We start from the raw sequence: 63384 nt of genomic DNA, 5'->3' as shown, positions 1-63384 counted from the left end.
AGCCATCTCAGTGAGGTGCCTGCTCAGTGGCAGTGTCACCAGCCCAGCCAGACTGGGCTTCCTTCTTCTCCATCCTTTGAAGAGCAGACTGCTGTCAATGGCATCGTGCATGTGCTGTTGGTGAGGCTGCCTGTGTGCCTGTGTTCCCCATGGCAGTGACCTGGGAGCTGCTCCCCTTCCCTTGGAAACCAGAAACAGCCTTCAAAGGGTAGCATAAATTTTTCATACAAAAGAAGTAAGGGTGACCAAAATCGTAGGACACCAATCTACTGCGTGTATATATGGGATGCAAAAAACCAACTTTATAGTGGGAAAGATCCTTTCCTTATTCTTTTTGTTCTGTTTATAATAGAGATTTGTTTGTAACAACTAGTTCAAGAGATACTTCTTTCTTTATCTCAATTTCTGATTGCCATTGTATATATTTCTTTGGAAGAACTGGAGATCAAACACAGAACAGGATGAGGGAAGCTTTGGAAATTAGCTATGTATACAGAGACTTGGCAAAAACATTAACAGATGCAAAAGAAAACTAAAAAAAAAAGAAAGAAAATAATCTAAATGAAGGCAACACACAATATGAATATGAAAAGAGAACAGTTTGGAAATGGAAATACACTTGGAATTAATGTAGACTCTTTCTAGGCCTGGCGTGATTCATGCAGTGCCAACAGGCTGTACAATTTGCATCAGTATCTATGTTTCAATACAATTTTGTAACCAGACTATTTAAATCCTCTAAGGCTTTTATGAATTCATGTGCAAGCCTGGACATGAAGATGGGCAGGAGGCAGGAACTGGATATCTGCAAAGCACATCGCACATGCAACCTGTCAGGGCCAACTCTGGGCTGAAAAAGCAGCATCTCTGTTCAAACCCTGGCTTTGTCATTCTGATGCAAACACACATTTCAGCAGCAGATCCTCTGGGCAATGTCATCTTCTCCCTTCTCTTTAGAGTGCTTTAACTGGAAGCGCATTTAGAGCTGTCAGTTCTGTTCAAGGTCACAGCAAGACTTGATGCTTAATGCTGTATCACGGCCGACAGTTTCCATGTATTTGGATGCATGCATGTAATCAATCTCAGAAGCTCGATTTTTGCTTCACAGTTCCTTTCAACTTCTGTGGAGTTCACTCTTGGTTTGTGCTAATTCAGAGGGCAGTTGCTGGAAGCCAGCATAGTGGAGGCCCTGTCCTGCTTTGGATCCATGTGAGGGTATGATGGTAACAAGAACAAGATCTGTCATTTAGAGTAAGTGTGCTATGCAAATTAGGGAGGGAGCATGCACTGCTCATGCTGCTGGTATTTTAATGGAAATATTAGTAAATAAGTAAATTTTAAAAAGTAGTATTCCTAGTGTGCACCTTTCCCAACTAACATTCTCTCTGAGAAGATTTCTGAATGTCTCCAGAGTCTGAGCTTTCCTCAAGGAAAGACTACAGGTATTAAAGCTGCAAGATGCTGAGACACAAATGATGCACTTGCTTTTTTGTTTCTGTAGACTATTATAAGCCTTGTTGTTTTGGGTCATTTATTAGAGGCCTCTTATATATATAAAGAACTGGGAATCTCAATTTTTGTGTTTAATTGCACCTGATAAATATTTCTCCCATAATTTGCACTTTTTTAAGCATTTATGATTTTTGTTTTCTGATTATGTGGGCAAAGTGTCATTTAATAATGTGTGGCATAGAACAAGTACTTCTTTTTATTTGTTTCAAACATAATGCCTAAGGATTTCATTCAGTGATTCTTGTTTTGTGAGACAGAAGTTGAATCTGGATGACTTTCTTTAATATCCTGTGATGGGCCTTTAAGTAGTAATTAATCCTTTTAATCTCAAGGTAGTTGAGACTCCTTATAAAGGTCTTCACAGTTCTTTCCTGAAAGACCTAGACAGAAGTATTAATGAAATATAAGAGTTTTTAAATAAATTGGATCATTTAGATATGAAGGAGCTTGATGAAGCCTCCAGAAGATGGGAGGATGCACAGCTTCCTCACAAGAATTATACAATAGAATCATACAATAGGATCACAGAATCATTTAGGTTGGAAAAGACCTTTGAGATCATCGAGTTCAGCCATTAACCCAGCCCTGCCAAGTGCACCACTAAACTGTGTCCCTATGCACCACATCTACACATCTTCTAAACACCTCCAAGGGGTGGGGACACAACCACTTCCCTGGGCAGCTTCTTCCAATGGTGAAGAAAGTTTTCCTGATGTCCAATCTAAATCTTAAGGGTGCAGCTTGAGACCATTTCCTCTCATCCTACTGCTTGTTGCCTGGGAGAACAAATTGAACTCCACCCAGCTACACCCTCCTTTCAGGCAGTTGTAGAGAATTCTAAGGTCCCCCTGAGCCTCCTTTTCTCCAGGCTGAACAACTCCAGCTCCTTCAGCTACTCCTCACAGGACTTGTGCTCCAGAATTTTACCAGCTCTATTGCCCTTTTCTGGACACACTCCAGCATCTCAATGTCTTTCTTGCAGTGAGGGGCCCAGAACTGAAAACAGAATTTGAGGTGTGGCCTCACCACTGCTGAGTACAGGGAGACAATCAATGCCCTGGTGCTGCTGGCCACACTATTGCTGATACAGGCCAGGATGGTATTTGTTCAGTTATTCATATGCCAAGTGATACTATATTTTAGGTTCTTTTTAAGTGTATTATCTCAAATACAAATACCCTCTGGAGCCCTTCTCAAGATTTTGTACCTTTCTATTTGGCTGAGTTCAAGAAGTATTTGAATGGCAAATTTACCTCAAAGTTAGTGAGACAGTTGTTCAATACCTGACTTCTCAAGATACTTACAGGTGAATAGGACTCAGGCAAGCTGGTTTTATTATCCATTTTCTTTATATGAGCTTTTTTTTCCTCCTTCCAGCCATTCAATATGGGAAAACTCAGCAGATCTGATTTTTGTAAAGAAAGTGGATGGATGTGAATGTCTCCAAGCTCTTTGGTAGAGAAACTGCAAAGAAAGAGTTACATTAGCATCTCTTTCACGGCCTTTTTTGTGGTCCTTCTACTCCTTGGTAATCCCTCAGCTCTGCAGAACTTCCTAGTTCTTGTGGATTTGGCATGATTATGATTAAAGTACACTATGATTTTTTCCTAATCCTGCAGATATTTGAAAATACAGAAATTGCACAGGGCTACAATATGAAAATATTCTCAGCAAGACTTACAAATACAAAACCTCTTTTTCAAGTGACATTGATTTTCCTACAAGAAAGGAGAAATTAAAATAAAGAAATAGCAGTTTATAATAAAGAAATGAAAGAGATACCCAGTTGTGGCACTAAGTAGGGAAGCTCCACATTTCTGTCAAGGCATGCCCACAGCAGAAAATAAGTTGATCCCAGCTGCTTCAAAGCAGTTTTCCACTGCTGAACACCACTAAGGTATCTGATTCACTCCTTTGCAGAAAGGATTTTTCTCTCAGTGCCACACTGGGGACACACACATCCCTGAAGAACTTGTTGTCATGGAATAATCATCTCACTTTTAGGCATCAGTGGCTCCTCCAGGCGTTCGTGTTGGATCTGATTCAGAGCAGGTGTCTGCAGGGCTCCACTCCAAACCCCACGCACGGCGTCCCACCTGCACACAGCATCTGCCAGCCGCAGCAGGAAAGGTGAGGAGCATCTCCTGCTACCTCACAACTCCTACCACTGCCTCAGCCTGAAGGAATACATGGCTTGGGTTCTCCCTCAGAAGAGATACAGGTGGGCTAGAAGGATGTCAAGGCCTCCATGTTACCCTGCTAAGTGCAGGACAGGACCTTGGCACCAATATCTGCTGTGTATTCTCCTTAGCTCACGTGTTCTCATGTAAACAAAGCCCTGAAGGTGACCAGCACACTGGATTTCAGTTTCTGCTGAATGCAAATCTATAGCACAAATACTAATTTTGTGAGAGAATAACTGCAGAATCATTCTTCTGAATAAACCTTCCTTATAACCTGGAGAAGGAAAGACACCTACCAGTTATTTTTGTCATTAAGCTAAAAATAGTAGTCATAAGAGGTTTTTTTGAGAAATCAAGCCATCTGCCCAAATAATGAAATAAATTGCAAAGAAACTAATCATTAAAGAAGATACAGCAAATTATATTCTAAGAAAAATATTTTAGAGGGAGTATTGGCAGGACTCCAAACTACAGCTCTTGTACTTTATGAGGACATTTGGAAAGATCTGATAAAAATGCAACATAATCAACCAATTCTAAGCCATCACCTGAGTTATTTGGTGCTTAGAGTTCCCATTGTAAATAGGATTACTTTAACAACATGGCTTAAATAATGTTAAAAATAGATCCTAAGTATTCTAGGTCATGCCAGAAATATGTAAGAAATAAAACCAAGGGATTTTAGGTTCATTAAAGCCAACCTCATTTTCAAAATGGAATGAAATTCTAATCCTCTGTTTCTCTTTATTTGTTATCATAAATAAAGATGATAAAAAGCTTGACATGGTTTATAGTGTAAACACTGAAAAGCACAGGTAAGATACCCACCTTTGTCTGCATTTGTCCAGTTCTCAGAATATAAATGGAAAGTTTCTGAGTATAAATGAAAAATCTCTGTGCAGATTCTCTTTTCATTTGGCTCTGACTGGATATAGGGAAACAGCTGGATGAAGTCTCATATGTATATGTATATAGATTGATAGATGGTAGTGTGATTTTCAAAACTGTTTAAAGTGATTTCAAAATAGATAATCTAGAGTCCTTTTAGTACAATTAAAAAAAATCTATGCTATGCTCAAAATCTAGATCTTTTAAAAAGCTTTCAAAGCCACTTTGGTACAATATGGTAGAATATGCCTGAAGATGTTAATTTTGTGTTTCCACTGAACACAGTCTTTAAGACAGAGAACTTGCAGCACTCTTCACAGGGCACCATTTTAAGCGGAAAACAGCAAAGACTGCTGATTCCAGGCCAAGGCTGGGTTTTTCCAAACTCCTGCATGAAGGCATGTCCCAGAGGCCAGCAACCTTGACAGAGGCGTGCAGCTGCACCACGGCCTCTCCCTGTGCGCCGTAACGAGGCTCGGAGCCAAAAAGGGTCACATATGGCTACATCCAGGTGCCAACTTTTTGTCACACGCTCGCTGCTTGCGTCGGGCAGGAGTGGGAGGATGTCCTGTGTCATTTTGCTGGTGCAGTTTGAGGGACTGCAGCCAAAAAGAGGAGAAAGAAAAGGGAGTAAAGTCAGCAAAGCTCCAGGTAAGAGCTGTTTTCCCCATTGTTTTCAGGGCACCGGGACCTGCTCTTTCCCCCATATCAGTTTGCAGCGGGACAGCTGTGTGCGCTGTGAGGGCCGCGGGGGACAGGGACCCTCGGCAGGCGCGTCCCTCCGCGCCGGCTGTCGGGCTGTCCCAGCCCGGTCTCCTCTCCCGGCGGCAGCGGCAGCCGGAGCCAGCCCCGCTCGGTGCTTTGGGGAATGGTGCCCCACGCCGGCCACCTCCGGGCCTGGCAGCCCCCGGGGCCCGGCCCCCCCGCTGCTCCCGCCGGGACGGGCTGCGGGGGGCGGGCACGGCTTCCCGCCGCCTCCCGGCGCGGCACCCCGGCACCACGTCCCGCGGCAGCCCGCCGCCCCCGGGCACGGCCGCGGCTCCGGCGCAGCGCCATCCGAGGGCAGGGACCTGCGGCGCCGGGTGAGGGCGGCGGCGGCGGGCGCGGGAAGCCGGGGCCGGGCGCGGGGCGAGAGGCGCGGGCGGGGTCCCGCTCCGCCCGGGCCGTGGCTGCCGGGGCTGGGTCGCCGCCGGGGCCGGCTGCCGGCTGGGAACATCCCGCAGGAGCGGTGGGGTCGCGGGAGGGGCCGCCCGCAAACCGGAGCGTTCCCGGCGACGCGGAGTGCCCAGGTACCGAGCGCGTCCCTCCCGGCCCTGGGCAGCCCTTCGGGCATCGAAGGGAACGGGGAGAAGTTTGGAGCAGAGGGCGGGCGAGGAGCGGCGAAGCTGCTGGGGAGCGTGGTCCTGGGGACGTAATGTCCCCTGTCCGACCACCGCGTCCCAGGCGTTCTTCGGGATAGGTCACGGGCGATCTGCCTGTGCCTCCCTGCCCTGGATGCTTCCGGACTGACCCGGTTTAATGTTCCTTAGCGCCAGGTATTATTAACCTTTCGGGAAAACCGCTAATCGGTGTCATACATAGTTTGCCTCTAATCGGGAGGAAAACTGAAATGACTTTTTCTCCGGCACAAAAGCAATCAGAAGTGCGCCAGGTGCGATTTTTAAGCACGTCTCCTTCCTGAAATTATGTTTATATGGTCAAATTAATCAGTGGTGACAACACGAAGGCTAGAGAGTAATTTACTGCTTAGGTATATTAAAACACACATTTGAAACATAACGTTGTGCATGAAGTCCATAATTTAAGTTGCACGGACACAATAATGAACAACTGACATGTAGTTTGTGGATGCAAAATATATTCCTAGAAGACCAGTTAAAATACATCACTGACTTTCAGCTTTCTGTGTTTGCAAGGAATGTCCTTGTATTTAGATCACATGCAAGGCAGGAAATTCTTTTTCTTTCTGATTGCCACAGAATGTTGACTGTAAGAGAATTGTTTCTTAATCCAGTTATAAATGATGCTTCTTAGCAGTTGTTGAAGTTATTTTTGGACTCTGCAGAGCAGGCAAATGTTTTTAACAAGGGGAGAAATAAAAGAGTATTAAAAATTCCTGAAGCAAAGGATAAAATTACCTTTGGGGGCATTGTGGTTAGGATTGGTTAATGTGGAAATACACAGGGCATATTGACTTACACAATATAACTTCATCACCTTCTGTATTTAGGAAAAAAAAATCTTGATAAAAATTTTATCAAAACAGAGACCTTAAAAACAGCTGAAGGGAAGACAATGACACTTTGTTTATCTTTTCTGACTGAAGAAGTCATGGGGATGAGAATGGTCTGAGTTATTGAGCTTTTTGTTTTAACTTATAGTATTCTCTTTTAAGTTTCGAACTTGAATGTGCATGCCAGGATGGTTTTGAAGTATAACATTGTGGTTAATAGCAAATACTTACAAATTTAAGTGAGATAATTTGAAGCTTAACTATAAATACTCACATAACTTCTAAAAGCACATACTTTAGTGTACTATTAGAGTGAAGGTTTAGTTCTGTACCTTGATTTTGTAATACATCCTGTTGGAACAGAGACCAGTCTCTTTTCTTTTTTTCTTTTTCTTTTCTTTTAAATTAGATGTGTCATGACAGTTACAAATTAAGGCAAAACAGCATAACACATCAGTATGCTATAAAAATATGCATGAACTTGAAATTCATGACAAATTTAAAAAATATTGATGCAATAATTTTGCATGAAATGCAGAGAAACTCAGTCAGGTCATATTGTTAATCTGTCTGAAAGTGCAAAACTGTTCCCTTGTGTCCATTCACTGACTATCCTGTTAACACATAATATTTTCTGTATATATAGTATACTGATGAGGGTTTTTAATGAGCCTTTCAGAATGTAACTGTCTCCTTCAGTTTCTAAAACCTGGGGTGGACAATCTGTGAGGAATCATTTGTATAGTTATCTCCACCAGCTCAAGATCATATGTTCCTGAACTCCTGCTGGCCTTTTTGCTGTACTTCGTTGATTTCTCCTCCTGGTGAAGATGCCTTCCTCTTGACTGGCTTTGGGAGGGAAGTGAGGGAAATTGGTGGTGTGTTCTCTCCACTTCTTGATGTCCAAAGAGCCTCTCTGCATTGCAGCTTCTCCCTAGGGTGCACCTCGTTCTCTCAAATAGTTTTGTGAGCAGCGGAACAATTCAGGATTTTGGATGGATTTTTTGCACTCTGTGGCATCCAGACTGGCCACTCAGACCCATAGGATCATCCCCACCACTGAAAGGGGAGAATTACAAAAATAAATCCAAGTGATCTTGTCTGGTAGAAGTATTTAGACAGTCAAACATCTGTGTTAGAATGGATTAAGATTCTGGCGTTTGCGTTTTTACAAGGGGATCATCCAGATTTTCATTGCAGCCTAAGAGTGTGGCTTAGCAGAAATCCTAGAAAGTCAGAAATGGTGATCTGTTTGTGAAAAGCTCCCAAATCTGGCTTTCCTCACGTGAAATAATATCTTCTGTACTTGATTTAAAAATTCTGGTTTTAGAAGTTTTTCCCATCTTAGACTTATGTTTGTTATTTCTTCCCTTCTGCCCTGACTATATTGATTTCAGCCTGGTTTCCTAAGGAAACAATAATAATGTCCTAAGGAAGCCGAAACAATAATAATGCTGTCTGACTGATAGCTCCCCTCATTGCCTTGGTGTATTTTGTTTACCCTTGGGGATTAATTTCTGCCAATATAAGCAGAAGAGCAGAGATTTCAAAGTGATGAAATTTTACAAACCTCAAGGCTTCTGGTGGCCAGGGAGATGAGGTTGATGCCCCCATTGAAGGAAGCGCTGTAGCAAGCATTCAGCTTAATAGACATCAGAAAATTTGTGTGGGTGCTTCACAGGATGCTGAGCTTTATAACTTCGGCTGCTCAAGGCTTGGTGATTATATTTTTCAATTTCTTTGCTTCATGGGAGTGCACAGTTGTGGAAGTTCTGATTGGGCCTTTTTTCCTCCGTAGTCGTTTCAAAATAAGCTCAATAGGTCTGAGATGTTTCTGATAATGAGATATGAATACAAACACTGTCATTCCTCGACTTCATAAGCTGATGTTTTGCTTTCCTTGTCCATAATTTAATACTTCTTGATACAGGGTTGATAGCCGGCGATGCAATAATTTTCTTTGTTTTCTTGACTCCGTGCAAACATTGATTACTGTGGTCACAATAAAACCTAGCTTCTTCTACAATCAGTTTCTCTCAATTGCTTACAAGGTTTTGATTAGACTTTAATTTGCTTTCTACTGCCACTGCTGTTTCTTCTGGTTAAGGCTACATCTGAACATCCTCTTCTGCTTTTTCTGCACAGCGGGATACTGTAACACTCTCCCTGTTTCATGAGAAGAATAATGGAGGAGAAATATGAAAAGGTGTTGTGAGTTTATCTAGCAAGACCTTCATGAATACATGTGCTTTTATTGACTTTTAAGTGGTGGTTTTTGTTCTGATTATTTGTTTTGTTACACAACTGAGGAGCTGTACTTAGGGGTAATTGCCCATTTTCTCCTTTCTTGTCTTGCCAACATTAATAGTATGACAATACTTGTGTATTGTTTCGCTTTCATTATCTCCCTGTAAAATTACTGTGGGTAGGTTTTTTTGAGGTGGTTGGATTTGGTTGGTTTTTTTTTAAAATTTCAATTTTTTTTTCTTTAGAAAGATTTAATAGTGTATTAAGTTGATTTGCTAGCTTTTTTCCTGTTTTAGAAATTGTTTCAACTGGCCTTGCTCTCTGAATGTGCATATATAAGTGAAATTAATTTAATAAAGTGCTCACTGGATAATGTTGATTTCTTTGAAAATATTTTTCTGTATTTACGTTGCACAAAGCTCTCCTCTGTATCTTTTACATTAATTTCTATACATTAAAGCCTTCATTCCCCACTAAAGATAGAACACCACCATGTTTGTATAGCAATTCCATTTGACTTTATTCTCGTTAGTTATTAGCAAGAGGAAGGACAAGGTGCACAGTGATGTCTTTTTTTCTGGGAACAAGCACAAACATTTATATGGGGTCTTGCCCTGCCTCATCCCCTTGCACGTGGCCAAACGTCCTTCCCTGCTGCAAGGACCTGACCTGGCAGCCCCACACAGCTCTCTCCCTGTGCTCCAGGTAGCTGCCACCCCACAGCCTGGGCTGGGTGCCTCCCAGCTGGTGTCAGAGACAACTCCCACAGCAGTTTCTCACCAGTGGTTGCATTGCTCCCAGAAACGTGGGATGTAGTCGTATGTGGGTGCTACCCAGTCTGCTTCACTTCAAATGCATCCAAGGGATGGATCTGGAAACCCTGCCAGTGGAAGTGTTTAACTTGTGCTGTGGGGAAGGATTGGGTGGGATGTGCAAACTTGTGCCCTTACCTTGGCAGGGCAGAGAAGGGCAGTGACATCCTGCACAGAGGGAGTGTGGCCTGTGCCCAGAGACCAGGGGGAGGGCTGGGGTGGGCTGGCAGCAGGAGTCCTTTGCATGGTTTAGCTGTGGCTGAGGCAGCATCTCTGACTGCAGCCAAAAAATAAAAAACCACCAGTCAGCAAAGGGAGGTGATGATTTTACCACGGTCAGGTTTGCACTGTACATGGGGAGACAGACCTTGAGCAGCCTTGGGATGTGGAGCTCTGGCCAGGTCCACCCAGGCTGAAGCACTTTGACAGGAGGATTTCAGCTGGCTTCCCAGAACACAAAAAGCACTGAATATATGCGGCAGAGATTTTGTGCATCTCTTTGCTTTGGTATGTGGCACACATCTTTCCACGCTGAAACCGGAGGTAGGGCCAGTTTCTATGCTGGGCTGTGCTGCAGGGATGCAGCTCTGAATGAAAAATATTCCATTTTCTGTGTCCCTAGGAAGATCCCAGAAGAACAGTTGCAGATCAGGGAGCACTTGCTTTTTTCTTTTTGCTGCTTCTTCTTTTAATCTACAGATTAAGCAGTATTTACTACACATATAATAATAGCAAAGCTGTCTCTGTTGTCTTTCCCCATCCTGTCCACTTATTCCATCCAACAGAGGAAGGTGAACTGGGTTTACAGTACACAGTGATGTTTATGCTTGCCATTCTGAGCACCTGCTGAGGCAGAACAGAGGGAATAATTTATACTGCTTTCCAGCCCCCATGGACAAATGGGTAGCCTTTTATTTTAGCCTTTTTCAATTACCTTTGCAACCAATCTGTTGGAACAACATTCTGTTGGAAATCAGGAAGTTTGTCCATAGGCTCCTGAGCAACCTGGAACTGTGATTAGTAATGCAGCTTTGGAGCTGAAATGCCCTTGGAAGATCTGCAGCGTTCAACACCACACAACTCGGTGTTCTGTCTGTATAAAGTACTGCCCTTTGCTCAGGCTCAACATCCCTTTTAAATTTTATTTTGCCTACCTTGGAATCTTGCGTCATTTGTATCCTTTAGCCGAGCACCTGACCCATCGATATTTTATGTCTTCTTCATTACAAGGTACCTTGGTCTAGCTCAGACAGATGCAGAAGCATTGGCAGCTCTTAAATATTTCATACTAACTGATGAAAGTGCTCTGTGGTATTTCACTGAGTAATGACAAAGAGATTGTCATTGAGATGATTTTTTTCCCTTCCTCTTCCTCATCAAAAATAGCTTTAGTTCCTGGGCAATACATGGTATGCTTTGTTCATAAGCAATTTCTATCTACAAAGGTGGATTTTATAGTCCTTAATTAAGTCCTTAATTAACACCATTAAATAGTGTTGGTAAGATTTGTCCTGGAAGTATACCTTGTTATGTCTCTTCCATCTCATGTGGATGAGGTTTGGTTGGGTAAGAGGACTAAAGGAAGCAGAGGATGGGAAGATGATGCCTAGAAATTCTGTCTCTGAGTGGACAAGCAGTTCTGAAAATAGTGTTTGAACTAGCATTTCCCCATAGTACCAAGTAGAAGGATATGGTTTGTTTGAAGTATATTTATTTCTCAGGGCTTAGCCAGTTGTGAATAGCATTGTTTGCTTTGGCAGATGACACAAAAAGTGTTAAGCAATGATATGGCACTTCATCTTGATTTTAGTCCACAGTACAGTGGGAGTGCTGAAGTTTTTCTGCTGTTTGTATGAATAGAAAGTTTGAGGATTGGCATTATATACTGCTCTGGAAAAAAAAAAAAAAAAAAGGAAACTGAGGAGCAGGGCAGAGGTCTGCAATTGTTGCCATTTCTTCCAGAGGATGATGGGATGCTGCCACAGAGACAACTTATGATGGGAAGACACTGATTTAGCTGCAACCCTGCCTGTAGCAGAGCCAGGCTTGGACACAGCGTTGTGGTTCCCTGGACACAGAGAGTCAGATGATGTTGTGGAGTGTGTCAGTGTAGTTCACCTCTCCTGCTTCCTTGCAAAACAGGATGCACTGTCCTCCAGGGAAGGAGCCATTTTCTAGAGTATCAAAAGCATGATGGTCATTGCTGGAGCAGCTGCCCCATGAGGAAAGGCTGAGGGATGGGCTGGCTCAGTCTGGAAGAAGATGGCTCTGGAGGTGCTGACAGCAGCCCCTGGTACCACGGGGAGGAAGGAGGAAGCCAGAGAGGTTCAGATGCTGCACAAGGGAAAGAATCCAAGGAGGCAGAGGTGTGGGCTGCCCACAGTGGCTGTGCCAGGTCTGCTCTGGGGAGTTCCAGCCCCAAGGGAGCACAGTCTCATCTGACCTTGGTGCTGGACCAGAGACTCCTGAGCCCTGTTCAGAGTTGTCCCATGACCCTTTCATTCCAAGCTCAAAGCTGAGCCTCTGAAAAGTTGCTGTGAAGCCTTTGTTAACCATCTATGCATGAAAAACATAACAGGGAAGAGGAACGCTATTTAACAGACTGAAAGAAGGCTGGTTGACAGTACCTTTAATAAGAAATAACAGATGCTAACAACAGCATAGTGGTTTGCAGTCCCTGCCTTAAAATATCATGCTAATACAGTCTGCCTTAGAGATGGTTAAATTCAGTGTTGTAAAACAATTTCTAAGTGTACGACATGTGATCTATTTCAGGCTTCAAGTCTAATTAAGTCTGCTGCAGCCTTTGTTCACTTTAGAAAAGCTTTCTCCAAGGCACAATACAGCATAATAAAAATGCAGGGACTTCTGTAAACATGTTTTGCTAAAGCTTTAATGTGATACTTATGTTCTTGTGTTCAGAAATGAAACACTGAGCCTATTGCTTTCTTGGGAGCAGGCATCATATGCAATGGTGTGACTTTAAAATAAAGGTCCCTAAGTGGGCATGGGGTCTTCTAATGTGTCTCACTTGTTTTTCTTCTTGGAAAGGTCAGGTGTTAGAAATTCTGTTGTTACCACCCTTCTGATATTTTCTCTAAATTTCTTCCCAGAAGAGATGGATTGCAGTGAAGCCTCTTGGTAACAGAGGCTCCAGAGAAGACAGTCACTGACTAATCTATTATTAAGACTGTGAGTTGCTTCTGTTTAACAAGAAAATACTAAAGAACCACGCCAAAAAGTAAACTATAAGCAATTGCTTCTACAATAGATGGAGTTTCATTTAAGCAAACATCAAGCAAAAAGCTCCTCTCCATGTTGTCAAAGCTGTTTCATAAGCAGTGATTGAACATGTGTTCCCTGAGTAACATAAAAGAGTTGGCATTAAGAAGCCAGTGGTGCTTTCAACCACTTCCCCTCTTTTCCCTATCATTACTCAGAAACTGTCACTAAAAGTGCTTGCTGTTTACCTCAGAGAGCTTAAAAAAGCTTAAAAAGATGAGTGTGTGAGAGTTGGAGGAATATTTGTTTTCTTTCCCCTTGAACTTGCATTTGTTTGCTGGAAAAGCTAGAATTGTGGAAAGAATTAAATTGAATAAAAATAATTCTCAGCCAATTTCTAATGGAAACAACCTATCATTGATGTGATTGGAAGGTCTCCACTTGAACATAGAAGGTGTTTATCATAAGGCATGATGCTTTTAGGAGAAAGCATCACTGAAAAGGCAATGCTGGCATTTTCTGTTCTGAATTGGTAGTTTTATTATTTACAGTTTGAAGAGAGAGTACATGCTGTCCATGCAGTTCCTTTTATTAATGAGTAACTCACTTTTATGTGCCTTCTCTCCTTCTGGATTCTCATTAGTTACAGGTAGCTGGAAGTAACACTCCAAAGTAAAACAGAATAAATTGGATGTGTTTCTTGAACAGATTTCCCAAGAGACTCAGTGTGTTCTATTCTAGCAAGTTTTTAAGCAAAAAAAAAAATTAAGATTATTATGATACTAATATTGTTATACTGATTCATTTTGCTTTACTGAGTATTAAAATAATTCCAAATGGAAACTTACTTGCTGTAATCTCATTTGAGGAGATGCAATTTCTTGGGCTGAGTCAACTATAATAATTCACACATCTTAGCATGGAAATTGAATGTTGTTACAGAAACTTAGTTATCTTGAAGGGATGTAATGAGACATTCAGCTGTATAGTCATTGTGTTAATGAAGTGACTGGTTAACAATCCAGCCATTGTAGAGAGGTAAATTTTTCATATGAAGGGAGAAGGAAGAAAGCTGGAAGCCTCTTTAGTAGCAGTTGGTGGTCTACAGAACATAGAAGAAAGCTGAGCAAATTTATCCAGCTGATCAATTTTGCACATCCACATGAAGTGATATCCACCTCATGATTCTGACAACCAAAAAAGTCAATTAAAACTTCACACCTTAATGATTTTAAAAGTTGCTTGTTCTATAGATTTTTGTAAAACCTAGAACCTGAAATTCTATTGCTTAAAATTAAATAAATACTCTGGAAGAACTGAAAGATGAGATTTAGGGATTCACCTTTTTTTTTTTTATTAAGCTTTTTATGGCTTAATGGCTTGATTATTCCTTACTAGAAATATTAACTATGCATTTTTTTCTAGGTATATATTTTGAGAGGGAATGGTTAAATTTTTTTTTTCTGTATCTTGGCCTCATTTCTGTACCTCTTCAGAATTTAGGAAAAAGCATGTAAGATTAGAGGTGAATCAAAGCAAATTTAAAAAATCAATTTTAATTTGAATGGCTCACTACCTCCTCACTCTCACCACATGCTCACTCTCACCTTTCCTCCCAGTGCTGTTGCATTTGATTAAAGCCATCAAAAATCTGGGATTTCCAGCCCAGGCCTTTCTGTATGGCTGCCTTTCAGTGTAGGATTGAGTGCATTTGTTACTGCTCTATTCCTGAGAACTGGAGAGCAGAGATAACAGCCGGCAGTGCTGTCTCTGGGGCAAAGGATGCCTCCCGTAATCCCAGTTTCCTTGTTCAGACTTCCCAGTGTCGGTGTTCCATGGGGGAGGAGAGGCGAGGCTGAGAAGCAGCCCGAGCTGCCATCTGACAGGAGTCACATTTGATGTGCGGATGGCAGCAGATCCCTTGGCTGGGGCTGTGGCAGGAGAGGCAGTCCAGCCTTCAGGCTTAGAAAAGCCCTCAAAAGTGGAACGTAATTACCATCTGAAGTTAAGCTGTTCCCAAAATGGGGATATTTGTTCAGATGCCTTACCAGGAGCTGGCAGGGGGATCTGGCTTCACTCCTCCTGTGCCAGTCTGAGCTGCTCCAGCAAGACAGCAGGTCCAGTCTGTAGCCATGATATTTTCTGAAAAATTCTTTCCTTAGGATTTTTTTCTCCTGAGAAGCTGACAGGCCTCAGGAACAAAATGTAAACAATGATTATCTGCTGCTGTGTAATGCAACAGGTGGATCTGCGATTGGTCTCCTGTGGTAGTTTCTAATTAATGGCCAATCACAGTCAGCTGGCTCGGACCCTCTGTCTGACGCACAAGCTTCTGTTATCATTCTTTCTTTTTCTATTCTTAGCTAGCCTTCTGATGAAATCCTTTCTTCTATTCTTTTAGTATAGTTTTTGCATTACATGTATCTAAAATAATAAATCAAGCCTTCTGAAACATGGAGTCAGATCCTCGTCTCTTCCCTCATACCTGCGAACACCGTCACACCAGTCTATTTATGCAACTGAACAAAAAGAGGTGCAGGGTGAGACCTCGTTCTGGTTTTGGGGTAAAGGCCTCGACAGCAGAACACATAGAGACATGCTCTTTTGTTGGAGCATGTCTTTTTAAGGCTCCATCTCCTAAGAGAGAATGTAGCATTCAGAAGCATGAAGATAGATGGCTCATCACTAAATGGGATGTGATGAGGGGGAAGATGCTCAGCCTCAGGCAGCATGGGAGCTAAAAACAGCTCAGTGGTGTTGCGAGATGTGTTTGCACAGTGCCAGCACAGCCACTGCTGAACTTGGGAGAGGCTGGAGATGTTCTGGAAATGTTCAGAGGAGCGAAATCCTCAGGGGGTAATAGCCCTCAAACTGAGGAAGGAATATTATGGCTTGTTCGTGTCTGGTATCAGTATGGGAGTTTCAAAAATTGTTAAGAAAATAAGCATATGGACTGTATAAAAGGCACATAAGCTTATTTTGGGTGAGGAAAATACACAATGTTGTTCTCCTTTTTACATCTCTTCAGAAAGTATCTTGGCATGTTTTCTGTAGATCTGTGTCTCTGAATTTAGAGGGGGAGGATGAGGAGGAAGGGAAGCTGAGGTGAGGAGGGAGGAAAGCTGAGAAGAGAGTGCTGCTGGGATATGACAGAGTTTAGCACCAGTTTGCAAGTGGAAGATGCAGAGGACCTGCAGTGATGTGTTATATTATTAATTATGTTTCAGTGTAGCTCTGGAGTTGTAGATCCTAGGAGAAATGCCACTCTGAACAAATATGACATTGAGAATTTGTTGGTGAACTGTAACATCTGAAATGATACTTCTCTAGAGAAAAAGAGAGCTTAACTGTGCTAAACATTCAACAAACACTTACTGCAACTCCAATCTGAATGTTTAAACTGTGAACAAAATAGCAGGAAACACTGACTAATAATTCTGTGGCATCTGCTTTCTGGGGAAAATTGTGCCCTCATTTTCTAAATTAGAGGAACAAAAATAACAGTTAATTATTTTATTTTATTTTATTTTATTTTATTTTATTTTATTTTATTTTATTTTATTTTATTTTATTTTATTTTATTTTATTTTATTTTATTTTGTTCATGCTGCACTTGGTAATAAGTCACTAGTAAATAGTTCCTGAACTGTCTGTGCTTCTTGTCTTGGGTGTTGAGTTTACAGGATGTTTACTTGGAAGCAGCCACCAGTAGGAGAGAGAGGGGCAGAGCTGAGGTGACAGAGCAGGGAGAGCTCAGGGAACAAGGTCTGTGGCACATGCAGAGGGCTTGAGGACCCCTGTCTGTACACTTAGACAATGGCCATCAATGCTACTGAGCAGAGGAGTGAGATTAAAGGTCAGGATGATTTTGTTCTGTAACCAAAACAGGCAGGATGTCTGCTGAGGAGAATGGTGCCTGACTGAATGAATGTACTTCGGCAACAGCAGTTGCACCCAGGTGTTGTCTCATCTTTTGAGGGCTGTGGCACGGTATTCCAATGCAGGTTACTTTTCTTCTTCAAGGTAGAGGACATTTTGAATATCATTTTGAATCTTGGATAGCTCCATCCTCCATTTAAAAATTAATGGATGCTATAAAAATACCAAGGCTAGAATATTTCCTTTGGTCATTAATTTCCCATAGGAAAACTGCTCCATATTCAACAATTTAATGCTGGAGTTGGTACTGATGCTTGGGTTTAATAGGGTTTATTAAAGCATCTTCATTATTCTGAAGAATAAAATTGTTTCAGTGAGTTTGCATGATTTTGCACTGCATAAGCAGCGCTGTTGTGGTGTGGTAAAGATTGTCTTATTTTTGTCTCCACAATTCAGGAAGAACTGGAATGTTACAGTGTACTGCTGAAACTGTATATCCAGAAAAGATACTGGTAATCAAACACAAGTTTTGTAGGAAAGGTCATCTTAGTTATCAGATGCATATGCCCTTTTCCCAACCACCAGCTTGCTGTTTTAATGGCTCTGGGGTGGCACAGATTTGTGACTAATCCTTGCTTTGAATCAGCAGTGCCTACTGAGATAATGCAGGAATTGTTCAGAGCTTTAGAGGGATGGATGGTTCAAAATTAAAAAAAAAAACAACCAAGAAACAAAAAAGCCAAACAGATCAAAAGAGCTTTTCTATTACACTACCAAATTGATTACTTCTAATTCAGAAATTCATTTAAGCTGTTCTTATTTTTCATAACTTGATCTTGAAGAAGCATTTTTACTATGTAACCCTGATTTTTTTCCATTTTGGGTTTTTTTTCCCCTGGGACTGAGTGGTGAGGGCAGCTATCCAGTTAATCCAGAATGAGCTTTAACAAAGCCTAGATATGTGGGCTCACAGTACCTCCAGGCAGCATAGCAAGTGCCACCTTATCCAAGGATATAAACACCACTGGCTTTGGCCTCACACCTCCACCTCAGCTTGGTGGATTTGTGGCTGTCTGTGGCCAGAATTCCTGCTCATCTTCAGCCTTTACTTCAGCCTGATGATGAGCCACATCTTGCTGTCAGAGTTGTTTTGTGCCACAGTCTAGGCTGTGGCACATGAAAGATCCCCTCCACCGTGTGGTTTGGTGACATGAATGGTTGTGGGGCATCCTGCATTGGCAGTGTTCTTCTGTGGCTGGAGGCCATCCTTCCTTTGGGGATCTTTGAGGTATGAGCAGCTTTTCTCATGAATCTCTAGCTTGTCCCTGCTAAAATGGGAGAACATTGCCTTCTAAGTTGTGAGATGAAGCCTTCAAAGCACAGAATAGACAACTGTGTCACCAGGGAGGCTTCTTGAAAGACTGAGCTGTTCGTGTCCTCCAGTGAGGCAAATGAGTGATGTGCCCTGGATTTAGCTGTGCCCACCATCTGATAATAGAAATTCATTGTGAAATGTTTATGATCCCAGAAACATGGTACTGGCATGCTGCACAAAGCAAGGGTTCTGACACTGCACACACTGGGCAATGTTTTTGCACTCAATTTGTTCTTCCCTACAGCCTCTGACTCCAGGTCCATTCAACTATTTTGGGTCACTTTGTTAGCAATCTGCAACCACCTCTTCTAAATACCGCTTTTCTGGATACGTAGGTTCAGCATAATTTTCTTGTTGCATGAAATCTCAGAAAGGCTATTAGTAAATCCTGACTTTTATTTTTCTTTTTATAGTCGTTTACAATTTCAGATAAAATTGCCACTTGCACTAGTAAAGGACTTAGTGTGTCACCTGAAGCTCACTCTGTTTTGACTAAGTTATTTTATCTGTGTCAGTTTGTGATATCTGATGCCTGTTTTTCAGCCTTCAGTTCTGTAGCTGAAAGATCAAAATTTCAGGAGTAGTTTATTTGTAGAAGTTGCTTCCTTTTTCTTCACGTAGATACAATTTTCCTATAAATATCGAGTATTTTGACAATCAGCTCCCAAGTGTGATCAAAGCACATATCTCTAAAGAGACAAGTATTAGCTCATGAAACTCAGTGACCATGAAACTGAGAGGATGCTGTAGGACTGGTAAACTGATAGATCCTAAGAGCATGTGGTAGGAAGAGGGTTAGGCACAAACCCCTGACTGGTGTTAATTGGGGCAGAGTAGCTTTTGTGCTACTAACAGGCATGATAGTTCTGCTAAATACCTGCTGTCTCCTCTCCTTCTTGCTGCCCTGTGGATTCTTTGGAGAAGCAAAACATTACTAAGGACAAACAGAAAAAACTCAGAGCACTGTATGATAATTTGACTGGACACCCTGGACATTCTTCAGCGGGAATGGGTGTGCTTGAATTGCTATGCACGAATATTTTTATTATATTGAATAAAACTCTGAAAGGAACTTGGCTGAATACAGGGAATCTTAAGGCCCTACGCCATGTGTCTCTTCCCTTCTGTGAGATGTATCCTGCCCTATTTCTGTTTCAAGGGGGTTTTATGCATTTGTTTGGAAACAGTGCATCCTTAGAAGAGCTGTTTAACAGCTATTGGAAGAACAGTTTCCTGCCTCACAGGGTATTTTTAGCCAGTTTAGACCCACAACTCATCAAGACCTGAGGAATGGACCACTCAGGACTTGAAGGGATAGAGTTTTGTGTTGGTACCTCTCTGCCTTGTGGAAGTTGAAGGTAAATTAGGGTGAATTTGGCTTCTGATATGCATCAGAACATCTGTTACAAATCATGCCTGGCTACAGTAGCCTCTCAGAGGGATCTCTGCAGCACAAGTGGTACACTGGCTCTGCTTTTTTTTTTTTAGGTGTCCTCCATACCAAGGGCAAATAAAAAAATCTATAGGTCTGCCTGCTTGTTGCTGTAAAGCTGTGTGGTTAATTGATGTATGGCCTGACCATGTGCTTACATAGAGCATTGACATGTGATCTGTGTTCAGAATAAGCATTCATCCTTTTCCTCAGCATAGGTGAAGGGAAGAATTCACTTCTGGAATGAGCAGAGGGAATGTTTTTGCTGTGCATACCTGACAGAGATGGACTAGGAAAAATACCCAGTGAATTAATATCAGAATTATGTTCACTCACAGGCTGCTAAAAGCTGCACAGGTGGTCTTCCACCATTTCAGTGGTGTACATACACAGCAGAGAGAAGAGCAGCAACACCACCACACTGCCTGAGGTTTGGTGTCACAGCACACTGAGTCTGCAGGTGACCTTCAGTTCTCATCCATGTGATACCCCACGTGCCAAGGCTTTCTTCCATTGTTTTATTTCAGGTTTGATCTCTGTGACACCAGAAGTGGGATATCACTTGGTCAGTCACAGCCTGTGAGGTCAAAAGATGCATTAGCAAATGCAGTTACAGGGCCTGTCTGATGGGTACCCTTGTGCTGACAGACACGGGTGTTCTCCTGCCGGACACCGCGTGAGGGCAAGGCAGGACAGTGTGACATGAAATTAGAGAGGGAAGCAGTGTTTGAAGACACTTCTTTTGAGGCTTTTCATCCTGACTTCAGGCTAATTGTTCTGCTATTAATACTAGTTATCTGATATCAGCATCTTACTGTTGTTATTTGCTACATGCAGCTATAAATACCATGTTTTCATGACACATAAAATTGCATTCCCCTACTGATAGCAGCAAGGAATCTTGCAGGGAGGATTGCAAAGCACTTGTAAAAATCCTGTTTATTGAATGAAGCCATTATTGCATATGCAGAGGTTAGGGCTGGGGTTTAATGATTCCTGCTTTTCTTCTCTGCTCTTTGCAGAGATGCTGTTGTTCCAGGGAGTGCTAGGGAACCCCATAGGCTGCAGCTGTGTCTGGCCTGCACAAAGCAAGAATAAAGACTGAAGAAACCACTTTTGCACTTCTGCTGTCCCTCTGCATCTCTTTAGGGATCAGATATGATTCATTGTCTTCCCTGGGACTGCCTTCCCCTCACCTCCAAATGCCATTCAGCCCTAAGAGAACCCCCATGTGAGAGCAGATTGCTTTAGTTAAACATTGGCAAGTGACCACATCCTGCAGCTGGGGTCTCTCTGGGTTTCTGACCTCTTTTCCTTTTTGTCATAGGTTTTAAAGAGGGATTTAGTTTTGGAACTGCTGACTTCAGCTCTCACCTCTATGCTGATGGCTTTATTAATGGTAGAGGCATCACATAAATTGTTATTGTCTCCCGCTCTTGACTGCCCAATGTCAGAGATGTTACTGGAGATGTCTCTGTAGACAGGAAAGCAGGTGCTCATTCTTTGGGACATTTGACTTTTGAATTTCCTCATCATCACCTTGCTTTTAAGGGTACTGCTGAAGGTTTGGTTACTTGTGTTGGTGCCCTTTCAGAAGGGCAGCACTGCAGGGCTGCCTCTGCAGTCACCAGCCCAGTGTTGCTGGGTTTATGGAATTGTCAGTATAGAAAAAAAACTATGTATTCTTCATGTCTTTGTTCACTGTGAAACTTTCCATTTTACCATTCAAGCAGAGTTTAGCCCAAGTGAAGGGGTAACACAATTTCAATAGGAAGATAAAACTGATAATCTTAGATTCTTTTCTGATTGAGCTCTTTCAGTCTTTAGAGTGCTTTTTCATTGTCTAATGCTTCTTTAAAGTTAATAAGATCCTTTCCCATTTTCATCAGAAATCTGATGGCTTATTAGCACAAAATACCCTTGTAATTTTCCACTTTCAGATTTTGCTTTCTACCTTTTGAAAATCAGCAGACACAGTAGACTTCTTGGCATAGGAGAGGATAGTCCTTCATCTCTGCAGGAGATTGTTCTGGGGCTAGTTGGAGGTTATCTTACACACTAGTTCTGGAGGTTGAAATCAAAACTAAAAATTTTTTTGTAGTCTTCTTTTTGTTAGAAACTTGATGTTCTCGCCTTTTCACAGAAAGGAATTTACTCAACATTTTCTTAAACCAATGTTGAGTAAATGACTTGGACATTTTTTTGGTATGGAAAGGAAATTTTGCTAAGAACTGACATAATGGGGATTTCTTTTGGGGAGTTTTTGTTTCTATACTTCTGTCCAGAGCAGCTGGGAACAGTTGAGCTGGTTCCTACAAAACGGGTATTTAGTGTGAGTGTCTTGTTGCTGAGAGGTCAAAAATAAGGGAAAACACTATGAACACATGAAGGTGCTTTCTGCTGTATAGTCTCTGTGCTCAGCAGCTCATGGGTTATTTGAGTATGACATAATATTTTTCTGTTTAATAGCTTTTGATAGATTTTTCTTCCTTCAGGTTTTTTATTACCTCCTCAACATTATCGATTACCTCCTGAGCCTCCCACTCAGCTCTTCAGATTGAATGCAGTTTCAAATCCAGGGTAGATTTGCTACAGATATCCAGAAATTGCTCCCTGAAACCACCTTCCTGACATCAAGCAGGTTCTGTCTTGCAAACAGTTGATATTTGTTGCCTCTTAATTCTGTGAATATTTGAAATACTAAGATGATGTGTAATGGAAAGCAAACCATAAATCTGTGGAGGTGTGTGAATTTGCAGCATATTGGTTTCTGACAGACATCTGGCCAAGTGACAGGACATCTGGAATGATAGCACAATCTTCCCAAAGCCAAGTCTCTTTGCTGCCATATTTCACCTCTCTTTTGGATGTTACTGTTGTCTCATCATCACCCTCTGTAAGCTGGTGAGATTCTCTCATTGTCCCTACCACAGCTGTTGCCATTGTTTTCTTGTGTACTTCAGGTATGTAGAGATGTTGCCAGTGCATTGCAGACTGAGCAGTTTTGAAGACAGAAGCATTGCTCTTGTGCCTCTCAGCACACACATAAATTGTGTGAGGTGAGAAGTGGTGTATGGGCAGTGAACACCCCTCAGATGACCAATCTATTGATTATGCTAATGGTTTACACTGAGATGTCCCACAAGAAAAGAATGAAACAGGAACTATTTACAACTCTGGGAGAAACAGGAACTCTGCTCTGTTGAGGAGAACAGTTACTCGGTGTATTTGAAGATCTGAAGAAAATGTATGTTAACAAAACATCTGAACTTGTGTAATTAATACTTAAAGCCTAATTACAGCAGATTCTTTTTACACTCTATCATTTAACTTAAATTCTTAAAGATTCCACATAAGAAGTGAAGACACTCAGCAGTTCTGCAAATAAGTAATTCAGTATGTGCTTACAGCCAGGACTGTTAAGGAAATGTTACTTAATTAAGCCTCATTAATACAGACAGTTCTGTTAAAAAAAAAATCCTGCTGCTCAAAACAATCTTTGCTCATTCCTGAATGTTTAGAACAGATTTAGAGTTTTAAATGCTTATCAATAAATATTAATAACACTGTGTATGGAAAGTTTGGGGGTTTTTTTCTCTGCATCTGTGAAATTTCTTTTGAAAGTAGGAGGATGTCCTCATGCAAGTTGCTGGTAGAGGAAAGAACTGCAACTGTAAGCAAATTTGGCTTAAGCATAAGATAACCTACCAAAGAGCTATAGATTTTTTTTAACCTTGATAAAAGAACTCATGAAATGTCATTTTTTTACATATTTCACTGCAGATGATGCTTATGGCATAAGTTGTTTAGCTTAATAGTTACAACCATGGGCTCAGAAATTGAATTGACCTCCAGTATCTGTTCAGATGTAGAGCCCACCCCTCTCTGTGTATAGGAATGGCAAAAATGTGCAAATTGATAAGTTCCATCCATTTTTGAAAGATAAGCTCCTCAAATATGGTTTTACAATGTGGAAATCTTGCCTGCCAATATCCTTCAAGTTCAGCAGAGGCTGCATGAGGAGGATTAAGTCATTGGGCATCCTCTCAGGTTTCAAAGATGCTTCACAGAAGGCAGAATTACTTGCTGCTAGTCCAAACCTGTACAAAATCCCCCTCTTTGACCCCGTCCTGCATTTGAGATCCTGGAAATGTTCCCACTGACATAAGTGTGAGCTGGATAAAGTATTAAATCCACCTTAACATCACATCTTTATTTCTTTAACGTAGGCACCTTTTTTTTACTTCAAAGCCTCTAGAGACTGGGCACCATGCTGAAGTGGAGAAACAGTGGTCCAGATCAATACAATTAAACAGTGCACAATCTAAATTGGTACCATATTTGTGTATTTCAGAAGAAAGAGCAAGTTTGCCTCTTACAGCCTATAAGATGTTGTAATTGCAGGGATGGAAGGAGGAACTATGAAGGAGAAGAGTTTGTGTGTAGGCTGAAGTTTGGTCCCTCCTCTGCAGTGGAGCTGAGTTCAGCCAGCAATCTTGTGCCTCTCAACAAGTGGTATAAAATGCCTCTTAATAGAGGTTAGCCCTTAGGAGGCTACTCCTAACACAGATGGAAACTCAACTGAAGGCAGAATGAGGCAACAGTTACCATGAATTGTCTCTTAGGGGGCTGTGACAGATGAGTGGTTTAGGTCACTTAAGGGATCACTGCCAAAGGTAATAGCAGCATCTGGTTTAATCTGAATTTGAGAAGGTGCATCTTGACAAAATTCAGTGGCAAGGTTCATTCTATGACTGGCTATACAGACAAAGCATACGGAGCAAACTTGGATTAGAACCAAATTTTAGAAGATTTATGTCGAGAGCAAGGATGAAAAGTGATCAAGATCTAAAAGGTAAGGGAGATGATCCCGATGAGTCATGGGTTGCTAAGAGGACCCCCTTGATTTCTAAATTCCTGCTGGAGTGTTGGTGCAGCTGTATCTAATCTTAGATCCCTGGCTTGGTCAATGGTTTATGTCTAAAGGACTTCATAGGGAAATACAAGGAGTAGTGCAGACTGTCTGTCTCCAAATGTTTTTGAGCCTTTTTAAGCAATTTAAGGCCATGCTGTCAGCAGCAAGGAGGTGAATTTGTGCCTTTCTTCCACACTGCTTCAGAGGATGTTGGTTTTTGATGTTTTCAAGTGAAAATTCAATAAAGCACATTAACCTCATTAATCACAGTGTGAAGAAAAACCCTGTCAGAGAATCCAGGCTTTATCTTTGCCTTTTGCTTTTTGAGACACAGAAAGGAGGAGAAAAAAAGACATCAGATGTGTCTGAGTGATAGTACTGAGACTCAGAAATTGTAACTGGACTGTGGAAAAAAACCTTTTACCATAGGTGCCAGGATTGGAAGTCTGAATCTGACAGAGAAACTTGAAAGGCAGACTGTGTGACTTGTTTTGCTGGAAAGGTCTGCTGTTCTGATCCTGTTTTCTCTTTATGGGCCAAATTTTTATCAAATTGTTTTTTCACTACTTTCTTGCACAAGTGCAAAAGGATAATATATCATTAAATCTAGTGGGTTTGTGTCTGTACTGGTATAAATAACTCTTTATTTATTGTTACTGCACAGCATCAAGGGATAAAAGACTCCCAGTGTAGATGTGCCTACACAAAGACTGTATTCGTAAGGGAGCACTAAAAATGAGCACCAGCCTAAAAGGCAGATGCCATGTCCACTATCTGGAATCTGGTATTTGAAGTTCATACACATAAGGATAGTAGCAGCCTTATCAGAAAGCATCAGTTTAGCATATATTTCAAAACTTGCAGTACTGACAGCTCCTACAGCACTGATGAGTTGGCTGCATAGAGGTGAAAGATTTCTGATCTTCCTGTCAGCAAAAGCATATGTAGACCTGATAGAGAAGGTAATGAAAATATTCATGGCAGTTTTGACCCTCACTGCTATTTTTTTGTGCTGACCATTTATAAATGGATATGGGAAACAAATGAATCATCATTTTGTGGCAAGTATAAGGTTCAGCTTCCAGGCAGAAATGCGTAGTTAATTGGTTATTGACGACAATGCTTCTCCAGAGGGAGGGTAGACTGCATTTGTGTTTCACTGTGTGGATTGTGTTGTTGTCTTTAAACCATGGATTTGGGAAGGGCAGGTTTTGAGTACTGTTTCACAGGCTGATAAAGCACAGGAAGCCATAAGAGCTTTCTCAAATCCTGCAACAACTCTCTTGCAGTTGCCTGATAACCCTTGCCACTTACCTTTGCAAAAGATATTGGGCATAGTTGAAGTATGGTTTCTGATCCCAGCCAAAATCGGTGGAATCAATGGATCTCTTCTGTTATTGATTATGTGCAGGTTGAAAATCATAACTAGGCCCTGCCACAGATTGAAACCCAATACACTGTTAAGGACATCTTCATTTTGATTTTGGAGCTTTATATTTCTGCTGTTAGAGTCTGTTGCCCTGTTGAGCAGAGATGCCATTTACTGTGAGACAAACGTCAGCACCACACTGAATAAATGCAACTTCCACACTATGAAAGCAGATTTAAAGCTGGACTTCCACATATATAACAAAGACTGCATGACAGCTAGTGCTGACTTGTAGAACATCACAGACAGTATAAATACCTGGTACAGCTGCTGGGAGTTATTTCAATAACATATTGAGGGCTGCGAACAACTGCCACAAATTTTACATATCATCAATTTCCTTTATTTTTCTTGCATCAAAGCAACATGCCTTGCTTTTCTCCTGAAACACACCTGTAGGTAGAGGCCAATATTGTACTAAAATGGGAGACAACTGGATTTTTTTTTTACCTACCTGAGCTAAACAAGTACAATTTGATATTTCAGTTGGATACATGCAAAGTGACATATATATATATATATATATATATATATATATATATATATATATATATATCATACCCATTAGTTACTGCATTTTCTTTCTCAGAAAAATCCTGATAGCAGTCTTCTTGAACAGCAATAGTCACATCTTTTTTCTAAGTGGCCATCTGATGAGTTAAGCAGTTAGATAAGCAGAACTCTGGAAATAAATTTTGGAAGCATTTTCCTAATCAGCTTTTGTGTGCAGTGTAGACATGAGCTCAAACCACCTGTGGCAGCAGTTCCTGTGCATATAATCTGCTGTGGTTGCTCAGCAGTGAGGAGGGCACGGCAGAGGGGGGCCTGTTCTGGTGACTTCAATGAGCTTATGAAAGCATGTCTTGTTACCTCCTTGGACTCATGTGGTTTTTCCACGCATCTCCAGGATGCTCAAAGAGTTTCTGTGCAGATTTGTTATCAGTTCTACAGTGGTTGGATATCCATCTTTTGTCAGTCAATGGTATTTGCAGATTCAGTGCCTCTCCTGTTCTGAAATCTTACTCAGTAAAGGAGAAGCCCTGTCAGAATGGATGATTATAGCTCAGAATTACTTGAAAAAGTGAATGTAGATGAAATGGAAGATGACAAAGATGGTAACCATCTGAAAAAGAAAGTCTTTTTCAAAGGAAAATTAAGAAGCAGACTTTCAAATAATGAAAGTAGCAATAACTTGAGATATAATTAAACAAGACTATGTTGGAAATACTGCTGAGGCTGTTGAACTTTGTGCATGAGGTATTTTCTGTGATTATTTGTCCTTACTGGGGTAAGAGGAGGTGTCAGACTGCTGAAAGAGGCAGAAGAGCAGTCACAGCACAGAGAGCCCAAAGGCTGTTGGGCTGGAACTGAGCTGAATAAAAAAAAAACAACCTGCCAAAAAAAACCACAAAGACTTTAGCAACTATAGCTGCTCTTTGGCTGCTGGATGTGTCTGGAGGGCAGAATGTGCTTCAGAAACCCACAGTTCCAAACTGAGTGCAAACATCACTTCCTTAAATATATTTTTCTTCTTGCACCCCCACAAAGGAATACAACTCTAATCAATGAAATTGAATTGCGGATTTAGAAAGCAAAAAGGGAGAAAGAAGCTGATGGCATTTCTTGGGTTTTTAAACATTTGAGGGAAATCTGTAGTCCTGGGAAGGTGGGGGGGCACTGCAGTAGGCATATTTCTATTTTGTTTTAGCAACCAGAGCATGGCTATATTCTCAGAAACCACAATTCAGGCTCTAGGGGAAAAATGCAAAGTATCATTTACATGCCAGCTGTACTTCAATGTTTGTTACTCTTCTCAACACAGCACCATTGCCTTTTTTATTTTTTTATCACTTTCATAAACTTATACAGGATAGGATTGTATGGAGGGAGAGTCAGATGAAAAGATGGTAAGGTAAAACTTCAATTTTTGTTATAAGAGAGCATCTTCATAGTTTCAGAAAGAAATCTCTATCTGCAGTTTTCCAGGAGGCTGTTTCTTTAAAAAGATGTTTTCAAGATTGACTGGTATCAGGTGTTCACTGCCATGTGCTGCAGGTGTTACCATGGTGACCACTCCACTCCTTTAGGTAGGCTGTCAGAGGCTATAATTGTGCTTTAAAAATCCTGTGTGCACTATGATAACCTGCACGGAAATAAGCTTCAGCCTTGCTCAGACACAGGTCTGCCTCTGAATTTGCTGATTTGTGACTGCAAGCCACAGAAGATTGTATACTGATCTTTGGGGGAGATTTCTTTCCTCTCTCCCTTTCCATGAGACAAACAAGTACAGTAGGCCCTACAATATAATGGGAAAGATTAAATTATTTTAGCCACACTTCCTCCCCAGCGCCATTTGAATCTGTGGCTCTTTCTGTTCTCAGGCCAGGAGATAAAGCTGGTTGGAGCTCTGCTGTGTCTATGTGGCTCTGCTTGTGTCTGCCTTCTGCTAGGGCACGTGAAAAACAGGTGTTTTACTGACACACTGGCGTCTGTGTGGCTGTACTCCAGACAGTGGCAATCCTGAAGTGCCTTCTCTGCCTTTGGCAAATCTCCGACCAGGGGTTAAAATTGAATTACCCTTCAAAATGCTGCTTGCTGACCTTTGTATTGCATGGGTCCTTATGCTGCAAACACTCATTTGCCTTTTTACCAGTGCAGCTGGCAGCAATGCTTCATTTGTTCCTTAGCTTCTGCAGGATTAGGGACAGAGGTGCTCCTCTTTCCATACACTGCTTATGTCTGTGCAAAGGTAGTTTCCATTTTGCCTGCCACAATCTGAATTTCTGCTTCAAGCCAAGTAAGTTGTAGTTGACACAAAAAAGTAGTAAGATTGCAATGCTTATTAATTATCTTGAATTCTGCATCAGTAAGATGGAAAGTAAAGAGAAAAGTTGGTAAAGAGTGGGGAAATTATAAGGATGGGTTGAAGGTCAAGAGGCAAAGGCCAGAAGTGCAGTAGAGTTAGAGGCTATTGTGCATCCTGCCCCAATTTCTCTATATCCCAGCTACTGCTTCTCAGCAGCAGCCAAAAGTCCCAGGCTCATATTCCTATGGATGCCCTTAGGCAGGATGGTATCCTGGGAAGCATGTTTTTTATAACTGGCTGTATCTTTGCTCTGTTAGTCTCAGAGGGCCTGGGTTCAAGACCACAGCAGCAAAAGAGTCCTACAAGAATGACCTAGTCTGTTGCATGAGATCAGATGGCAGGGAAAACTCTTACTGTTAGAAAAAAAAAATTCCCAATTAAATAAACCTTTCTGATTAAGTCTTTCACATTTATGTAATTTAATAGGGCTCCATCCTTTAAGTTGCTGAACAGCTTTTACCTCTCCCTAGCAGAGGCAGAGAATTGTAGACATCAGCAGTACTCAGTACTCTGCACAGTTAAGAACAGAAATTGACCATTTGGACCTTCTGTGTCCTGGTAGTCTCTCTTAAGCCTCCAACTGCTATTTTGAAAGACAAAATCAGAAAATAAGATGAAATAAGTATTTATGGCCCCAGTTGTACAGAGTGCTTAAGAAATTGTTTTAAGGATGCAGCTATGAAAACTGGACAGGCAGTGGAGTGCTCATGTGTACTGGAGCTGTGCACTAAAATGGTGTGTAGTGCTGCAACTTGGATTTCAAATGACATTTGATTGTATAGTATGCTTCAGTTTATTGATTTTACATTATCCTCTCTTGTATTTGATATGTCTTTTGCTAGGTATTAAGTGGGCTTTAATACCACACATAAATGAAACACCTACACAGAGTTGAAGGTGAGTGTAATTAGCAGTCCTCTAGGTCAACTTTGTCATGTCCCCACTGTATTAAGTATGTGCCCTGCAGCTGTGCTGGGCATCTTTTAGAAGCCACAACTATTCCAGTGTTCAAGTTCTTAAACTGAAATTTCCCATTGGCTTTTAATTAGATTAATAAGTGAATGTGCAATCAGTGAGCTGTAAGGAAAGTTTCCAAATATAGAAACAACTAAACCAGACCTAATGCAGTCATCGAGCAGTTTGAATAATTAAATATCAAAAGCAGATAAAGAACAAAAGAAGTCAGACTTTGCATACGGTAGAGCATGATATGAAGACTGACTGATATCTGAGGGGATGGTAAACAAGAACATCTGTCCTTTCAAACACTACATTTATTAATAAATAACAAGCATTTTAATGGGTTGCTTTGCATCTAACTGTGTAAATAAGACTGGAAAATGCCAGCCAAAGCTACTACAGACAGCACAATCAAACACTGAATTGTTTGGCATAAAAGTGAGAGCTTCCATGGCTGGTTCCTTAGTGGAGAAAAGTGACACAGAAGGTGACGTAACTTACTAATTATTGACTCACTCTTAATGTTTTTACTTCTGTTTCTCTGATTCCTTCTTTCTTTGTGGGGAAGCGCTTCCCCTTCTGCTTTTGCTGTGTTCCTCTAAGCAACAGAAACACGCAACAAGAAAACCGTCTGGAAACCGGACTCGGTGCCAGCCCTATTGAGAATAAAAAAAGCTGATTTTTGATGCCTGATTTGGAGTACCACTTGCTCTATTCTGTATGTCTCACAGCCAAACTGGAAATCTGTCACCCTGCCGAGTTTCCAAAATATGGAGACTCTTAGAATACAGATTCCTGCTGTATCAGTGAATAGTTCCCCATCTTTTTCACACCTGTTGGGTTGAGCAGCTCAACCTGAAAACTCTTGATAACTGTAACCATCTTACCCTGCTCTGTGCGTTGCCCACAGTAAGCTAAACTTTACTCACCAAGGAAGGCATAACAACATCCTGGGCAGCACTCATTAGACCATGTATGGAATGTTGTCCAGTTTTGCTTCTGCCTTACTGGAAGGATGTTGATAAACTGGAGAAGGAGTTGATCAGGGAGGAACACTTGAGGAGATGATGAGGAACAGGGGCTTGTTCTCTCATGTTGCTGAGAAAGTGGAGCTAGGCTCTTTACAGAGTTGCACAGCAAGAGAACAAGAGATTATGGTTATGAGAGACTATGGTTATGAACTAGAAGAGGACAGATTCAGACCTGAGGTAAGAAGGAGCCTTTTCTTGATGATGACAGTGAAACCCTGGCACAGAGAGGTTGTGGAGTTTCCATCCTTGAAAATATTCAATAGTAGAAAGGACAAATCCCTGATAAATGTGATCTGAATTAGTTATTGACTCTGCTTTGAGTAGGAGGTGGGAGTAGATGACCTCCTGAGGTCTTTCCCAACCTGAATTATTCTATGATTTCATAACAGTGAGTTTTCAGCCTTGATATATCCTTTGCTTCTGGCTCTTTCCCAGTCACCTCCTCCTGTCCTGCTCTCAGAGACCTACACACAATGCAGGGTAACACTGCTGTTCTCCACCAAGAGAACCTTGGTGACATGATGAAAAGTGTGTTGGTTTTGAGATGTGGACAAACTCCCATTTTGACAAAACCCTGCCTTGTCTTCATAAGAGAGTTGCTTAGCCAGAACTTTTAGGCAGCTGTCTCAGAAAGAAAACGTTTGCTTTCCTTTCATGCTGCCATATATTTTATTTAGAATGATTCTTTGTTGTCTTTCACATTGCTGTTCATCTGGAAGCTGGTACTTGACTTTTCAAAATGGTGGCTGGCAAGAAGCCATAGCAGTAATTAGCAGGAAGGCAGAACAGAATTCCAACCAACATTTAGTTGAGGTATTTTAGTATCGCAAAAATGAAGGGGTTTTTCTGCTTCAGCAAATGAATAAATAATACTGTCTAGAGTTCCAGCCTCAAGCAAGTTCAAGTAACTTGTATTCAGGGTCCAAAATAAAGTGGAGGAATTTCTGGGAGCAGGAGAAGGAAATGAGCCAAAGACAGTGGATACATGTTCATTTAGGCAAAAAGACAGATGGGAAAAAAAAATTTATCCACATACATCAAAACCAGGTGTCATTGGCAAGAGACTGAATGACTTCTTGCATGAGAAAAGTGTAAAACATGTTTCACACCCAGTCAACACCTTGACTGATTCTGTGCCAGGGTTCAAACCTATGCCAGCCTGTCCCTGTGGCCTTGCAAATGTGCTTGGAGAAGAAGATGGTTATGACCAATGCTGAAATTTAAGCTACTGATTTCTACCTGACTGCCTCATCCATTTACTCCCATCTGAACAGAAGAACTTTGTTTTGTTATCTTGTTTTCACCATGAAAGAGTTGATTGTTCTTTTTTAATTTTTTCAGGATGCAGACATTTTAGTGTATTCCTAAATTTATGGATGTTGAAATTCTGAAGCAAGCATCAGTGGATTGTAGCCTCTGAGAAGCCACCAGTCTGCTTCCTCCCAGACCTTTCTTCATGTCTCATGCACCCCATCTGTTCAGAAAGTATTCAGCAAAGTCAAGCAGGATTCCTTGCTTTGATTTAAATAGGTTTTTTTTTAGTTGTCCCAGAAGCAGTGACCCTAATTCATTTTTATATGCAGAGCTCTTTTTCAGAAGACTAAACAGAATAAAGTTGAACTACTTTGTACTCTTCCTAATTATATTACTTGTTCCCTTCTCCTCCTCAGCTGACTTTGAGAAGAGCTCAGCAAGCTCATGCTTTTCTTCAGCAGCAGAGTCAGAATTCATTCAGAATGGGCAGATACAAAGACATCATCCAAAGTGTTCCTATGAGTAGTCTGAAATAATGACTTAATAATAAATCTGAAATAATGATAGGAAAATTCCAGAATTTATTTTCTTTCCTAAAATTGAAGAGACTGCAAGGTCAAATTTCTTATATGGATTAATGAGTGTAAAGTTTCTAAAATTGTGTTGAAGTATATAACAAGAACACTCTTTTTTTGGCCCCTGTTGGATGCTTGGTATTGCATTTTTCTCTAAAAATGTTACTTTGAAGAAGAAACTTGCAAGATTAGCTTACAATAAGGACAACAAAGAGTCTCTCCCAGAAGACACAGGGCCTTGGGTTGACAGAGAGGTGGAATGATAAGTTTGCCTGTCAAAAGTCACTTCATTTCATCCAGTTATGCCACCTTGAAAATTGGTCCTCCTTGTTTCCTTAGCAATTGCAGAATTCACTAACTTCAAATTCAGTTATTAACTTGAGATGTGCCTGAAAACTTCTCTCCAAAAAAGCCATGTAAGCAAGGCTTTTCAGAACTTGGGCAAATCAGCTTTCTATTTGGTGAGGGGAACAAAAGAAGGGGCATTTTGTGATGTGTGATGAAAGACATGTTGTCATCAGTTCAGGCCTCACTGTGTGATGATCCAGCTCTTGAACTTGGTGCAGCTTGTCATTGTTTGGCAATTGAGATGACTGTAGGAGTCACATAACAAACACAAAAATTGATGTCCAGAGGGCCTAAAATAATTGCATAAATAACTTCTGCTTATTTTCGACATGTTTGTGGTCTCTTTATCTCTGGAACAGTGTGTTTCTAACAGCTTACACTGACCTCCTTTAGTATTTTCAGAATTCTAACTCCAGTGTTCCTCAGAAACAAATGTATGCCATGCACTTAAACTTTACCAAAGGCTGGCAAGAGGCATAAGGTTTTTTCCTGAGCATAGTTGTGTTAAATCTGTCAAATAACTCTCTCCAGTGTAAATAATCACTGTTTGAGTTTAGTACATGCAAATAATATAAAGAATTGACGACTGACTCTTCAACTTCCTTTTAATGTGGTTACTTTCTTTATAGATGTGGTAACTCCTCATTGGCAGGGACAAATTCTAACAACCATTCCCTCAGGGAGATCAGAAAAACAAACTATTAGGTGTGGTGAGTCAACATGACATGTAAAGAGAGGCAATTACAACTGTCCTGTCATCAGATCAGTAGGTCTGTGTTGTGACTGACCTCATTTACTTCCAGTTGCAAGAAGCATGTAAATGTCATAAGATGCTTTGTCACTTTTGTCCCCAAGAGAACAGTGTCTTGTTGAGGTCCTTTTTAGTCCTTTGTCAGTATTTTGGTAATGTAATGTTGGCAATACAAGAAAAATAGTCCTTCAGAGAAACATTCAGCAGTTCCTTGCTGCATAGCCAATGTTATTAGTGTCAACTCTTACTTAAATATACAATGTTTTGGTTTGATTTTGTTTTGGTTTTGCTCATGTTTGGTTTAACCCTTTCTAAAAGCTCTGTGCTTTAGACAGTTTTTACCTTCTAGTTTTTAGCTAGGAGCTAATTGGAGAAAAGGACTGGTAAGAATTCATGGTTTGTGGGGAGAAAACAAGCACAGTTATTACAGTACTCAGCTGGAAAAGTGGAAGTTATGAATGTTTGTCTGGTTCCAAGGACTCTTCTTGTATAAGAAATAGTCACTGCATAAATTACAGAAGCAGGTTTCTTTAGGTTACAAGAATAATATTTTTCCTTTGTATTTCAAGTGGTGGCCTGACAAATGCCAGTCCTGACCCCCAAATTTTGTGACATTGGTTTTTTTTTTTCACTCAATAAAAGCATTGCCTTAGTGGTTGAAGTGTGAAGACTAGGGCAAAACTGGAGTTGACATCCAAAAAATAAAATTTCAGTTACAATACTTCTGCACAGTGGAAAGTGCTGTTGCTCAACCTAATTTCTTCCCTGGGGATCAAAGCATTCACCTAGGAGACAACAGCTCTAGGCAGTTTTTCTTCAAATCCCAAGATATTCCTCTGTGCATGTTTTCAAAAGGAAGAATGAACCATGCCTGGATTTCTTTATCAGCTGAAGTGAGCAGTGAGTAGATGCAGGTGCTGCCTGGCAACCAGAGCAAGGCAAAGTCTGTGATGAGTGGGATGCCTAGGCAGGCCCTTCTCCTAGGTGTTACCTGTTGGTTAGTTCCAGGTGGCTCTTCCTTCATATATGAAATTTGTAGACTGAAGTAATTTTCTGAAGCATCCAGCCTGGGAGAAAAAACGTTGGCATCTAGTTCTGCAGTTTGGCTTTTCTGTACTTTGCAGATCTGCTACCTCAAGCAAAGGTGACACAGCACCTCTCGTACATAGACGTGTTCTTGGCTGAAGAATGTAGAAAATCCACCCCCAGATGCTGTGAAGAATTGTGGTGTGTGAAGTGAGAAAAAAAGGCACTATCAGTTACAGGGACAGTAGTGGGCCTTCATCACGACAGTCCACAAAAGGTTTCACTTTACAAATGACTACTTGCACTGGGCTTAGCTCCACCTTTATTCACTTTAGACAAAGGTCTGGGTTTATTAGTTTTAGGATAACCCCAAACAATTTCATATCCAATGAAATTCAGAGAACTTCTTTTCATCCCTAGTTATCTCACCTTAATGGCTATGGCAAGAGTATTCAGAAATAAACAAAATTGGATGACGTATCTCCTCAGACATCAGTGTAGGAATGTCCACATCTAATAATACAAAATAAATGCATGTTACAAATAAGCTGAAATGCCTTTATATGTGTCTCATAAACCTAAGAACATTCTGGACATCAATCCATTAATATGTTTCATGGTCTAATTTTGATTTCTTCAAAAATTTCAAACAAGATAGCTTGGTTGGTCTTTAAAAAGACTTAACTGAGCTTCTCAAATGCACTAAATTCAAGTTCAGAATACTTTGTCCATATGTTAACAAATTAATAAACAGAACTTCTTATTGTAGAAAAAGTCAGCAAGTAAGTCTCAGAAGTATTATCTGAAAAATAAATTTCTTGAAATGCAAAAGCCATTTCATAAATGATGATGTGTCAGAGTGGGCTTTAAACAACCCAAGTATGTTATTTGGGAGACTGTGAATGTACTCAGTGCTGCAAGACCAACAAAGTTCATCTGGATTTACAGCAAATAACCTGTCGTTGCATATGTAATGGACAAACTTTCATTCAAGCATTCTGCTGCATATTAGGAAGCTCTTAGATCATTATTTTATCTGGCACCAAGCCACTTCCTAAAATTCAAAGTGTGAAAGTTTGGTTTCTAAGTCACAGTTTTGGAAGCTGCAGTAACTGTTCAGAAAAATCTATCTTTTAGCTGGTAGAATCCCTAAAGAGCTGCAAAGATGTGTAATATATGTGCTTTTGTTCTTCAAAATAGAATAGAGAGAACCTATCAGCAGACCTTTTGTATGTGCATGGTGTTTTCTACCTCTCCTCAGCACTTAGGTACCTATAAAGCAGCCAAAATCAATACACAAAATGTCAGGTTTGAAAGGGCATGTGTGCAAAGAGAGCAGCATTTTGGGCTAAGCCTGTGGTTCAAAGCACTGACTGTACTAACAATTTGTCCAGTAATGTAGTAAAAGCATGGAGTTTAGTCTTCAGGTGAGCAACAGATTTGGAACAAGACAGCATTTTAGCTTGAGATAAGATTCACAATTTGATGTTTCCCTGCTTATACCAGGCATGAATTACTGAAGGGAGGGGAATGGAAGGAAGACAGTAGCTTGGGAAAAGGGCTAATGGTGCTGTTGCCATTGCATTACCCCAGCTGGGCTGTGTGTGAGCATCAGCATGGTATCAAGGACATACCTTCTTTCTGCCACTGTAGAACAGGTAGTGTGACTCTGATAACATTTTCTGTCTCCCTGTATTCACATTACTCTCTCCAGATCCTGGTTCTTAATTAGAAACCCATTCTTGCTTTGCCTTGCCAACTATTCTAAAAAAAATGGAGCATATTTTGTAACTGGTGGCCAAAGAAAGGTACATCACTGAATTTTCTTCTGGATGGTGTTAATTGAGCAAAACCAATAAAATAGGCATAGCTGATATGCACAAGAAGAAAACTAATTTTACAGAGTGCTAAAAGCTTCAGGCAAGTTTGTGGTTTTCCTGTAAATTTATGCTCTCTTTATTGTATTAGCTACTGTGGCAGAAACGTTGAGGTGGAAGCTGAAAAGTAGCACAACTTATTTTGAAGTATTTTGAAATCCAGTAATCTCTCTGGGATGTACCCATATCTACTTCAAAATGCTGACCTTTGTTAATATTCTAATAACTTTCTGGAGCAGCATTTTTATAACTAGCAGCTGTGAAACAGGCAGGAGTTCTCTGAGCCTTTCACAAAGTTTGTACAGTGTTTCATGAAGTGATTTCATTATTTCTCAACATGAAAGTTCAGTGAAAAGAATGTTCATCCAAAAGAGAATCTGGAGAAGAAAAGGTTATACTTGCCAAGAAATGAATTGTCGAATACATTGGTGTAGACTCTAGTGTGGTTTCATATTGTACCCAAATCATTACATAAGTTGTTTGAAGGCTAAATAAATAGCCATTTAAACAAATTGTTTCCTTTTTAACCTTTTTTTCCTGTCTAGGTTCAATATTTGAAATAGAGATGACGTTGTAGAGAAAAGGAATATGTATGTAGGCAAATTATTTTGTTTCTGCTACCTAACTTTATGTGTCCACTGATATCTACTGAAATATCCATTTTTCACTCTAGTAAATAAGTAATCAGCTGATATGAACGATTTGTGGTAAGACCCCTATCTCAGTTGCCCCAGTGCACATCTAGAGAAACATAACTCCTGTGAGATTGATTAGATTTACAGCAGCTGAGTTTTATTCAGCTTGGGTTTTCTGTGTTGGAAGAAACCTATTCAGTGGTAAATAAACCCCCTTAGCCCCCCCCATTTGTAGGTGACTGGCCCTTGAAAAATGTCAGATAGGGGCAACCTTGACTTAGTACAGAACATTGAATCATTTCCTCAACCAAGAAGTTAATTTTTCTTGATTGTTTCTTTCCCTTTTTTTGCCCTGCTGACGTACATGGCTCACAAGATGTGTGTGGCTTCAAATTGCTGCAGGCTTTCAGATTTTTACAAGCAGAGAGGCTTTTCCAGTGGCAATTTACTTCTCTTGTAGTTATGTGATGGCAGGTTATTTTTGTGGAGACAGTGGATTCTGGAGCTGCTGGCACAGCTTGAGCAGTGGCTCTCTTCTGTAGCTCATGCTGGTCCCTCTTGAAGCCATGCTGTGGGGCTGAAGGCATACCTGAACCATGAACTTGAACGTACTTAGCATTTTGGGGGGCAGAATTGTGCAAATTACCAAGAAGCCATACTAAATGATCCCCCCCCACCTCTTACAAGTTATTTGATTCTTCATCCAAATCAACTGACAGCTAATACAAAATTAAGCTCTGTGGTTATTTCCAGCTAGCATTCTTGTCTGCTGTGAAACTCTCTGTGTTGAGAAGCTGAAATACGAACTCTGGTTTAGATATTTGCTGAAAATGTGTTGGCAAAGTAGTATTTATCTTAGAGCAGTGTGAAGGCAGTTTTTATGCCACAGTTACATGTTCTCTGTTTGGATAGCAGGATGCCACAGAACAGCCATGGCTTGTTGCTTACACGGTGTCCAGGCAGCAGTTGCCACCTTTGGGGTGAACATAACAGCACTGCTGGTGCAGAGGGATTTGCCTTCCATTATGAGAGGATGGAGAATTCCTTTAATGGCACTGTTGTTAAGGATTTACTTTTGTACCAGAAGTGCCCTGAATGAAAAGGCTGAAGTCCAGAAGTCTACCTGTATGGCATGCTCTCTGTATGTGAATTTGTCATCTGTTCATTTATTTTAAATGTATGCAAGTTTATCTTCCTTCTTGGCAACAGTTCAGCTTCCCCTTGGTGTTTTGCTGTAGTCAGCTGAGAAGACAGACGTTGAGATCACTTTCCAGTTGTTTCTGGGTGTTTCTGGTATTCATCAGCCTCCTCTTTTTGCTGTCCTGTAAGTAGCTTTTTTCTTATGCTCTCATTTGCTGTATTGTATTCTGTACCTCTTTTGAGCTGTTTTTAAAACATTTTAACAGGGTTTCATTAGCATCTGCCTTTCCTAAAGAACTTTAGTTAATGAGCTATGCTTGTTTCCTTACTGCCTTGAACAGACTAAGCAAACAGAGAAGTTCCCCTTTATTTAAATGTTCGTAGCTTTGCCAGTGTTCTCCTGCTGCTGGGTTTTGCACACTGCGGGGGTCATCTTTGAAATGCTTGTTGTTTGGTATAATAAATGTGGTTAGATTAAAAGCCAAAAGCATCTGTATTATATGTTAAAATTATGTTCTTTGGCTGTGACTACCAGTGTTTTAGGGAGTTCCCTGCTGAGAAGTACAGAAATTAGTTCAGTTTCTCTGTGGGTGCATCTTTTCCTCCGTCAAAGGGGAAGAGGGATTCATTGGGTGAAACCATTTATTTGGCCCTTAAAATGCAGACTGTCAGGTCAGCCCTGCAGAGACATCTGTATCAGAGCCAGGTTTCTGGAGCTCTTTGTGACCATGAGGAGTCTGAGATGGAGTATTGGACACAAACAGCCCTGAACTGAGCAAGAATAGCTGGTTTTGCTTGTCCTTGGCCTTCACACAGTCATCACAAATGTGAGAGACTGCAGTTGAGGGAGAGTGCTGAAACTTCTCAGGCAGGAACAAAGCTTGCTCTTACTTTTTTCCCTCTGTCAGCATACATGAGCAATAATTTTGTGGAGGGGGTATCTGCAGGGATTTATTTTCTGACAGTGCTCTCTTAAATCTCCATTTCATTGAACAAAGCTGTAGTGGTTTAGTTGATGTTGTAAGGAACAGAATGTAACCCACGGTTTTAAAAAGAGACTAGCATACAGGGGCTTTTCAGTGGAAGATTGTGCCTGTTCATCTGCAATCAAGAAAATGTAGAACTATTTCTGCACTTTTTTAAAAGAAAAACACAGCTTAGAAATACAACAAACCTTTCAGCTGCTCATTTTAAAGTGAAACATAAAGATGTAGCAGAGAAGACCAGAGAAAAATCTAACCATGCCTGTAATCTTTGGTAACTCTTCGAGAACAAGAGGTCATGTGCAGAAAAGAGTCCCTTGAAATCTCCCTACCCGCAGTTTTCCATTCAGATTCATGCAAGGCTCTAGAGAGATGTAGGCTCTACTCATCTCCAGTGCTGAGTGAAGTTTAGAAAAAGAGAATCCACCATCTCTAAGGATATGCACTCATTGGGAGACTATGACAAGCACATTCATATTTTTGACCTTTTGAATACATAGGTCTTAATGCATTAATAAATCCCTGTGGTAGTGTTCACAGGGGTCCCAGGATGAGGGAAGAGACGAGAATCTTGGCTCCATGTTTCAGAAGGCTGATTTATTATTTTATGATAGATATATTATATTAAAACTATACTAAAAGAACAGAAGAAAGAATTTCATCAGAAGGGAAAGGAATGGAATGATAATAAAATCTTGTGACTGACCAGACATCCGAGACAGCGGGACTGTGATTGGCCATTAATTAGAAACAATACATGAGACCAATCAAAGATGCACCTGTTGCATTCCACAGCAGCAGGTAATTATTGTTTTTATTTTCCTCTGAGGCTTCTCAGCTTCTCAGGAGAAAAATCCTGGCAAAGGATTTTTCATAAAATTAAAATGGCTACAAATCCCAGTATATGAAACAAGGAGTAAATATGATATTTTGGGTACTACAACATCCGCATAATCCCTCAATGATCTACACTTGTCAGTATCACTTCCAGGCTTTCCTTTGAAATGGTCACCCCATACTTCCACAAAAAAAATCCCCAAGAAACCCTCCTATGGAATTTCCATTAAGGAATGCACTTAGGTCTGTGTGTTTCTGGGAAAGACACATCTTTGCAGAGTATGTCATCTAAAATGGTCTTGGTGTTGGTTTCAATCTATCTAGAAACAGTTGTATCAGCTTGCAGAAAAATTCACTCAGTGATAATGCCTGTCTGTTTTTTGCCTGTTCTCTCTTTCTGTGCTTAATAAGAGAAAATAGGGAAAAAAAGAAGACTTCTGAGGAATCTGCGTGGAAAATAAAAAAATCAAAGAAGACAGATTAATTTACACTGTCGAGTCTCAGGCTGTAATATGATTATGCTGACAAAACTAGAAAAGGAAATGTTCAGAGCTCATAGGCATTTTAGGAGAGGCCATTAGCTTAGCAGATGGAAAAACATTGTTTCTAATCATTCTGCAGTTCCTGAATTCACGCATTACACGGGTAAGTACGCACTCTGACCAAATGTCGTGGAGGCTGCAAAACCTTGAGAGGAGCTTGCCAGGGGCCTGTTATTTCCAGTTAAACATAAAATCTGAAGGCTACAGAATGTCAGTGCTGAGCAGTAATCTTTATACAAAGGGAAATGGGTCCTTTTGGGTTCCTCATCCCCCTGTAGCAGAGTGTTTTCAGCAAGGGATTGAAATGGCAGGTGTGAGTAACTCCAAATGGCACGTGTGACTCCCCCTCTGCAGGTTGTGTTGCTCATTCTTGCATCTTTCTGTGGAGAGATTCACCTGTGGTGCTGCCTGGGGAAGAGCCTCTGCAGGGATGGTGGGGACTTTTGTTGTGGTACTTCTGTGGGGCAGGGTGGGAGAGGCTTTGTGGGGGCTGGAGGGGGACATTGGCTCTTCCTGCATGGAGAGAGCATGTCTCTGAGCATGTGGATTTGCTGCTGTAGGACAGAGAAAGAGGAGAGAAGGCATTTGCTGCCTTGGAAGGGTAGGAAGAGGGGAGGCCGAGCTGGTGCTGTCTCTTTCAGGGTAAGAGAAGGAGTTGAGGTGAAGGATGTCCCATTGCCTGTATGACCTCTGTGGCTCTCAGGGTTTGACTGGTTTTGTCTCAGTGCTGGATGAGAGCGCAAAGGAACAAACCTCCTCTGATAAAGCCAAGCAAGGTCAGGGATTTCCTTGCCTTCTAACCTTCTAGGAAATGTGCTGTATCACTGAGGCTGTGTATGGGCTCTTTCTAGAGCAAGAAAACCTAGTGAAGTTGTGCTTGTGGGCTTACGGGGTGAAACCACAAAGTGAAAATTTCAGATGGGTCAAAGAACCTGGTGATTAAAGTAGTGGCCATATCCATAGCAACTCAAGCTCAATGTCCTCCCACCCTGTGCCAGTCCCTAATACTGGCAAGCAACTCTTCAGGAGCAGTCAGAGGTCTGTGTCCTTCCTGGACCTGGTGGAAAAGTTTTATTAAAATTGATTCAGGAATTACATGGTACCATCCCTACACAATGGAGGTGCAGATTCACCTTCTCCTCTGAGCTTTCAAGATGAAAATTCTATCCAATTCTGCTCCAAAGGGAAGCAATGTTTGCTTAGACAGACCTTGCTTGTTGCTTCTGCTTCTCTTGTGAAAGAATGGCATTGCTCTAACATGTCAAAATTACCCACCTCTCACTCAGAATATAGCAGACCGAATGTTAAAGTAAAACTAAAAAGATGAGGAGAAAGCAAGCTTATTGTTAAACTTTTAAATCCAAAGGATTCAGTATGTGGAACTTCCACTTAATGTTGTTTGTATGACAAATAGGAACGAGACTTGATTGCTTGTTTATATTTTGGTTTTCATTCCTTCACTTTCCTTAAGACCATGAGAGCCCATGGGTCAATGGCCCATACAAATTAAGAAAGTTTAAAAAAGGTTCTGTGTATCATGGTATCCCAGCTTAAGGGTCCAGCCATACTTAGAATCATTCACAAGGAATAGTTTGGGTTGGGAGGGATCTTGAGGGGTCATTTACTCCAACCCCCTTGCCAATGGCAGGGACACCAGCAACAAGATCAGGTTGTTCAGAGCCCCATCCAACCTGAACTTGAAAGTTTTGAGTGATGGGGCATCCACAATCTCTCTGAGAAACCTGTGCCAGTGTTTTACCACCTCCTGTAAAAAAACTCTTCTTATGTCTAATCTAAATCAATTTCCTTCAGTTTAAAATATCTCTTGTCCTGTCACAACAGGCCCTGCTAGAAGCTTTTATTCTAGGTCCCCTTTCAGTACAAAAAGTGAATATTTCACTCAAATAATTTATAAAAAGCACACTTTAACCTTCTACTTTTAAATCATCCTATATGTACTGGTGATTTCCATAGCCTCCTTATCAATTGAGATATAAATACACCTTTTTTTGGTCCCTATTTAAAGCACTTAATCCAGGTGTTTCAATAGCTGGGCATGTTTACTGAAGGATCATTTATCAAAATGGAAAGGGTTCTTTGAAAGCCATCTGCCTTAATTAGAGATAATTTTAATTGAATTAATTTAAAATACATTAATTCAACTGTGTGGAAATGACCTGCCTGCCAGTCTCATACATGCCCTGGAAAGGTCTGTTCTGTGGTTCTTGTTCTTGAAAAACAGATAGGCTATAATAATTGGAGGTAGGGATTTGCTTTTATGACTTAGATTTTGTGAGACAATAATTTTTCTCAATTGCCAAGTAAGCTTGCTGAGACCATAAAATAATTTCCTTAGCATTTTAGTAGAATTTTGATTGAAATATGTCTTCTTTTTATGAAAAAGGGTCTATAACTGTGAAGCCCTAAGATAGGAAGGCTGGTTTAGTGTCCCAGGCTAAGGTCATTAGAGCGTAATAGAGATGATTCATATGTTAATAAAATAGAAGTATATTGAAAGGCTAAAGAAATTAAACCAAATTAATCCCATATGTATTTTACTGACTTGTTTAGGCTTGTAGCTACTATGAATTTTACCTATTAGACCTATTCTCCTAAGAAAAAGAGACACTGAAACAGCATGAAAGTCAGGGAGGTTTATAAATTGCTGTGATCGATGATATCCTTTCAGCAGAGATGCAGAGGAAACAGAATCATCTAAAAGTAGGAAGGGGGAAGCAAGTAGAGCACTGCAGATAAACCCTTCACCTGAAGTGTAAAATTAATCCAAAATAAGTTCTAAGGGAAAAATTCTTAATGTGCATTATGGATAATCATATAGCCTATTTCTTTCCTTCATTACTCCTCAAGAGATTGTGGAATTGTGGATTTTTGATTTATTTAATTTCTTTCATTGGTGATACTCAGTGGATCGGTACTTAGCTGGCTTATTTCCAGAAAATTTAAGAGTAAGATGCTCTCAAATACTTATGCCCCTGTATTCCTTATTCTGTGGAAAAAGCTTTTCCCTCAGTCTGAACCTTCTGGCAGAGGATTAAATCTGAGGGTTTTGTTATTCTGATCCTTTGTGCCTGTGGGTGTAAATACCCTGTGGTCTCTGACCATGGTGCAGTCACAGATTTTCTGGTGCACAGGTAACCAGAGATGGTATCATCAGGTGTCCTATCCCCTGGAGATAACTCTAATCACCAAATCTGAGTGGGACAAATCTGACTCAGTGATCTGCTCTTGAATGTCAAAGCACTCATTCCTAGTACTGTGTCCTGGCTGTATTATCAAATTTCCGTGGAAGCAACACAAGCCTTGCAATTAGGTGAAATATGTGGGGAGCTGCAGGGTCAAATTGTAAACCTGTGCTATCAGGATATGTCTCAGTGAATTGTAATTGATTGAATTTATTTTTTTACTTGCAATTTAAAGTCTATTGTAAATATAATTGAGAAAGTCTTGTGAATCAAGGTCGTTTTCTAACTTAAATTATAAGCCTAAAAGAAGATGGATTTCTCAAATCGCAGTCTATTTTCTTGGTGAGTCACCATGAGAGGGGGCAAATTTTCCTAGCTGTAATTTCATTAAAATCAGTAAATAGGACCACTGCGAAGATTGAACAGGTAAACTGTGACCTCAGTGAAATTGTATTAGAGCAAGCATGATGTATGCTGGAGAATGAAATTAAAAGAAGGATTATTCATTGAATTTTGAAGAAATACTGTTTCTGAAGAAAAAAAAATGCTAAAGCATAAATATAGTATAAATGGAACATACCGAGCAAGGAACTGAGGGTCCTCATTTAAAATGCAATTGTTGAAGACAGTGCAGCAAAGTCATATAACTTTTCAAAATGTATCCATATGTCCTATTGATTTTTCATCTTTGTGAGTGTTAAAGTGACTGACATGTCAAGGAGAGCAGAAGGAAACTTAAGCAACTCATTAAAGGTTGTTTCAGGGCACCAGGTTGACTTGCAGTTGGAGGTTAGCTCCATTCTCCTTGTATTAGACTTCACTTCCCAAATGGCTGTTTCCTGCCTGGGCTCACTTTAACAGTCACCAGATTAAATCTGAAAAACACAGGTTTTTTTTCAGATGTTGGTTCATCTTCCCCCGAGGACAAATTGAACCAGAATGATTTTGCAGAATTTTGCAGCACCTGTGGTGGTCTAAGACAAAATTCTTAGGGAAAGAAATTATCTTTTATTAGTTAGAAAAAATTAATTGGAAAAACCTTTGGGTAGACCAGTAGAGATAGCTTTATAGAATTATCCTGCAATAGTTCACTTATATAAGCAAAATCAAAGACATTTTACTGTCCTTGAACTGAGTTAATAAAATAATATTTTATTAACTATTTAAACATTTACTGAATTGAGCAAATATTATTTTCTTTCCACCATCCTATACAGTGAAGAATGCCAAATGAGGTTTTTTGGATTGGATTTCCAGGAGTACTCTTGGATGAGCCAGTAGAATAGTTCAGGAAGCCCAGATCATTTGAGGAGTATGAGACACAATTGAAGTGAGAAATAGATGAATAATTTTGGGGGAAATAGTTATGCAGAGCTTCATGGCAAAAGCAAAGAGCACTGAGACTCCAAGAACCATGTTTGAGAGAAGTGTTAGGCTGATGTTTGCAAGATATCTGAGTGGCTCTCAGACTGATACTTGCTGAAAAGGGTGGTAGAGATATTCCCATCAACAATAAGCACTACCGAAATAGCTGAAGTTGTCAACTGCTTTACCTGTCAGGCAGAATAATAAAAAACTTGGAGTGTTAGAATTACAGACTTGCTTATGACAAAGACAAGCAGGCTTTCTTGCAGCTTTCTATGGTAAAGAAAATGAAATTAGCCTTTTTTAGTATGTTAGTACTTTTACTACTCAATAAAGAATAGATTTAAGCTTACTTTGTTTTAAATGCTGTTTCCAGTCCTCTGTGAGTAAGTAGCAATTTAATACTAAGTTTCACTTCATTTTTGTTGGTTTGGTTTGTGATGGAATTTTTGCTGTGGTTTTTTTTTTTTTTTGGTTGGTTGGTTTTTTTGGTTTTTGTTTTGTTTTGTTTTGTTTGGTTTTTGATTTTTTTTTTTATTAGAACAGAAAGCTATGAGTAATTCTTGTTCTGGAAATTGTAACTCTGCCTTGTGTGTGCTTGCACTATGAAACCAGAGTGCAGAAATTAAAAACTTAAATAGGAAGGTTTTACTCAGGGAAAAGAATGGTGCATGAATTTGGTTGGGCTTTACGTTTTCCAAAGTGTTCATCAGACATAAACTATAAGACAGAGAGTATCCTCTCCTATGCTCAGGTGAAGAAATGCTGGGGGGTGTGACTGCAAAACTGGCTAAACCCAAGTATTTCCACATCAGTCAAGTGAAACTGAGATAAGCAGGGAAGAAGTCCATGAAGAGGATGGGATGGTCTGGTCTGAGCCAGGCTAAAAAAATACAGCTTCTAGGTGTGAAGAAGAAATAATCATACAAATTAAATAAAATTAATCTGGCTTTATATATAATTATAGAATGTTACCTGGCTGTGACAAAATAAAATATCAGCTTTTATTTCCATAGCTAAATCAATAAAGTACTTCTAAGAGCTTGTCCTCGCTTTTTAGTGGAAATGGTCTCGGTCCCATGCTTTGAAGGCTTAGGAGCTTAGCAAGGTGCCTGCAATTCCTGCTTTCTTCCAGTCTGTTACTACCCAACTGCTGGAAAGAAGTGGAAAGAAGCACAAGCTTCTGTCCCTCACCAGTTTCATAATGGAAAGGTAACCCTTTCACCAAACCCACTTCTTCCTCCTAGGGACACTCTGGAGGTCTTAATATGAAATAACAGGAACTTTTCTCCTAGGAATGGTGCTGCCTGCAGGGCAAGAAAATGCACGTCTGTGCAGAAGCTCTTATTGGAGCTGCTTGTTCTTTTGAGGGCTCCAAACAATATCAGTCTGTAAAGGTTGTCACAAATACTACATATTTGGTGGCCAAGGTGTTGTAGCATATGTCAAATTAACACAATAATTTATCCCCCTCAAAAAAATCCTGAGAAGAAAGATCCTTGGTGTAGTAAACACTTTTTTAAGTTAAAAAACTAAACAAACCTGTTATACTTTCACCTAGCTTTTTTGCTGCTAAATGTGGGGTCTCCATTGTGCCCATCTTTCTGCTCATCCTGCACCAGAGCTGGTCTCCTGCAGTGTTCCTCAGAACTGAACAAGCCTCTTCCTCCCATCTTGCTTGCCTTCCCAAGAAACTCCTCACTACTGATTTTGCTCTTCTTCCTCAGTAAAGTTCCAGAGCTCTCCTTTCTTTCCATGTCCCTTTAGCTTCCTGTGTAATTTCTTTGCCTCACACAGACCCTCAGGTTATCTTTCTTCTCTACACAGAAGCACAGTTACGGCTCCCTGTGGTTTTTACTTCTCTGTCAGTCTTGTGCTCCCAGCTTTCAACCCTTTGTACCCACGTGTTGCTACCGGGAAATTCCTCTTGCTCCACAACTCCTCTTCTGTAAGCACTTCCACAAGGACTTCCCTTCCTGGGAGCATACTGTATGTACTGGTACACTCAGATTCACTCTAAGCCAGATGGAAATATCCCTCATTCATGTCAGTAAGATCTCAAGGAGATTTGGGCCTTCCCCAGTGAGAGACTTTGGGTACACAGCCATGTTGGTTACAGCACATATATCCTTTGTTGTTCCATTCCCATATATCTGCTAAATTCTAAATTCATCTTCTCACAAAAGCATTTTACATTTCACTGGGCTGATTCCTTTACTGGAGTGCATTGTGTAAGGGTACTCCAGTATGCCTCAAGCTCTTTGCTTGCCTCAGTTTTCCAAGTGGTTTTGTCGGAATAGTTTTCTTCTACAGAGCTGGCAAGTAAAGAGCCGAATCCCTCGCTGCTTCTAACAAAGAATACAGATTGACATACATACGCTGGTTTATGTAGAAGACTTGTCTGTGTTACAGAAGTGTTTGTGGGATGCGGGGGCAGCAGATGTCAAAGCAGAGGGAAAAACTTATTTGATGCTTCCCTAAGGAATTCCCAGTCAAATGGCTGAGGAGAAAGGAGATTGAAGAGGTTGGGGGATACTCATTTCCTTGTGTGCCTTTGAAAGTGCAAAAGATCATAAATAAAATTGAACTGCAATGTTGTAGTTGCAGGGACTCTTCATGGCAAGATTAGCTGTAAGAATTATTTCTAATTCTGAAATTACTCCTCATATATATGCCTGAAAGTGGGCAAAATTCTCTTGAATTTCAGGCCTGATACAAATTCTAAGAAAGGATTTAGCAGGTTGGAATTGTGTGGCTGAACTCAGAAACTGGTGTGTGCATTTGCAACAGGAAATGAAAACTCTGTGGGGATGAATGGACTAAATATAAGAGGAAGAATTAGGTTGGTCAGTTGATTTGTTACCACTGAGCTTCATTTCTTATTCCATAGTAGGGGATGTGTTTGATTTCTTTCCAGCACAGCCGATGAGTTAGAATTGAATTGTGTTTCCCATGAAGTTGACTAACATTTACGTCTGTCATTGCTCTTGGTCACTCACAGGCATTTGGAAAGTGACATGCTTGGTTGCGTGGTATCGACTGCCTTCAACTAATGTCACTTCATTTATTACTCACTGCAGATAACTTATGATTCAGTTGTCAGTATCATGACCCCTTCTCCTCTCTCCCTTATTTTCTTTCACAAAGAGAAAATTGTGCCATTATTTAGAAGTGCTACTAGTTCCGTAGTGTGTTCTCCTGTGCATCAGAGCACTGTGCATACTCAGGGGTCAAATGCAGCTCACAGTCAAGCTTTCTCCTCTGTACATGTTTGTAGAGGGTGAACTGCACCATTGGTATCTGCACATCCTCCAGAAGCTTAAAGGCAGCAGGATCAATCCTATGTTGCTTTTTTTCCCTCCTTTTTATCCCATGAGTATAATATTGGCTTTATGGAAGTGATCAGAAAATTCAACTGAAAGTTTCAAAGTTCCATTCTGAGGAAAAAAGAGTCCTACAGCTTTGGCTAAATTTTTCAGATTCTGTGCCCTAAAATTATGGACTTCTGAACAAAAGGATTAAGATCTTGGGTATTCATTCGGTACTTCTGAGAGCAGGAAATGGAGGAATGGTGCAATCATGATATCCTGGTCTGACCATTTTGGTATTAAGAAGATCATGTATGGAAGCTGCTTTTGCACACTATTGATAAGGATGTGGCTTCTGGTGCAAGAGTGTAGAGCAGGTCATGTACCCAGAACAGAAGTAAATCATAAGACATCCCAAAAATATCACATCCTATATGGGCTGTAACAGACAGACTGAAACATATGTAGAAGGACATGCTTCTTCACTGTAGATTTACTGAGATGGGATATAAGCAGTTTCCCTGCATAGGAAAACAAAAAATTTTTCTGAGAACATTTTTCTTAGAAAGGCCAACTCTGTACAGGAAACCCAAATCATCTTTTTACAGAAAATAATAAAAAGTACTCTTGTTTCTAGTTTAGTGATACATTAAAAAACCTGAAAAGTAACAAAATACTTCTTTTTCCTTAGTGGATCACTTCTACTATTCATATAGTTAGCTATATTGCTTCTGCATACCCAGAAATGTGTGATTTCTTGTCCTAAGCCCTAAATAAAATCGAGACCCCTGTGTTTGGATATATATATATATATGGTAAAGATGTTTTGGTAAAGAACACTTGCTTATCTTTCTGTGTGCTTCCCAGCAGTAGGGTTGCCAGTGTGTAACAAATGTTCCTGATGTGAAAAATCACATAAGAGAAATTTTTCTCACAAAATTTATGCAAGTGCCCAAGTTACTCTTAGTCATCATCATAATCTCTAGGCTGTCTTCCTTAAAAGCATGGATGTTCCTAGGTGTTTTTTTTCCTTTTCTGTGGTCCAGAAATGCCTCAGGATAAAGCATAATGATTACGTGAGCATGTATAATGAGAATGTTCCTATTTTGAGACCTTTGGTAAGAGAAGACAAAGACATGAGGATGCAGCTGCAGCAGAAGTGGATGAAAGCATGGCAACTGCATAGCAAGAAGACGTGGTTTTCATCTCAGTTGCACAGAGGGAAGCACTTCATTCAATATGTTTTCTGTTCTCCTTACTTAGAAAGTTTTGAACCTACAGGCTTCTGGGGTAGAGGTACACAGAGAACACTCATTACAAGTAAATAAAGACAAACTAAACACCACTTGAAGGACTAAAGTTTTTTCTGAATATATTAAGATGCTGAAATGCATCTCACAGTGAGAGACCCACAAGACACAGAATCAGTCAGTCTGGTTCTGAAAGTACTACTTGGCTATTGAATTTTTCATCTGTTTTGTGAGAGGATTTCATGCTTTCCATTTTTTTTTCTGCTAAAGGGCACTCACAACAAACAGTGTTTGGGAAATGTAGCTTTCTCTGATAGCACAGGCAGAGACTATTCATAAGTTTTTGACAAAAGTGCCTGAATAGCAAGGAGTAATGTGTTTGGTCTTTCAGGCTCCTGCATGGAGTGGAGTTGCCACAGTGCCAATGCTGGGAACCTTTTGATATTTATTGAGGAATAGTTTGTCCTTCCAAGCAGAACAAATCTGGTGTTTTGTGTGTGTTAGACAGTAGAAAGATCGGAAGCAAAATTAGGTTTCACAAATACTTAAGGTGGTGATTTATCTATTTTCGAACAGATAAGAGTGAGGAACACTGACATTAAATGTTGACTGTGGCACCTGCTCACAACTGAGCACCCTGAAGCATTATTTCCCTCAACACAAATTGTTTCAGGAGAATTATTTGTTCTTTTCCTGTCATTTATTTAAAGAAATTCTCACCAGATTCTGAATCATTTCCCTGCAAAGGGATGGCTATGCTGTCAGCAAAAGAAGACTCAAAGACTAACAAACTAGCTGTCTTTTAGAGAAAATGCCACTGGTAGTTTACTTGCCATTGTTTTGTCTGGGGACATTTACCTGAATATCTGATAGATCATTAATTGGGTTTTGCTTTTGGCTGTAGTCAGTTTTCACAAGCAGAGCATTTCCTTCCCCCATGCACACCTGGGTAGTCGGTTGTGCATTCTGGGTGATCCTGCGGGCATTTCAGAGCCACATATGAGAGGATTAATACTCTCAAAACCTCCTTAACACTGTCTTGGCCCAACAATGACCTGCAAAGTTAGTCCTGGTGATGGAGTGCTAGCTGGGATGCCAGCCATAGCCTTCAGTCTCCTAACTGGTAGATGAGCCCTTCTGGGACGTGCACCTGCCTTCCTACTATTGACCCTCTGCAGACAGCCTCCATCCCTGCCCAGTTTCCTTATACTTTTGGGTAGACTGGGCTTTCGTTACAGCAAAAAGGGAACTGGCATAATACAGAACTTTGTGATTTGGAAATCTGGCACTGTTCTTTTGGAACTGTGCTCCATTAGTCTGGTGAGCAGTCACACAGGAGAAAAATGACAACAGTAATTTGGAAACTTGGAGAAGCAACTGCACACAAGCATTGGCAACATGGCAACATTATCTTTGTCTTGGATAAGGCTGGAGCAAAATGGGTTCAGTGAAGCAGAAGAAGATGCTGGCAGCAGGAGGAGGAGGAATGGATTTGAGAAAAATAGATGCTGTGCACACTGTAATTGTTGTTTACTCTGTGAAGAGGCATGAATAATACTGTGCTTAACAGATGCAAGGAGATGCCAGAAAGGTAGATATTTTCCAATGAATGTCTTAAAAAATGTAAAGGTAGAAACAGATGAAGAGCAGAGAAATTCTGTATACTTATTTGGATGTAGGCCTTAGAAAACACTGATAAAAGAGAGCCTCAGAAATGAAATTAAAGAAATCCCTTAGAACATTAATGAACAAAATGACATTTCTCTCAAGTATAGCTGCAAACTACTTTGAATAATGTCTGTCATATGTTGGGAGTTGAGCTTAAGTTTTTGGTTATATTGACCTATAAATGGACTTACATTTTGTAATGTCAATTCTAAGCCTCTTGGGGTCCCTCATCTTTCAAATGTATTTCGAGAACATGCTGTGCTAGTGCAGTGTAGATAGAAAAAAACAAAGGTAAAAACCCTTAATGGTAAATGTTATGTATATAAAGGATGTATTTTTAGATAACTAAATTTTAATTATGGCCACCAGATGGATGGATAATGATCAGCTGATTTTCTGTCTGACAGATGTTCTAGATTTGTCCAGATTTGCATACTTTTTTATTCAAGTAGATAAATCAAAATTCACTTATGTGGGGGCACGTCAGACTGTGTCCTTCGTAATTTTCCTGGGTTGTCTAGTATTATGCACTAAAGGGAGATTACATCAGAGGGGAAAGAGATGTGCTGGAGAGGAAAGGGAGGGCTTTGAAACAAGTGCAGAAGTGCAAACTGTACTGCAGACTGTACTGCAGAAGAGAGTAGCTTCATATGGCATGAGTTGTAGACCAGATTTTCTCCATTTAAAAAGTAATAATTTAGGGCCCAAAACATCCATGCAAGACCGAAAAGTGGGGAGATGAAAAGTCCCAAGGCAGAGAAAGTGTGTTTTGATGTTAATGTCATCCTGTAGGTCTTACTGAACAGCAGCCTACTCACAACAGTACTTTTGGCTCCACCATATTAATTAAATGAAATTCATTATGAAATGAAATGGGCAGGAAATGCAAGCATGCTGATATTTTGGCATTGAGAGTAATTTTGACAATTTTACTAAACAAAAGGAGACCCCAAACATTTTCTGTTCTGGAGTGTAATTTACAGTCTCTTTACTTTCTGTGGTGAGCATATGAGGAAAAGGATTTAGGACACCTAGAGTTTAATAAATATGAATATCCACAAAAGCCATGAGACTGTGTATATAATCATGGATTCGTTCTCCTTCTTTTCATATTTTGTGCCAAGTGCTGATCTCACACTCTGATAGTATAATGCTAAATCTAACTGAGAATGTCAAGGCATGTTTGACCATTGGACTGGATCATCTTAAAGGTCTCTTCCAACCTTGATGACTCCATGATTTTTACTTGCTTTCTGAAAAATGTCATTCTTGAATGCCCATGTATAGCTTCTACATTTTGCCACTGATGGAAAAGTTTCATTTGGATTTTACCTGTTTTTCTGCAGAGCAGGAACCTTCTGCTAAATTTCCAGGTGAGACCTTGCCCTTAGTGCCCTTGGTTAAAGCAAGCAGTTTACTTGCATGTTCAGGTTGCCTCTTAGACTTAGCGGTCCTACTTGTGCCTTTGTTTCTTGTCAAGAAGGATTCATTTCTTCTATTACAAGTTACTTAGAGATATAAAGAAAATTAAGAACATTTCTTCTTGGTTTTGGATTGATGAAAGACACTTTGATGGAGAAAAGAAAGTATTAGAAATGGCAGGTTATTGTCAGTAATCTAAGTTCTGCCTTTCCTTCCTGCACATCAGAGCAAGTAATGTTTGATAACTATTTGTATAATTTTTTCTATCCATGAAATGAAAGCAATAATATTTTCCAAGCATGGCAGAATTTTAAAAGGGGGACTGTGATGCTCTGCTTCTTTTATGATCAACACTAACATGATTGACACTTTCCATATCCAGTTCTTAGTCTAAATACAGCCAGTTGTCAACCACAAGCTGACAGCCTTCAGTCAGATTGGTCTCCAGTACCATCTGTATCCCTTCCCACACAAAATGTTGACCATATTTACACAGAGACAACATTCCTGCTCCCACATTGCAAACAAAATTTCATTCATATAGAACAAGTAACTATTGTTTTGAATGGAGTAATGGATACCTAATTATTATAAATTGGTCTGTTAATTATCACATTATTGTGTAAATTGATTACATTATACCCTTTTGGGACTGCTAAGGGCAGTTTTCACACTCTTTGTGCCACTTGCAGCCAAGTATCCTTCTGGTCTAGGTGTTCACACTTCATCTGTTGATAGTGACCATGCAAACATCTCCGAACCTGATTGAAAGCCCATTGTAATCCTCAGTTTTCCCATTCTGCTCAATGGGCTTTGAGACAGGGATTGCAGGAGCAGAATACAGTTGGTTTCATTATTTCCAGGATTCAGTTATTTATTAGATAGAAGTCACATGCTCAAGTGAAGGTTAAACCAGGCTAACAAGCAGCAGAGGAAAACAAGTGGTTTGATATGTGAAGGATAAAGAAATTCTACAAAGAGTTTCATTTTGTGCTTTGAGAGGTCATTTTATGTAGTTTGCGTCTTTGTGAAATGAGTTTCTTCTAACAAGATTCTAAATAAGAATCTGAACAAGATTCATAATAAGGAAAACATGCTTTACTTCACACAGACTGTATGACAACAGAGTTTTAGTTTCTTCCAGGTGGTTGTATGGCAAAACGCTTAAAAGAAGGGAATAGGTCACAGTAAAAGGACGTCGAGATGGCTGGCAGAAACAGCTGTTGCTGACCCTATTCACAGTTTTCTTGTTGGTGCAGAGTTGTTTATTGTGCTAGTCTGATGTGCAAATGGCACGGTAATGACATGCACAGACACTCTTGTATCCTCTTCAGGGGAAGAAATAAAGCTTAAACACTCAGTATTGAAATGTATTGTTTTTAATAACAAAAGAACCATTGGGCAAAGCCTCTGGCTATTGGACCATTGAGCAGGTGATTAGCATCCATCAGGCTACAGCTGTTTTCTCCTTCTGTTTGTTACATATGCAGATGTTGCTATGAGGAAAGGAGTCAGCAATGACTGATGTAGAGCCTGTGGTCACAGATTTTGCCTCATCAGGACGGTCAGGCCGCCGAAACGCCTTACCAGATATCCTGGGCTCTCCTGCTGGTGCTGGGACTTCAGACCTGCCACACAAACTGGCTGAGCTCTCTGTTTCAGAAGGTAATGGCTAGGCATTCAGAAAAGGACATTTATATGAAGTCATCCTTTGCTTTTTTTTAAGACTTCCACCACCGTGCAGTTTTGTTACCAATACTACTATTCCTTTCATCATTTAGAATTAAATTCAGCCTTCCAAAGCAGTTATCACCTGTGCCTCCAGATGAGACAAGTTAATATTAACCCATATCCATCCACAGATCCAGTGTTAGCAGCTTTAGGGAAACAGCTCAATGCTGGGAACTGAATTCCAGTTCCCTTAAGGGTGAGAAAACACAGTTGTGTGTCCGGGCAACTTGGAAAACACGTGACTCCAGCTATAAATTCCAGTGTACTACTGCACTGAGATAACTTTGCATAAGACAGCAGAGCTGTGCTGTTGGTACAACGACAGCTCTCAGAATATACAGGCATATACATTAAGAGTAGTGTTTATAGTATTTTACTCCTGCTTAGCAGGCTTTCAACTTTGCTGTCTGAGACCAGTGTCCTGTTTTGCCATGTCCTCTAATTTGATAAGGTGCTCTGTTGATATAGCACAGGTCTAAATCAACACCAGCTTTGTGAGTTCTTTTTACTTTCAGAGTAACTTCGGATGAATTTTTAGAAAAATTCTGATTTCTAATGCCTAAGAAACAAAAAATATGGACTGGCCCTAAGCATGGTCTGTTCCTATTTTTTTTAATCTGAATCAGAATTTTTTTCAGAAAACCTTTTCTTCTCATGCCCATCACTGTTGCTGTTGTGGTGCCACCACAACAGATGGTCCCATATCCAGGAGCAGTGATGGTATGAGAGCAGCAAAGGGGAAAGCAAGCCTGTGCTAAGGTGCAAACAGTCCATGAATCTGAAGTAGATCATTAAAGAGATTCCTAGTCTCCAGGGTTGCATATCCTCCTTTTACAATGCCCAGAGAAATTACAGGATGCTAGGTGGACAGCCTCCTAAAGCACTGTAAAGGCCAGGAAGAAGGATTTATTTGATCTCAAGTTGTTATTTTGGTGATTTAATTTATAGTCATGTGTTGATGGTTCTGTAGTCTAAACCCCACATGGGCCTATCTACTGCTGAGCATGGAGGAAGAACATTTCTTGGAGGAGTGAGAAAGGTGGAATGACCATATCCTGACTTGAACCAGAAGAAGTGAGGAAAATAAGAATCTAAATGGATTCTGGGAGAAGGTACTATTTTGTCTTGAGGAAACATTTTTTCCTATAAACATGAAAATTATGTCCCTGCAAAACAAACAGGAAAGAGTGCAAAGTCTTTTAATAAGAAAACTTATTGCATGGCATAAGATAAATATCTAGCCCTCCAGATGACACAATAGTCCTCCTCTCCTGGTCTCCATCCAATTCATTAAGAAGAAGAAATGAAACACAACTATGTTAGTTTTAGCAAAATGTACTGATGCTTTCTTAGAAATACAGGACCAGCACTGCGAGGATTTGAAGAACAATTAAGAACCTGGAATTGTCCTTGGCTTTTGTCATTGACATGTGCCAGGGCATTTGGAAGGCAGCATATTCTGTTATCAGCAGTTTACAGTAGTGATAAGAAGTGAGTACAGAATGCAGTTAGGTCCACTCTGACAGCTTGGGTGCTTTCTGGGGATAGGAAATCCACAAGTATGAGATGGGAATTTCAGCTTCATTGTGTTGTAAGTTAAAGTTTTGATGAGACAGCAAGCAAACTAAGGAGAATTCATCAAAATGGAGAGACAGTTTTGAAGTTCAAATGTGGTGGCAGGGAAACAGTTTGTGAAACATTTGGGACTCTAACAGGCATTTCTTTTGTCTATTTCTGACTTTAACAATAAGTAGTTTAAAAAGGAAAGTCATTTGCAGCTCCAAACAAAGAAATTAGATAAATGAGAGAAGTGGAGAAGATGGAACATGTGGCTATATAAAGTATGCCCTATTTTGTTGCTACTCTCAAATTCAGATTCAGTGAAGATTATGGGAAATGGTGATGAGGACTCTCCATCTTGTTTCAAATTTAGCTAATGTTCATTGGATCATACATTTCCTCTTTCTAAAATGCTGTCAGCTACTGTGAAAAGTCAGGAACAGGATGTGCTAATACTTGCTGGTTTAGAAGAGAAAAGAGACTTTGCTCTATTTTTTTTTTTTGAATACACAAGGACCATACCTGTATGATGTAAATATCTATGTGCTCTGTAAGCCACATAGAGTTGACATTCTTGTGACATGAACAGAAGATATCCTGGCACCAGCTATTTATCTTGGAGCCTAACTCTGAAATGCAGACCATCTGTATCATATCTGATCCTCCTTTGGTGGTGTGTAAGTTTTGGAGTGCTGAGACTTTCTACAGGCGGTCTGGAACCACGTTGAATAGTTGATAGGTGTCACTGGTGATCCAAAGAGGAGGCTGCAAGAAGTTTGAGAGCAAGAAGCTATACTGGTCTTCCACATTTGGTAACCTGTGTTAGGGCACCATTCTGCCAATAACACTCAGCAGCTCAACTAGCACCTATTGCACTCCAAAGTGCCACCAAGTATGAGGTTAGATTTCCTCTAACAAACTGTTTTCCTCTGCCCTGTCTGAAAGACTCCACTGATATTAGATGTCCAGCCTGCACAGAAAAAGCCAAGAGAGGATATTACTCTGTCTCCCTTTCCATAACAGTGGTGTGCTGCATAAGGCTGGAGGGTGTCAAGTAACTCAGTTCTTTATTGCTATAGAACTCCAAAGCCTCTGAATCTCTGAGCAGACTTAAAACATCAAGTAGTTTCTATCAAGGGCTTTAGCTGATGAATTGTGTACAGCATTATATATTTGCTGTAATATGTAGAGACCAAGATATATAACTTTTTTGGGTGTTTTTGATATTTTATGGCAAGTGAGAAAATGTACCCCTTAGATTATGACTGTGGAGGAGATGGAGGAGTATAAAGTGGAGGACTGTACAGCCAGATGTGCTGAGCAGGCCTCTCCTTGTTCCCAAAAGCTATGGACTGCCATAGGTTTGGGTATGCTATTGCCACTGGTGCTACCATGTGGGGCTTGAAGGTAATGTGAAAATTATTATTATGGTTTGCAAGGAAACCAAGGCAAGAGGAGTTTCTGCTTCTCAGTGAGTAAACTTGATCAAAAGAAACAGCATGGAACAGTACATATAATGACTGGGGAGCTTTTATTTATACCAGTCACGCAAGCATTCTACTCTAATCTGTGGAAAAGTGAACTTCCACCTCAGAGTAACAAAAAATCTTGGGAAGACAGGGTAAATTCACATAGGTATTTCTTGTCAGAGAAGGTCAGACAGAACACTGGCATGTCCATAAACTGAAATATTATCTACCTGAGACCACACAGTGCTCAAAGGAATGTGATGTTTTAATTTGATTTTGGAAATTACCCCCCCTAAAAAAATAACAGTAATACAAAGTCATTTCCAATCTACTTTTTACAGACAAATGCAGATTGATCAGCCTGTGCAAGAAGTGGGAAAATCAACACCATCAGATGCCTCTCAAAGTTAATCTCTTGAGTTAATCTCTCTTTCTAAAGCACCCATGACTGTGGTAGTAAAGAGCCAGTCCAAACAGAGATGATCAGTGAATCCAAATAAAAACACATTAAAAAAAACTGTGAGAATGTGCATGGTATAAATGTTTAACTCTATCTCTGTTTAGATGCAGGAGCAGAGGGTGGAGAAGTGTCATCATCCAAAGCCTTGCTGGAAAGTCAAGAGGCAGAAGGAAAACGCAATGATTCCTAACACCTAAGGACTCCTGGGTTAATGAATCCCATCAACAGACTTCCCAGTTTCCCTGTGTCACCCCTTATGAAGTGTGGTAGCAACTTTAGCAGCACAGACATGACTTGCCAACACACTTGTACCTAGATGATTATGTGGATGGCATACAGTTCTTTCCACTGTCGTCATCCTAAAGCAATGTTCTACATATCCAAATAGAAAGAAAACTAAAGAATGTATCTATCTCTTGTTTTCAGTTCTCTCTAGTTTTGGTTATAGCATTCATCCTAACTAATCTTCTTTGACAGTTCCAATTAATATACCTACCAGGAACTAATCATTATTTCAAAATAAAAATTCTGTTTCTTAATTTCCCAAACCAGTTTCTTTCTCTCTGGCACAGAGAAGTGTTCACTCCCCACAAAGAGATATTAAGTATATATTAGATTACAGACATTATCTGTAATTTATCTCCTGAGATTTTTGTTCTCATTTGACATATGTAGATGGGTGTGAGAAAAAAATTAATTACATAAAATAAAATTTTCTCCTACTCCTGTCGCCAGAAGGTTTTATGAACTACATAAACTTCAGTGTTTGTTTTCAGATTCTCCTTACCTCTGATTATGGCAAATTATTTCAGTTCTCCCACTCTTAGCAATCTCGCCACTTTGGCCATTCATTTTCATGCTGAATATTGTAGCTTTCATGTGTACCTAAAGTAAAGTAGGTATGTTTGTATATGATGAAAACTGTTTAATCTCACTGTGGAAATAAATATCTATAATCTTTTCTGTCTTCAGTTGATTTCTTAATGTTCCTCCTGTAGGACAATATCTAAAACCAAATAATTAATACTTCTTTTATTTCATCTGTATTTTGCTTTCTTGTCTGCTGACAGTGAAAAAATGTTTCAATCATTGTGATTTTCACAAAAATTTTAGGCAAAGTTTTTTCTCTACTGAAAGGACTTGTTTTGTTTTGGCAGCCATACTCTTGAAAATACTTGGCATTCATTCCCTTGTTGTAGGAGATTTAAGATTCAGGTACAAACATGAACCTCCACGATTCCTCAAGCAGCAGCCACTTACGTACAGCATGAAAACAGCAGAAGCATCTCTGATAGGTACATCCCACATGTGACTGGTATTCCATCTATGAAATATTTGTGTAATCTAAACCTGGCAGAGAGCTTGTAAGGCACAACTTTCATTCCTACTGTGCATTTACTCATACCCTGGCTTTTTGGGACCATTCAACAAAGGATCCAGTTTAATTCAACTGAACTGACAATTAGTTCCCTCCTCTTAAACCTGTTTTCATTTAACAAGTGTAACATCCCAATTTTTTTTTTCCAATTTTGAAAGGTAAAATAACCTATTCCACTGGATCAAAACAGGTTGCTTAAGAAAGGGTGAGAGTGAACTAGCTGATACTAGAGCACCAGAGCTGAAAACCACAGTGGAGAGGGACTACGAGATAACTGTATTTGTGGTACACACTCTTCTTCTGGGTTGTAGTCCCATTCTCCTGTACCAGCCTCCTTTACAGCATGACAGTACATAAAAATGGTAAATTAGAGGAAGCTGTGGTGATCCCATCAATATCAAGATTATGAGTATCACTGAAACATAAGTCCTTATATGCTTTGCTCTTTGGGTCATGGCATATATCAAATTCTGCACTTCCTTCACACTTACAGCACTGGATAAATTTAGTTTCTTCTCTGATACAACAGACATTGAAATTTGGGTTACAGGAATAGATACTTCAGGTACTTTGTTAATCTAAGCTAGTTTGAAGTTGTTGCTATAAAAACACTAATTATGAACCAGCTGAATTTAGCAAATTATTCATGTGCTAAATTCTATGTAAAAAAATCCCCAATCTATAGCTATATACATAAAAGGCATTAACTGCTCACAAATGCAAGTTGTCATCTTATTGCAGGGGTTCCATACTGTTGTCTACTTACCGCAAAAATTTTATACCTTCTTCATAGTTCTTGTGGGCAGCTCCTCAGAGCACTGACTCTTTCTTCTTCACAAAGTAGCCAACTGACTCTAGTTCCCTTCTGAAGGGGCCAACCCACTCTTTTATAGCACTCTTCTTCTCACTGGGTACAGCTGTGGCCTGTTAAAGTCAGGCCTGTTTCTAATATTTGATAATTGGCCCAGCTGCAACTCCTTAGTAGTAAGATTACTTTCTACACTATCCTTATTTTCTTATATTCTATCCCCCTACAAATGTATAATTTATAACTAGTCAAGAATGCTTGACACCTGGGGGAATTTATTGTAAGCACTCAGGTGTTTACTTTGTACTTGAGCTAAATAAACCTGCCTTTGAAAATATGTTGCATATAAAAAAGATTTTTAACAGCAAATTTGAAAAAATGCAGTAGTAAAAATTAAAATTTAAAATGGAATTTAATTAAAAGCAGGATGAACATTTTTAAAAGATCTGTAATATGTTATGTGTGTATTATCTAACTGCAAATTAACCAAGTTACAAATACAGAAATGCTTCTTTGCCATGTGCATGTACGGTTTGTGTCTAAACAAGTATTAGTCTAGACTGCATGAGAGATCTCTTTTCTAGTTAGTTGTAGCAATAAGAATATTAAGTAATGCCTGGATTTTACCAAATTTCTCTAGTTATGAGCCAAATGCATATTTCTGACCACTATAAACTGACTCACAAACTGACTGATGTAGAAGACATTGTACTGTATGAACTTTGGTCTTCAGAGCAAAGTTTATTAGTTGTGCATGATTCTTGCCTCAGGCAGAAGGGAGCTCACCCCTTTAGGCTGTGTGAGGGGCTTTGTGTCATGCTGGGTACTCTGGGGCTTGGGCAGAGTTACTGTCTTAAGCACAGCTGAAGTTGGGGGAAGCTTTGGTTCATTTTCTTGTTAGTGTGCTGAAGACAGATAATAGTCCTACTAAACTTTGGCTGAGTCTGTAAAGAACAAATGAAGTGGTTCTGAATATGTTTGTCACTGAGCCAGTTTATCCAGTTTCAACCATTATGCAGGCTGTACCAACCTCCCTTAGTTCAACTAATGGGTAATTGAGAACACTGCATTCTCTTGGTTCACATGGCCACAGTGTTATGGCCCTGAATCAACTGGGTATTTTAAAACATGCTTGACTTTAAATGCAGACAGGTTTCACAGCAGTCAATAGAACTACTTAGGTGCCTAAAATTGGGTACATACTTAATTACCTTGATAAATGACAGCAGTAAACTTCTATTAAGGCTAATCTGGTATTATAATGCATTAATCCCAACTTCCATTCCAGCAAGTTTGGAACAGGTAATAGCATCTTTTTCATCATCTTACAGCACTATCCTGGGCTTTCACAAAGCAAAGAATTTCATTTTAGTACCAAGCAAAAAAGGTAATTTCGTTGTGTCCATATTTTAGAACATAACTGAGCAATTATCCATTCTTATCCACTCAGCATGCCAAAAAAAAAAAGGCAGGAAGTACCCTTGTAATTTTATTGTGCATATATAAAACAATTTAGGTATTTTGAATATATAGAAAAATTGCCTTGATGTTTTCCAGATATCATTAAGAAATTATAACTGGGCTTGGTTACTTAAAAATTACAAGAGAGCAGTGGCTATAAGAGGCTTAAACTACTCTTTACCATTACTATCATTTTATCTACCACGATTAGTAGGCTAAATAGCCTTTATGTATCACACACATAAAGATGAATACTTCAAGATTTAGCAAATTAATATTAGTTCATATTCCTCTCTTCTGTCTGCTAGTGCTCTGTGTGTGATAAAGTCTATGAAACAGAATTGAACAAAGACTTGTCCATGGATTTCTCCATGTGTGTTCGGTGAGCATAAGCCCCAGAGAGTGGTGAGTGTGGGTTTCCCTGGGTCCAGACAGCACAGACCAGTAGGGCTGAGCCCACCGGGACCCCAGGGCACTTGCTCTGAAGCAGAAAATGCAAAGGCTTAAACTGTCCTGCCATCTAGTGGGATCCTGAGCCTGCCAGTAGGCTGTGCAAGGCAGTGAGGGGAGACACGTTTAAGAGACCTCAAACCCAGCTGCTAACGGGGCTGATGAGAGGCAGAATGTCTCTAGCATGTCCAATACCGTTCACTTCAGGAGTTTTGCTGTGGGCCCAGAACCTTGGTGCCTCTGTATACAGAAATCCATGTGATTGCAAGCAGGAGGCATCTTGTGTTTCAACCCATAAACTCATACTGTAAAACAGGTGTCTGAGTCTGGCTTGCAGCCTACCTTGCTTTAGGTGGCCACCCTGCGATTTGGGCTTGGGTGCAAATCCCACCACAGATGACTGTTTTCACCGTTTTTAGGTGTAATTGTGTTTCATCTTCTCAACCTGCATCTTTTCTACTTTCGTTAGTGAGTAGCAATGATTACTGAGAGCTCTTCCTTTACTGTCTTGGTTTATTTCCCTCTTCAGCCCAGTGGGGACCATCCCAATGGATGTAAGCAACAGGAAGCCTGAAGGCCGCCACTTCACCTTGGCATGTGCCACATCCTGATGCCAGATCTCTGGATTGTAGTGCAAGACTTACATTTGATAAATAGTGTTGTGGGGTTTCATGGTTGTTGTTTGTGTGGTTTGCGTGTCTGTGTGTGTCTGTGTGTGTGTGTTTATTTCTTTGTTTGTTTGTTGGGGGGACAGGGGTTACCTGTGTGCTGTGGGCTTTCTGTATTAAATATATTTATAATAATTGCTTGCAATGTAAAGGCCCTGATGTGAGGATTTGGACAATCCCTACCAGTGCTTCATTCCTGGGGCTCTGCTGTGCAAGGATTGATGCTATAAA

The 63384-nt window shown here is 40.2% G+C and overlaps 1 protein-coding gene across 4 annotated transcripts; it reads left to right on the top strand.

Moving 5' to 3' along the window:
- Positions 1-5106: 5106 nt before the first annotated feature.
- Positions 5107-59355, top strand: PKIB (cAMP-dependent protein kinase inhibitor beta). Of its 4 annotated transcripts, none has more exons than XM_066545779.1 (3): positions 5107-5234; positions 54659-54833; positions 58493-59355. In XM_066545779.1, the coding sequence occupies exons 2-3, from the start codon at positions 54686-54688 to the stop codon at positions 58576-58578; spliced, it is 234 nt and encodes a 77-aa protein (XP_066401876.1). In that variant the 5' UTR covers positions 5107-5234; positions 54659-54685; the 3' UTR covers positions 58579-59355. The 4 variants fall into 4 exon arrangements, with proteins under 4 accessions (XP_066401876.1, XP_066401875.1, XP_066401877.1 ...); XM_066545778.1 differs by lacking the exon at positions 5107-5234 and adding an exon at positions 5554-5665; XM_066545780.1 differs by lacking the exon at positions 5107-5234 and adding an exon at positions 5753-5872.
- The last annotated feature ends 4029 nt before the right edge of the window (positions 59356-63384 follow it).

Source organism: Molothrus aeneus, chromosome 3 (assembly GCF_037042795.1).
Source record: "Molothrus aeneus isolate 106 chromosome 3, BPBGC_Maene_1.0, whole genome shotgun sequence".
Classification (NCBI taxonomy): domain Eukaryota; kingdom Metazoa; phylum Chordata; class Aves; order Passeriformes; family Icteridae; genus Molothrus; species Molothrus aeneus.
The sequence above is the reverse complement of the archived record's forward strand: the minus strand, read 5'-3'. Positions and strand labels throughout refer to the sequence as shown.

Coding starts and splice junctions, on each gene's coding strand:
- PKIB (XM_066545779.1), top strand. CDS start 54,686: ATGACTGATGTAGAGCCTGTGGTCACAGATTTTGCCTCATCAGGACGG. Junction 54,834..58,492: donor TGAGCTCTCTGTTTCAGAAG/GTAATGGCTAGG, acceptor ATCTCTGTTTAG/ATGCAGGAGCAGAGGGTGGA.